The sequence below is a fragment of the Amblyomma maculatum genome, chromosome 10, assembly GCF_055883805.1.
Source record: "Amblyomma maculatum isolate TAMU_Amacu chromosome 10, ASM5588380v1, whole genome shotgun sequence".
Taxonomy (NCBI): Eukaryota; Metazoa; Arthropoda; class Arachnida; order Ixodida; family Ixodidae; genus Amblyomma; species Amblyomma maculatum.
The window spans coordinates 120,728,146-120,800,234 of record NC_139353.1 but is presented as its reverse complement, the minus strand read 5'-3'; the positions used below and the strand labels follow the sequence as shown (position 1 = coordinate 120,800,234).

General features: G+C 46.3%; 1 protein-coding gene and 1 long non-coding RNA gene across 2 annotated transcripts; one reads left to right on the top strand and one right to left on the bottom strand.

Moving 5' to 3' along the window:
- Positions 1-10,471: 10,471 nt before the first annotated feature.
- Positions 10,472-12,910, bottom strand: LOC146177360 (uncharacterized). Its single transcript, XM_084581138.1, has 2 exons — positions 12,655-12,910; positions 10,472-11,738 (listed from the first exon to the last, which is right to left on the bottom strand). Exons 1-2 carry the CDS (start codon positions 12,762-12,764, stop codon positions 11,096-11,098), a joined length of 753 nt encoding a protein of 250 aa, XP_084437264.1. The 5' UTR covers positions 12,765-12,910; the 3' UTR covers positions 10,472-11,095.
- Positions 12,911-39,172: 26,262 nt separating this feature from the next.
- On the top strand, positions 39,173-55,756 carry LOC146177359 (uncharacterized). The gene is made up of 5 exons (XR_014701306.1): positions 39,173-39,251; positions 45,795-45,931; positions 50,952-51,109; positions 54,770-54,921; positions 55,653-55,756. It is a non-coding gene; the product is annotated as an uncharacterized LOC146177359 (long non-coding RNA).
- Positions 55,757-72,089: the final 16,333 nt, after the last annotated feature.

Genomic DNA, 72,089 nt, shown 5'->3' with positions numbered 1-72,089 from the left:
TATACCTAGTGTACAGAAAAAGTTTCACTTCCATTGTAAATTGGTTTATAAGAAAGGAAAAAAGCAGTATCTGTCAAGGTCACTTGAAGGTGAGAACCGTGCTTACCCGACAGCTCGAACTACCCGGGCAGTACACGTAACTGGCCCGGTATTGGAGCTTGACAGGCAATTCCTGGGCCGCCAGGGACCCGGTGGTGCCAATGTGCTACCAATGACGGTACAGCCATGTGGTAACGTATCCTTTATTGGCCCAGCGAACCTATAGCAGGTCCGGACCATGAAAAGGAAATAACAAGAATAAGATTTCGGTGGAGCGCATTTGGCAAGCATTCGCAGATTATGACTAGGAGCTTACCGGTATCGCTCAAGAAGAAAGTATACAACAGTTGCATCTTGCTTGTACTCACCTATGGGGCTGAAACGTGGAGGCTAACCAAGAGAGTTCTACTTAAGTTGAGGACAACCCAGAGGGCTAGGGAACGAAAAATGGTAGGGGTAACATTAAGAGATAAGAAGCGTGCAGAGTGGGTCAGAGAAATGACTAAAGTTACCGACATTCTAGTGGAAATTAAGAAGAAATGGGCATGGGTAGGACATGTAGTGCTAAGAGAGTATAACCGATGGTCGCTTAGGGTAACAAACTGGATTCCAAGAGAAGGAAAGCATAGCAGGGGGCGGCAGAAAGTTAGGTGGGCGGATGAGGTTAAGAAGTTCGCGGGGGTGAAGTGGATGCAGCTAGCACAGAACCGGGTTAAGTGGAGAAATATGGGAGAGGCCTTCGCCCTGCAGTGGGTATAATCAGGCGTATGATGATGATGATGAATTAGTTATCTGCATGCACACTACATTTTGTTGTGGATTTTAACCTTTAATTCTCGGAAGCTTGGAAATGCGAAACGTTCGTTACAAGACAAGTTCTGATCGCGCTGTTTTGGCTAAAAAATGATAAGCTGTTGAGCTAGGAGCTGCATTTTTTTTCCTAATTTCTGAAGAGATGCCCAGGGGATCTAAATAAGGCCCACCTTTAAATGCTAGCCACCAAATATTTTTCTTTGCAGCATAAAATGATGTACGGAAGTGCGATATGTTCGTTGTTGTCCGGCTGTCTTGTTGGGAATCTACATACCTCAGATATATTTGCCAGACATATTGCGTGAGAACTCCGTTCATAGTAATAACGACGACCTCCGAGAAAGTGTAACTGTTCAACTGGTGATATCAAAATATTTTTGGGCTATACACTCCGTGGAAAGGTTCGGTGTACGGAACACATCAAGAACGTGCAGCTTCAACAGCAATTGGGGCAGTCGAAGGGCAATCCTGAAGTGGTAGCAGCACTTGTCGAACTATATACCTTCTGCACACGTTTTCGAGCTGCCATACAGGCCAACAATTTGGGCCTCAATCACACGCACCACGTACACAACGTGCTCACGCTCCACTACACGCACACGTACAAGTGTGCAAGCATATACTCGCACGCTCGCGCTCGCATTTAACAAGCAAAAGATTACGGGATGCGAACCCAAGATAAAAATTCTCCATAGTCAAGAAACGAATGACAATCAGATGAAAAGAATGCAATAGAACGTGTGTGTCGTTTGAACGAGTACCCAGATTATACGTTTGGTTAGTGGCAAAAGCAAAAATGATCGAATATCTGGTGAATTCGCATCCTGTAAACTTTTCCCGTGATTGCAAACACATACGAATAACATCTTTATTTTCTTACTTTTTACGTTATAGAAATAAACCCAATATGTTCGGGCGATACAAAGCAGAGATGGGAGAGATCGCGCTAACTTTTTTTACGTTATGGAAATAAACCCAATATATTCGGGCGATACAAAGCAGAGATGGGAGAGATCGCGCTAGCCAAACAAACAAGCACTGTTTCGCTATTACGTTAGCTGCTTCAGGCGCTCAGCCTCAGCACCGACTATATCAGTCTTCAATGCTAGCTAGTCTTTTAGACATAGATGTTGGCCTGATTTTAAGGCCTTTGTGTTCTAATATCTATTGAACACAAATTTGCATCTGATTCGTGCACGCCTTCAATTTCTGCTATGTCAGCTTCAGCCACGAACAGATAAAGACCGTTGTACTTCAGCCATCATTCCAGCAGCACATAAAATATTGCAGCTCAGCTATATATATATATATATATATATATATATATATATATATATACATATATATATATTCATGCGAGGCTAATCGCACACTGCCAAAACGTCGTGTGCATGGGAAAAATTGAAAATAGAAACAACACAAAATGGGGCAAGACAAGTAGGGAAAAATAAAATGTTAAAACCACCCACAGTTTTACCCACAGTGTTATAAAAGCGCCCTCATGTGACACCAACACGGTGTACACCGTGGACACCAACATATGTGGTCGCAAAAGTAAGACTGCGTAGTAATGATGCCCTTTACGGAAATTATTTCGTTCGAAAGCGGAAATATGTATATATATGTAGTGTGGTAATCTTCGTCTTCATAGCCACTGCCATGCATCGCGTGCTGACACACTCGAGGACGAAGAAGTTGGTCGCTGCCTTGCTGATACGAGTTCCTCCTGAGCGGCTGAATTCATCTGGGTTTACTGAATAAATACACCCCTACAATATATATATATATATATTGTAAGGTAACGCGAAGGTCGGACTTGGGGGATCAGGTTTTATCGCAGACGTGAAGCCTTGGTCGCACACTGCAGCCAACCACACTCCGCGACAAGAAGGAGCAGGATGAATATGAAGCAGCAAGTTCAGCCGTGTGGAAGATGAAGCGTCACACAGTGCTCACACTATATACATACTGCTGCCTTTGACTATAGTTTAACGTTAAGCGTTTGAAAGCGTTCTCCCACGCACTGGTAACGAAATATTCTTCTGGCTTTCGTTGCTTTATTATCAAACTATATTATCAATGAACCGAAGGCGTTTCACTCCAGATTACTGCAATAGCTCTATCCTATCGTGTCAGCCAGGCATCTAGCGGCGATTAGATTATATTAAAGGTAATGCGAGGGCGCTCACTTTAATAGTTTTTGAGCATGTTTAGAGATGGCCACACCCGAAGCATATAACACGCGATTCAAAATAACATTTCCTTTGTGAAATATTTTGCCGGTTTCACAAGCGCAGCTTCCACGGGATAGAAGATGACTATCGCGCCTGGCTGTCAGGGCTGTACCTTCTCCCAAGTTGTTAGTTATATGTTTCAATGTCGACCCTTGCTTCCTCTTATTTAACCTTTAAATGATGCTACATTAATTTGTTCGCTGAGTATTTTGTACGTCGTGTTGTTTTATAAGCCCACGCTTAGATCTGTGCGGATTTTTTTCTTGCTTTAAACGTCAGCTTGATCTGAAAAAACGATACCATGAGAATTTCCAACCTGGCAGTGCAGGTAGTTATGCTCGTTTTCACTTTTGTCTCCAGCACTTTTGTCTCCAGGACTCCAGCAAAATACAGGATGCTACATGGCTCAATTACGCGTGATCATATTTCAAGAGACCTCCGTCCTGAACAAGTGGGCCAAATAACCTTGGTGAATGTAGACCTGTGTACTATTCTTAGTAAACAAAATGCGCATTTCTCCCAACCCATAACGATTCAGTGCCAACTGCAGATTGTTTTACGCATGTCAGTATTACTTGAAAAGCTGAGGTAGAACGCGTTTTGCATCAATAATAATGATGTAGCGATATTCTCATGCCACCAAAAACGTTATCGAGGTCATCAAAGAGCTCCGACCGCACTGTTCGTTGTTTTAGCGACGCCACGGGCATAGCTCCGCGAATATTTCCTTACAAGCTTCGCGCAAAGAACATATGGTTTACATTCTCTCGTCGTTTAGTCGCCTCTCCGCCCCAGGGCCGTTACTTGAGCGATTTTCCGAGCCGCTTTCGATTTCCCGTCTTGTAGCACTCTTCACGGAAGGGCTGCAATCTCCAAGACGCTATTCCTTCTTTCTCCCAACTATACGTTGTTCACATTGCATCCCAATCTACACCCCCGAGCTCTTCTCTTCCTTCCCACCAACGTTCCTGGTTGACGCGCTTCTACGATCGCACGGTCCTTCATTTCTCTCATCATCTTTCGAGCTTTATGCCTGCCTTTTCGACATATATCAAGCAACACAAAATAGAGAGAGCGAGAGAAAAAAAGATCCTCCTGCCTCCTGCCATCCGTGCATAGAAACGCGACGCAAGCGGCTGATCTCGCAATCTCCGAGAGCTCGATTTGAACAGCGGAACCGAAGAACCAAACCTTATCACATGGGAAAGTTCTGATTCATTTCAATGACCAAGCCCGAAAGAAGATATTTGTGAGTACCATTGGTATGAATAAGTGTTTTTTTGTAACTGAACAGCTTTCTGGAGAACATTTCTTGCTGTGTCTGCCAGTGTGATCGCTACGTTTCCTTACTAGGTGTAAATAAGGCATCAAATCCCTGGGATGCATTTTGCGTGATAACATTCGTTTTGAATTATTGCAACGGAGGTCGGCGAAGCTGCGGTGGCCGTATGGTGAGACATTCGCTTTTTTTCTTGATTTGGTGCGGTATGCATCAGCCTTGACCATGTTGTCAATCATTGATTTGCTTGCGAGAATGTAGTCATCTATATACCGTTCATTCCCGACGCGAAACAGAAAGTTGTTAATTTGGAACGCCCCACCATAGTCAGAAAATATAGCTTAGTTTTTAACTGTATTTTTAGCGCATTGTTTTGTGGGCATAAACTCTGGTCGCAATGACAACATTTACGGCGCAGTGTTGCCCAGTTTTATGGCAAAGAAAAATAACGCAGCCCTGTAAAATATGACCTGTGTTTTTTGTGGTGTTCAAGTATCAACCTCACCCGGCATGTGTTGTGTGTCTGAAGCGATCAGCCTTCCATTAAATACATTCTCAAATCTCAGAGCTGAGTTCAGCTTTTTTTACAAAACTTTTTTTTTTATTTGCGAGGCGAATACTTAAGTTTGTAATCTACCGTGATGAATGCGCTACTGGAAGGGTCTAAACGATGAATTTCTTATACTGGTGCTTAATATTTGTCCTGCGTTAATCCCGATTAAGTGCCATCAAATAACCTACCTGTGTAATTTTCCACTTGTAGGAAACTGAAACCGCCCCTAAAGATCTTCCGACTCGCATATTTTTAAAGTTAAGTTTGATTATTTTCGGAAATAATCAATAGCTTCGCGTTGAAAAATGTACATGTCTACAATCATAGATTGTTATAACGTGCACAGAAAAAGAACTTCCCTGATACATGACTCTTTATCTTTTACGTGCAAGAGCTTCTACCGTCTGCGCAAGGATCGACTCTGAATAACAGGCTGAAGAGGGGCTTCCAGATTTAGAGTTTGTTACCGTAGTTCATACTTTGCCACATCAAACCTGTTCCCACAACAAACGCGTTTGATAGCTTGGGAACTTTTTATTTCAATTTGACTGCAAGCAAGCCTTGAGGCACCTGTGCCGGACGTTGTCGTGGCTGCAGATTTGACAACTTTTACATCGTTGTGATAGCAATAGTGATGCGACATACACTAATTTTAGCAACGGCGCTCAGTAGGCAGTCGGAGGGTGACTGCAATTGTTGAGGTCTCTTTTTTTGCAGTTTTACTTTATTTCCTGCGGAAGCTTGGCTGAACGAAAGCTATCCAAATGAAATTTATGATTTGAAGCATGGCGCATGTGGTTATGACGACGTCGTTTTTTGTTTACAGGTGTTTGAACCCAAAGGCACTATTAGTAGAAGGGGACAAACTTTGACTATCGTGTAACATGTAAATAATGGTAAATATCATTTAAAGAGAACGCTCTCTAGTCATCATTTCAGAACGCCATTCCCTGCAAATTCCGTTATTTCTAGCGCCAATACATCATTCACATGGGATGCTACACACTACCTAACGGCGCAACCAATGTTATGAAGTTTATATGACCAGCCTGGCCACGTAGCTTATTGCAACCTGAGCAAACCAGGCAAGAAAGTTAACGAGTGCCAAGAGGTGGTGCTTTATTTAGCATTTTTATTGAACGGTCTAGCTGTCCTTCCATTTTCAAAACGTTTCCTGCCTGAATGGGATTTAATAATGATGCTTTTGTTTCCAGGTGCCATCTGCTAAAGGAAAGACATGGTTATACACGCTCCTGAAGCCCATGTCTGTAATTGCTGCTGACAGCTGCTTCCCCTACAATTGATCGTAAAAGAAGCTGCCAATTAGGGACCTGAGAACACATTGCCAAGGGCGCAAAAACTGTAGCACTGCAGCCTAAAAGACCTCTGCCTAAGTTTTTTCCGTCCCCCGTACCTCATGCACACCTAATAAAACACCACACAATGAATCTTTCAGCTGTATATTTTTTTGTGCATGAATATTCACGCATGCTGTATTTAAATAAAGAGCTATGTGCAAAATATCTGCACTAATGCAAACTCGCCCTGTTATAAGCGGGTGACGTCTTTTTAGTTGCCTGTTCGCTAGAGCACCAAAAGCAACTGTGGTACTTATCATTGAAACAAACATTCAGCATTATTTTGTGCAGGATTGCCAATTACTCTGCCTGGATGCCAATAATGCAAATCAGCGGGCAAGCTTGGGCGGGAAATATTGGGCAGTCGACAAATCTGGCTGGATGCCAGTTGTGACTATCCAGTGAATAATCTTGGATGCAAGGTATTGCGTGGCCAGTGAGCTTGGCGGGATGGCCGTGATATAACAACCATTGATTGAGATTGGGCGGAAGATACTGGGTAACGATTGGGTGCCTTGAACGCCAGCAAGCTTGTATGCAAACACTAGTATTGATATGAATGGCAATAAATTGATTTGCTGGTATCTTGGCTCGGTGTGCGCTCCGATGAAACACTAAATTGGGAAAATGGCGAGAATTGGGCCTAGTTGGTTATTCATATTGGTTTCACCGCGCTAACACATTGTACGACAGAATGGTGCTTGTGTTTTCTCCGTGGTGTTTGTCTTTTCTGTCGTACAATGTGTTAGCGCGGTGAAACCAATACTAAATTGGGCCATTATTGGTGCCTATATATCTCAATATAGGAGCAGCGGCGCGGAAGCCCAAGCATCGTCGCTGTCCGCAGTGGCACTAACTGAAACGGTCACACGCTGCAAATTTGTAGCAGGGGATGTAGAAGGTTCCGTCGAGGCAGCTAGAATAGATGCGGCAGGGCTTGCTTCTTTACTTTTTGTGTCCGCCTCTTTGGCTACATGTGCAGGCACTGCCGCTAACTCAGTCTCCTTCTCGTCCATTACGTGATCTTCTTGGTAACGTTCAACGCTTCAGTCTGCAGCCTGGGCGTACGAACGTATGCAGTTCCTCCTCGCGTGGGCAAAAATGTGGCATGCTTCCCATTTTGGCGCCGGGTAGTCTGTAGACACCTAAGGCAGAGCGGGCCGCATCCAGGCACCAATAACGCCATGCCGCTACCGAGGCGAAGCCGGTGTGGTATCATTTCGATGGCTATGCCCTCACGTAAAGCTAGACGGACTAGTCGGGGCGTTGATTCGGCGTTCTTAATATCTGCCACTTTCCATCGGTCAACGGTAAACTTTTCAAGCCCCCATACTCGGTGAACGGCCGCCGCATCATACTAGTGGTGACCAACGTCTTTCGAACACGAACCAGTGAATCTTCAAATAAAACTCTTGTGTAGGTGGATCTATGACTAAACATGTTCTATTTTAAACGCTGATATGCTCAGACTCAATCAAGTTCTTCTTCGCATCATCCATATGCACATTCACAAGACAAACATGACTCATCTCGTAAGCACCGATGACACTAGTTTTATCACTCGATCGATGCGATAAGTTCTCTCCGTTGTGTCACAGTGCAGAACAACTGATTTTTTTATTGCTTCTCCAAAGGGCATTTGAAGCAAAATAATCCCGTAATCCATTGGGACTGGCCGCTGTTACAGGTCACTCGGAGCCAGCCATCCTGCGTTCTCACTCGATGGTGACCGAACGCTTCACAGGAAAGGAAAGGCACAGTCAGTATCTGTCTCACTTATTCTTAGAACACATGACCCAAAAACGTTGACCTGACTCCAACAAGCATCATGGCATGCGAGAGTGCAACCTCCTGCGCCTCGTTCAAGCTTTCATCTGCTCCCGCATCACCTACTCTGGACCTTACTTACGTCTCACTTGTGCCGAAAGCGAACGGCTACAGGCGTCACTTCGAAAAGCATACAAGACGGCCCCAGGTTTTCCCATGTCCACAGCTACCCATAAGCTCATGGCTCCCGGAATCTCCAATACCGTTAGCGAGCTGATCGAAGCAACCCTCATCGCCCAGTATGAGCGGCTCTCACTCACACACGCTGGCCGAGCGGTACTGCAGCAAGTTGGGATCACCCCGCCGAGATCGGCCACAAGTTACGCTGAACCTACACCGGAACATCGCCTAAATTTCCCAAACGGAGGCAACCGGAACACCACGCCGAAAGACGGGCCGACCGAGCTCGTCAATTCGAGAAACGATTCCGCGGACGTCCAGACGTCATGCATACGGACAACTCTTAACATCCATCGAGGCCAGGGAAGGTGGCGGTAGCTCTCGCCCCTCATCGCAGCTGGTACACAGACTGCAGCATTCACAATGCAGAAACAGTCACCGCAGATAAGGAGGTTGCCATTGCGCTAGCCGACCCTAATTCCAAAGTATTAGGGTCGGCTTGGAGGCTTAGGGTCCCTTGGAGGCCGCGGCATCCTAAGGGATCCCCGCCAACCTCATCTAAGCCAGCGCAACCGGTTCTTTGACTGGTCCTCTGGTTTTGGGCTCAATAAAAGAGTTAACCACCGTTGTGCTGTAACGGAGGGGCGGAAGGGGGGAAAAATGGAAAAAGAGAAAGCGGAGCCTAAGTGGAGTGGAGTAACTTCGACCACCTGGGGATCTTTACGCGCATTGACATCGCGCCGCACACGGACGTCTCTCCCTTTTACCTCCATAGTAACGCAGCCGCTAGCAGGGCATAAAAAGATGCGCATGGTACCAGCAAGGAAAGAATAGGCGTAAGAAGGCAAATACAGCAGTCGAGATGCAAGAGCAGAGAAAGGAACGGCTTGTCAAATAGTGATAGCAGACTGCCGAGTGGCTGCTGCTGGTCCTACGAGGCTGGGACTGGTAGGTCCCCACCGCATGCCGCGGGGCCAGCCTGCCACAATATTTTTATCTGTTGTAGACCGTCATTGCACCCACTGCCGGTTTCGTGGTGGACGACGGCTTTTTCCTCTTCTGCCTTGATAAAAGACACACACCCACGAAGGGGGATTGTCCAGGGTTCAGTGTTGACTGCCAAATGTCATATAGATGCTGAATTAGTGTATTAAATTAATTATCAACTAAACAAAAACCTGAGATTTGAGATCACAAAAAGGAATGAAAGAAAAAAAATACTGAGCAACAAAGTTGGAAATTTGGAATACAATTAGCAAGGGGATCTGTCCGTAGCTGTGATGTTATGTAAATACTGACAATTTGGAGGCAACGCAAATCCTTTTGCACTCACACCGAAGGAGAGTAGAAGCGGGACCGTTAACGTAAATCCCAATTGCGCTATTGGAATTTCTAAATGCACCCTCCTCAGATTTGAAAACCTTCGGCAAACGAGAAGGAAATGCTCAATATTTTCAATCTCACCGCAAGCCTCGCAAAGGTTTTTTGGGGCTCAACCCGCATCTACATAAATAAAGATTTTGTCGGGGAACCCTGCATCTCATGAAAACCATCGTTACCCCACAGTGACTTGATTTACATGAACGAAGTTTCCATGAGTATATAAGATATTGGTATTCTGTTGTAGATAGCAAAGGATCATTGCATGAGGCGGCTATGTATTGATGACGCTGAAAACGGGACATTCCAAAAATAATGATATTGGGGATGGTACATGAAACAGGTGCATAAAGAGCTCATATTGCCAGGAAATCTGCTGTTTCGTTCTGGAAAATACCGCAGTGATCGGGGACCCAGATGAAGCGTATTTCTTTCATCCACCCCGGTATTGATTGATTGGTTCACAGGAAGGGAAAGGCGCAGTATCTGTCACACTTGTAGCTGTGGACACCTGAACCGCGCCGTAAGGGAAGGGAGGAAGATGGGAGCGAAAGTGGAAAGAGAGAAACAGGAGCCGTAGTGAAGAACTAAGGAGTATTTTGGACCACCTGGGGATCTTTAACGTGCGCTGACATCGCACAGCACACGGACGCCTCTTCAGCGCACGTTAAAGATCCCCAGGTGGTCCAAATTACTCCGTAGCCCTCCACTACGGCTCCTCTTTCTCTCTTTCCACTTTCATTCCCATTTTCCTCCCTTCCCTTCGTTAGAAATACGTTTAACTTCACGCTTGCAACTTAAAAAATGCTGAACCTAATAATACCGAAACTATTCATGTAGTTTAAATACAGATACACCGCGCGACCTAGATATTTTTCCTTTCCACGTTAATGTTATTCTCGACAGTCTGCACAATATAATCTTCATTACAGAGTCCTAGTGTGCTAGGTAATCCATCCACGTGGTTCAATGTTGGGCACGGCCATTCGACCAAGTAACAGGCTCTAGAAGGGCCCTGTTGGTTATTTTCGTACAATGCAAGATGAAATATTGCGGAGATTTATGCCGGTTACGTCTAATTACACGAGCGTCAGCTCAGTAAAGCATGGGTACACAGTTGTTTCGATGGCATTAAATGTTTATTGATGAAAAATGAATTCACTCACGTGTATGCGACATATGTTAGACTAAAAGTTCATATCGGTTCAGTATCACCGGCAGTTAAAACCGTGGTCGAAGTACCGGCAGCTTCCGCTGCCTTTCTATCTCGTTCATGCGTGCGTATTTTTTCTTCAACCAACCAAGCTTCTCGCTGTCCTTGGATTTCGGTTACAATTTGGCCTGCTTCCTCTTCAGCTCTTCTTCACAGGGATCTGCCCACTTCTGAATCATCAGAGGCCGCTTAACACCTACTCCAAACAGTCCTCGCACATGCTCTGGAACGCGCCTCAAACATGGCGAGACCGAGGAGCATAATCTGGGGCGCGTTGTATCATGGCGTGGAAGCACGGCGGGAGAGAGCAACTATGCCTGAACGTTTTCGACCATAGAAGGTGGCCCACAAGCGCTCAACCGCGTTCCGGCTATCGTGCAGCTTTGACTTGAGGATAGAAACCTTCACCTTATTAGAGTCTACTATCCTGGCCATATCTTCTATATTGGCCTTGCGCGCGGCCCGCGACCTCTTTGCTGACTCGTTTTTGTTGCGGCGATCCCAGTACGCGTGGTCTTTACGTTCTGCAAGCCTCTGTCCTCGACGGCGCGTCGGTCCGGCGGCACAGTTGTCTTGCGCCGACCCTCCGTGGACGCGGCCGCAACCATCGACAGCGGCAGCTGCATTGCTGACGGTAGATGACTCGCTGCTCTCCGCAGATGCGTGGTACCCTTCATCACCACTGTCGAAGCGGTTATACGTGCTGCCGCTGGCGTTGTGTGGTGGCGAAGGAGTCGTCCTGGGAGACGATGATTCACTGAGCGAGAGGTCAAGCGGCTGCTCGTTGGAAGCTTCGGCGGGACTTCCACCACGTGAGCCCTTCTCCTGAGACGACAACAGCGGTGATTGCTCTCTGTCTGGGACGTGCTGCAGGTGGTCCATCGTGAAGGCTGTTAGATTTCCGTTGAAATCCAAGGTAATGCTGCACAGAGGAGAAGGTATGAAAGGTTAAAAACCTGTCCCCTAGTATCAGCCATCATTTGAAGGACGAGTAACAAGACTCCAGGACGTCTGACGACAATATATGAGGCTGCCTGCAGCAGACAGTGGTGACAAGCAGCACAAAAAGTTGTTGACGTGTTGGGTCTAATAGAGGCTCACAACCTCGGGGGTATCTTCTATTTTATATAAGGGTGCACAACAACCACAACACAACCAGCTAAACGCTATCGTGCGCCAAAGGGGCTACCGTTGTCAAAAGGGTTGCCTCTTAATGGCAGGTGTTTTAATATCTATATGTCGTCCACAGGACAGGCACCGAAGCGTTTGTTCGTGGAATAATTCACAGCGCCATAAAGTATTGCGCAAACTCCATTTTTATTTGCTGTGCGACTGCGAAGCACCTTCCTGGGGGACTTGTCGCTGCCTCGGAGTCGATAAGAACATCTGAGGCGGTTTGGTTCTGATTTTAATGCGAATTAGCACGGTAGGTAAACATTAATAAAAACAATACTGCCCAGTTAAATACCACTGGGCATTGTACAGGAACAAAATTCAAAAGTAAATGAGCGACCATAGTCATGTCTATTAAACACAGTCATAAATTTGCTAGGCTAACTGTTATAGCGTTGCTATACAACCGTTTTCATGCACAGACATATTTCGGCAATCAAGACATTCCACGGGACGGCAGCATTTGGATCAGTGGTTTCGCAATAAACGCATCTGCGAAAAAGAACTCATAACGAAAATTTGCCGATGACGTCAACTTGGTCGATGTTGCGATGCACCTCCACGAAAGTGACTGACATAAAGCTTACAATGCGCAAATACAATACTCATAGGGCGACATAAGTGGACACGACGGCATGGAATTGGCGTGGTTCGACATGCCTCACCTTTTCCATGTGCCGCTGCTCGTCCTCGCATGCTGCTGGTCATACGGTCTCATCACCGGCTGCGCCGTGAACCCTGCCGCTCCAACCCTGCAGACCCCGTTACCCGCCATCACCGTGGAAGTGCGGTGCTAACTGCACCGCCCGTCACCGTCCGATTAACCACCGACACCTGATCCGCAATTCTGCCCTACAGCATCACCCCCGGAGCTGCCCAGCTGCGCGGTATTTGTGCGCCCGTCACCGTCAGCAGCACCGCATTATATAAAACGTGCCGAAATCAACACCCACTTCAGTGGAGTTGGCGGCATGGCATCGGCCAGATTTGATATGCCTCACCTTTTCCATGTGCAGGTAATTGATTATGCACTTTTCGCAAAGCTAACCAGCTCCGCTGGTCTTGTGTTGCGAGTCCAAGAAGTTTCATTGCTCTTATGTTTGATTGTGCGCATGCGCTGGTAATCTTTTTCTGCTGTGCGGCGACCTCGAATAAAACCGTGGGCCTATCTTCACCCGCTCTGGCGGGGCCGATAATAATGACTTGCTGCAAGCACTGGAGCATCGCTAGGCCGTGCAGGCTACTCTACTAAAAGAAATGAAAAATATCGATACCAAATTAGTTGACCAAGAGAGAACGTTCGAAGAAAATAATACAAGGCTCTCTCAGAAATAGAAGATGACTGCGTCTCATTAGGCTCTACTAAAGCTTCATTTGAGGACATGCAGTGCCTTGCAGAAAACAATATTTCTAAGATTTCTGATGATATAACTTAGAGTGGATGACTCCGGAGACCGCACTCGCCTTTGCCATCTCGTTTACTTTGGTCTAAAAGATGGCAATCGTGAAACGTGGGAGCAATCAGAAAGGATAATTATCGAACTCTACAGCACTAACCTGCAGTGTTAACATCGAACCGATAAATATGGAACGGGCCCACCGCCATGGCCGTTACGATACTGGAACAAACATACCGACAAGAGTCGAAGAAGCAAATAGTTGCTATCTCAAAGAAGTTAAAAGGAACAAACTACTGAATTTCTGAAGAGGAAGAAGAAGAAACAACCATCAAGAATGTCCTGGGCAATGGTCACCAAGGTCAGCTGATCATTCAGCTGGTCAGATGCTAACCAAGCCCTCCACATTATTCCTACAACACCCGTCTCGCCCGCAAGAATCTCATCGAATTTGCAAAAAGCCGAAAGAAAAAAATCATTGTTTGTCCCAATAAGATGACAGTAGGAAACACCATATATACATTCGTTCACTCAACAAAAGAGATACCCTATAACCTAGTTTCAAATTCAATTTAGTTTCTTTAATCTAACATTAGAAGTCTTCTAGAAAAAAGGGATGCATTATGTAGCCTTATCGAAATGATTGAGTATAACGTAATCGCACTAACAAAAACTTGGTTAGGCAACTCCATACGCAATAACGAAGTGTAGAATACGTTTTCCGCAGTGATCGTGTTGGCAAATGAGGCGGCGGCGTATTAGTAGCCGCTCATCGTAGCCTTCATTCCTACGGTTTAAACATTGAATCGCCTCTCGCAATATTATTCCTATGCTCCAACGCCTAAATTCTACGACGATAAACGGTGTTTGCTATCGTCCTCCCGATAGTGACGCATCATTCAATTCTTTATTTCACAGCGCACTTCACCTAATAATCACGAAACTTCCGCGTGCTTTTATCTTCCCCACAATAGACTGGATTAACCCGTCTAAGATATCACCCAATTCTTCCGAATGAACTCTTGCCCTATTAAGCAAACTATCGAATCAACTAATGCAGTTGATCTGATACTAACGTCACACCCAGAAAATCTATTGTCCCTTTCATATTTCATATTTGGCAGGCTAAGCGATCATTCAGTAATCGATAATACGTATTCGAGAAACCTTTCCAAACCCAAAAACAGAAAGGAAAACAATCGCACTTCATGATAAAGACGATTACAAGGGCGTTAACGAAGAACATGAGGCATTCTCTACTTCGTTAATTGACGGAGATCAATATTGGCTACTTTTCAAAAACAAAATACGTGACTTCATCAAGAAATATATTCGCACAATCACAATAACCGAGCCCCTGATATCACCATGGTTCAATAGCACATTAAAGAGCTGTCACAGCAAGAAGAAAAGGCTTTTTTGATCAACCATACCACCAACGATCCTACAATATAGCAGAAATATCATGAATCTGAAAACTTTTATAACTCACAAGTTTCCAAATCTAAGCATTTATTTTTTCTTAAGCACATTATCCAACATGACCAATGCAAGTAAAATTTCTGCAATACATTTTTCACAACACAAGCAATACGCAAATACTTTGTGACAATCATTATAACTTAATAGCAGAACATGAAATTGCAGAACTTCAAAATATTACCTAGAGCTCTGTTTTCACCAAGAAACCGGATGTAGATCTTTCAGATTTGCCTTCCTTTGATTTCCCCGCTATGCCTGATAAAACGTTCGAACCTAACGGTATCCTCAAAGTTATAGACTTCCTGAAACTAATGTCTTCAGTCGGTATTGACGACATTAACGCAAAAATTTTAAAGAACACAAAGCACGCTGCTAGCTACGTACTTTCTCACAGTTTTCAGCAATCTCTTTCACCAAGTGTTTTACCACACGATTGGAGAGTGGGCTTAGTCAATCAGGTTACAAAGCACGGTCCGTCATCTTCTCGTCATAATTACCGGCTCATACCAATCCCGAGAATTCCTTCAAAATTAATGGAACATGTAATACTTTCTCATATTATGAAATTGCTTGTATCCATCAATTTTTTTTTCATCATAGTGAACATCGTTTTTTAAAAAGCTTACCTTGAGGCAGTCAATTATAGGACTATTCGCTAATGAGTTAAGTTCTAGTATTGATCCTAGCATTTCAGTTGACACGTGGTTTTCAGATTACGAAAAGGTTTTCGACAAGGTTCCTCATAAACGGATTTTCCTGAAACTTTCACGTCTAAACCTTAACTATTATGTCTGCTTGGATTGAGAACTTCCCTACTAAACGGCAACAGATCGTACTGGCTAATAAAAGTTCTTCTCGTGCTCCGGTTATATCTGTGGTGCCCTAGGAAACTGTCCTTGGCCCCTTTATTTTCCTTATTTACATAAACGGCCTATCAGCTAACCTTCGTTCTAATGTCCGTATGCTTGCCGATGACTGAGTCATATACCACCCTTTCACCAACAGTAATGACCCCAAACTTCTTTTATTTTCCATTGAATGCGTAATAACCTGGTGTAAAAAATGTCGAATGTCCTCAAACACTACAAAATCATCTCTGTAGTCTTTTCGCTGACGTCACTGTTTGCCATCTTCAAAATAGTTACTCTAGAACTGGGAAATCCCTTCCGTATTATCATATAAATTTTTAGGAATTCATCTAACTGGCGATCTTAACTGGTCACATGACGTAAAGCGGATTAACAATGCTAATCTTGTGCTCGGATATTTTCGGCGAACGCTATGCCTCGCACCTCCATCAGTGAAATTATTGCCATATTTAACATTTATCAGTCCGAAACTTGAATTTGCGAGTGCTTTTTGGACCGTCACCAAAGTAACCTAACATTCTCAAAGCAATACAATATAGCGCAGCAAGATTAATCTACTCGGCCTACTCTTATCATGTAAGTGTCACTAAAACGCAATGCTAACCTTACGTACTTAGCAGTCCGCTGCAACATTGCAAAACTGTGCCTTTTCCACAAAATTTAATAATCATCCCCTCCACAAGTTTATTATCAGCCTTGCCTATTGTACATCCAGTCGCACAAGTTACGAGAAATCCGTCTATCCTGCGCCTGCTCGGACTTCTGCGCATCTCTCGTCATTTTTTGTTCGCACCGCAAAAGACTGGAATGACTTGCCCAACACCGTCGTACTTCATGCCGACCTATCATCCTTCAAATCATCCATGGAAAGTTTGTGTACGTAAGCCCACTACCTCATGTAATACCCCTTGAATGGGGCCTTTGAGGTATTATTAACTAAAAAAAGATAACTACAATGGAAGTACAAATATGCATAAGCCCGTATTCTTTACAACAGCTACACAGCTCTCCGTCAGCAACTTGAAAAATATGCGCGAGGATAACTGCAACAGAGTGGTAACTCCGAATTTAATATGGTTCGCTACACATGGCAAGAGCACAGCTGTACGCCGTACGTGCAGTCTCCTGATTGTCGTATATGTAGCAAGGAGTGATCCATATGCGTTGTGGAAGAAGAGGAAAAACCCACGTCTCGATTTGTGCAGCTTCTTGATATGAACCTGGCAATTTTTTGTTCATTCAAAGATTTTTGAGTGGTTGAAAGACTTAGTTCCACATGAACTCGACGATATTTTCGTCAAAAGGAGTTCTTGTATGTATTAAGCAAGCAAGGACAAAGGAATGAATGAATGAATTAATGAAAGAGTGAATGCTTGCTGCTGCTTGGGTAATTTGCAAAGATGGCCGAGCAGGATCTCGATGATCTCCTCTCTTCTCGCTTCTTCTCACACTGAGCGTTACTAGTCGGCGTCTCTCACTCAACTCGAAGTGCAATCCTGCAATTTATCGTCTTCCTCTCGAAAAAACGTGCAGTGTCATATGAGGTTTATAACTCAGGGAAATAATTATTATGCAAGATAAAGCAGTTCCTCATTTAAGATACTGCTATTCATATGCAGATGCTTTACAAACAATGCATTCATATTCGTTTCCATGCATGATGCTCAGTCAGTTCTTGGAAAATCGTTCGTTCTCCTGTGTATACGAGAATGCACCCAGCACGCCAAGATATGGGGAATGAGCCCACAAAAGAAGTCAGCCACAAAACAGGCCCCAAAACAGGCTTTCAGTAAAAGGGTCCATAAAGACGAAAAAAATGTGCCCGGGAAAAAATTTCAAATGTAAAAGGTATCCATTTGCCAAGAAGGAAAATAATTTTCCCCAGACTGGCGAGGACGGTGCCAGAAGTGGCCACGTGGCGTCGGCGTCGCTCATGAAAGTTGAGAATACCCCCCCCCCCCCCCCCCCCAGTGCTCTGCCTAAGATCAGACCGGGACTATTTCATTTCCTATTACATTCATGATTTCGAGTATGCAGGTCACTGAATTGCATATAGATTGTAGTGTTTATTGTTGAGATGGAAAGACTAATCACACAGTCCGTTTTGATGATGGCTTAGCAGACCAAAGTAATGACGGAGGTATTATTTCTCGCTGGAATGAATAACTTTCTCGCCTTCTTCCATCAGTGACTTATTCAGCAGTTAGTTGGATTTTTCAGTTGAGGAGGAGCAGGAGGAGGAAAAAAGCTGTAATGAAACGCAGCATTAGGAGTCGAGAATGTCCTGGGCGAGGGTCACCAAAGCGAATTGGTCCTTCAGCTGGTCAGGCTAAGCAAGTCCGCCAAATGAGGGCGAGAATGGTGTGGAAAGTAAAGGCCCGTTCACACTTGCGACTAGCAGCGGTCACGCGACCGTTTTGGTCGAAAAGCGACAGTCGCAAATAGTCGCATCGGTCGAAAAGCGACTGCCGCTGGCCGATCGGGCACTGCTCGAATTTTCAGTCGCGCGACTGCTAGTCGCAAACCATTTCACCAATCAGCGAGATCCCAGAGTCACCAATCATCGAGCATCTTCTCAATGCAATTAAAGGATACCCCTACCTTTTCAACAAACGACACCCGGAATTCAAAGGCAGGGAGAAGGATATGGCCTGGGAGGAGATTGGACAGATACTCGGACTATCCGTTAAGTACCATGAACTTTTGAGAAATGGGTCTTTCACGCAGGCGCAGCATTTTATATTGACACCACGGTGATTGACACCGTCTATTCGTCGTCGGAGTTCTCCTGGAAACACGAGAGCGCGGCATGCGCACTGGCTCGCCTGAAAAAGCTGAAGTGTCTGGCAAGCGGCCGCGACGTTCGCTGTCATCGCCCAGCAGCTCTCCTACTCCCAACTGTGCCTGACGAACGAGAAGGCGACAGTCGCAAGTGTGAACATCGGTAGTGGCGAGCTTCTCTCCTCTGGTCGCAAGTGTGAATAGACCTTAAGGGGACAGAATTGCAACAGCGCATGATTGCGAAGAAACAGGGACTGCTGGTTCGATGGGATGGCGCTTAGTAGTCAAAAAATAGTTCCTGGATCGAAAAAATAATCTAAACGCTATTTTTTTTACAGAAGGTAAAACATAAGAAAGAAAGAAAGAAAGAAAGAAAGAAAGAAAGAAAGAAAGAAAGAAAGGAAGGAAGGAAGGGAGGAAGGAAGGAAGGAAGGAAGGAAGGAAGGAAGGAAAGAAGGAAGGAAGGAAGGGGAAGAACTAATGGCTGTCATTGCAAAGTATGCAGGTGCGTCGCTTTGAAATGCGTGAAAACACGCACTTGCAGTGGAAAGTGTGACAGATACTGCGCTTTCCCTTTCCTTGAATAATTGAACTCGTGTTCGCTATGTGAAAAAGCGATTGTCGTGAGTCAAATAAGGAACATGTGATATTGTAACGTCACAGTGTCAACGCTTATTGGCTAGAGAAAAATTTACTGGCGAAAAAGGAAAGGTAGCCATGTGATGATATTATACCACAGAGGTCTAAGGTTTGACGAAAAATAACGCCGCAAAGACGGAACAGCTTGCTGGATAGTCTGGTCGCTTGTAGACACAAGCACGGGCTGTTGCTACCATGATGTCCCGTTCCAATGCTAGCTTGCTGATTTGCCTGAGCTGTTGTGAGCGGGGGCGTTTCTCTTCTGACATACAAATCTCTATTTCAACCGCAAATGACGATTTATGATTGGACCGAGCTAGATCGATGTAAGCGCAGAAAGAAATGCCTTCGCCGGAAACTCTATATTCAGGCTAAATGAGAGCACAAATGTTTTCTGGCCCCGCATGCCGACTCCGACAGCACTGAATTACTAGACATAAATAACATGACAGTAAATATCGCCCATTTCACACAGAATGTGCCGATGAGATAATTCTTTTGGTTGTATAGCTGAGCTGTAATGCTGAGTAGTTAATTATTAAGAAATTTTAATAATTGAATAACAGTAGAAAACACCAGAGTATCTAATCGAAGGTCAGCGCCTGTACTGTTTGAAAAGTTCTGAACACCGTCACAGTTGCGAGAGCACTGCAGTATCTGCATTGGAGAAATGGGGTAGACTGAACGTCGCTGCTGCACACGGTATCGCGTGCCTCTTGCCGAGCATTTGCTAGGAGGGGTCCTTTCTTTGGCGTGCATTCATTGTAGCGCGAGATATAATTGTATTTGGTTTACAGGAAAGGGAAAGCGCAGTATCTGTCACACCTTCCACTGCAAGTGCGTGTTTTCACGCACTTCAAAGCGACGCACCTGTCGAGTGGCGTTCCTTGGCGCGTGTTCGCTGCAGTGCTCATTCAAATGTGGGATTGGCGTCGCTCCTTCCGTACTGCGTTCTTAAGCCACGTGGCTTTGCGACACAAGCCGGAAGTGCCTGAATCGGAGGCGACATACTAGAACTTTAATAATAATCATAATAATATAAAATAATAATAATAATAATAATAATACCAACAATAACTGGGTGGGTGAGAGGAAGAGAGTGGTACAGTATCTGTCACATGTGCATTATATATTTCGCTCTTTTCTTTTTTTGGTAGCAAAATGTGTTAACCCGAAATAGAGACACGTGATATTCCGAAAATTCAGTCCTTTATCATTACCGACGCTGTCATTCTTCATCCTCAGCTCGGTCTGGACAAAAGAAGCAAGTGGTTCCGGCGAAATTCCAAATGCATACGTCCTTCTACCTCGCCGGGGTGGTGTAGTGGTAAGACGCCCGACTACTGTGCCGGAGTACCCGGATTCGAACCCGACCTCGGCGGCTGCGTTTCGATGGAGGCGAAACGGAGTGGTATCCGTGTGCTGTGCGATGTCAGTGCACGTTAAAGAACCCCAGGTGGTCGATATTTTCGGAGTCCTCCACTACGGCGTCTCTTATACCCTGAGTCGCTTTGGGACGTTAAACCCCACAAAACCACAACCGCATATTTCATTCAAAGCTAATCGCCAAGTTGAGCGGTTTCATTTTTGATGCTAAAGTTTTGGTCTAAATACAAGACGTCTTGCAGCAATGTTGATAATTAATCTCTTATCACCACGCAAATTCCAAATCGGTGCCAGCCACATCCGGAGTTCCTCAAGGCTCTGTCCTGGCACCGTCGTCGTTTTTTATCTTTATGGATGAGAGTACATCAGGCAGTAACTATAAGATGAAACTAATTGATTACGATTGTACAATCTACAGAGAAATGAGAAGCCGTAAAGATGAAGCCGTACTTAACAGATTGCTAAAAAAATTGATGATTGGTACAACAACCGGAAGGTGACAATTAACAGAAACATATTTGTAATAATCGCATAACCAGGAAAAAAAATAGCCTTCGAAATTTGAGCGCTAAATAATTGACGTATACTGCACTGTCCTTTTTCAAGTTTTAAGTGTCGCATCAACTAATGATCTCAGATGGGGCGAACACATCAGCAGTATTACTGGCACTGCACTACGTAAGTCATTTTTCTTAAAAGATGTCTTCTCTTGTCAACCATTAAGCTCTAGCTTATATGAAGCCGCTTTAAGTTTTTCTTTTTTGTATTCGCACCCTCAGCACGGCTAATGTGACTCTAATAGAGAAGACAAATATCCGATGAAAAAAGAGCACTTTATTTATTCTGGCTCTCTCTTATTGCAGGCAACACAGGAAATTGAAGTTAGGTATGAATATCAAATTATTATTCACTCTTTGCAGAGACATAGAAAGGCATGTACTTCGAAATAAAGGTGCATATTGAAAGACAATAAAATCGTCGAGATTTTTTCCCACAAAATATCGTGCACACAGGATCATGTGTTAAGGTGGCTACAAGGGGGCGAATCAGTCAATAAATGGGTGCAAGTTCTCGAAAGCCTTAGCAGAGTAGCACTGTCAAGAAATGCACTTTCATGTTGTATGTCGTACATCTTTAATTCCACCCATACAACTGACTAACAACCGAATAGAATAATTGAAACTACACACATATTGGGTAAATACTGACGCTGCACAAACTACGAATTTTTCCATTTCCTTGTTTATTTTCTTTCCACTTTACATGTCAATCTAGACAGTGTGCCCAGTATAATCTTCATATAGAGAGTCCTAGTGCGCGCACCCTTGAAAGCTAAACATTTTGACAGGTAACCTGTCTGGTTAGGTTGAAAACTTAGTGCAACTTGAAAAATTGCCCAGTCATCAGGTTTTTATTTCATAGAGATCCGACAATAGACCTCTCCCTGTTTGCAAACAATGTGACGTCAGGGAGGCACGTGACGATGGGGGCGCGCCTGGCCTGGTGGGCAAAAGCGGTCCTTTCAGCCATGGAGGAGGTCTCCTTGCTGCAAGGAGCGGCGGGAAGCTGCCAACTGCTGTGCAATGTTTGCTTCAAATCTTGCGACACCCATATTCGCATCCGGCACTATGTGCGGCACTCCTTAGTACACGCACCTATTAGCAATTTTTGCCTTGAAAAAGGTGACAGTCTCGGCAGGCATTCATGCAATTATTTTTGTTTAATGAACTGGCATAAACGCTTGCGGACGACGTAAAGCCTGATAGAAAACCGGTCAATGCCGTCATATTACCAGCATCATTTTCTTTTCTTTTTTAATCTTCGCCAAATCGACTGTGAGCCCCACGAAGCGTAGGCAGTTATGAGCAAGAACAGCAGCGCTCGCGCGAGCTTCGTGCTTGGCTGGACGATTTCCATCCCAAGTTGTAGTAGTAAGTGGTTTTATTATAGAATAAAATAAAAATAATAAAGGAAGGAAACATTTTTTGCCTGTCCCGGTATATCCTTTCGAAATGAGCTGAAGCACCTGAACTGGGACGGTGGAAATAAAGGGATAGCAAGGAGACGGGTAGGAGAAAGCAAAGAGGTGAGCGACAGGAAAAAGGACAGTTATCCCAAGTACAGATATGTTTAGTTTTTGTTATGTTCGGCCAGACAAAGAAAAAAAAATTATTTCCGCCTAGTCGTGTAGTACTGTCACCAAAACTGTGTTACAAGGAAGCTAGCAATAACACGCGAATGAGTCCCGTGGTATGGAAAGTCAAAGCGCGATTTGTACCACAAAATAATATTCATGCAGAGTGCACAAATATTCATAAAGGCGCTTAAATGATTTCAGTAAAAACACGTTTCGCTTGGGACACGATGGCTTTTGAATGAGCTATATAACGATTCCGTCAAGGGATGCTGTTGTACTTCTGCGACCATGCCGCTGACATGAATTTGGGAGCTGTTTGGTGAGAGAGCTAGCTCCTTCAACATGGAATACTGGACTGGAATAAATTCAGTGCTGAGCAAGAATCTCTAAAAGCACTGCAATTGATCGCATGCCGCCCGAGCCTTTTAGAATGCGATTGGCCAGCCATTCAGCCCGATTCGTTCGGAAGGGCAATAAGCAGTGCTTGTTCTTTTTCCCAGAATTACGCGAACGCACTTGCATACCAGAAAAATGTGCTTACGGTCGAGAGCAGTCTATTCGAAGCCGGCTCGGCTCCTTCTTTAGGGGTGCATGGTGCGGGGCTTGGTGCAACTATAAGTAAAGGAAGGGAAAGGCGAAGAGGGGGGAGGGGAGAGAAGAGCTGGGGAGGAGTGGGTGATATGGGGGGTTCACGAAATGAGTCGCGGTGCCTCAGGTGATGATGATGATGACCTCAGACAAAATGGCACATACCCACGGCGGGGGATTGGCCAGGGTGCATTGTAGATTGTAAATATTAATGTTCCAGGACTGGAGTATTCAGATAAATATGGTTGTTTAACAAGAATTTCGAAAAAAATCAAAAGGTAAAGAAAAGGTAATGAAATCGTACCTAGCATAGGAATCTACCTGTTGAAATTATGTAATCATGAATAAAATCGCACAGGTGCAGGGGGGCCCGCTGGTGTCCTTTTTTTCTTTTCTTCTGAGAAGCAGTCAGGAAGGAGCGAATACCTTGTAAGTCGGGCTTCTACAAAAGAAGAGTGATGGTTGGAGAATTCTTCAATTTCACTTGGGTTCAATGTTGTGCACTACCATTACACCGAGGAACTGGATCTAAAGGGCCCGGTTGGGCTTCTTTCGTACCATGCTGGATGAAAAATTGCGGAGGTTTGTCCCGGTTATGTTTATTTAAGCTCAGGTAAGCATGGGTACACAGTTGTTTTGATGGTATTAAATATTTAATGCTGAAAAATGAATTCACTCGTGTGTAATGCACCGTAAGTTAGACAGAAGTATCATCGGGTCAGTATCACCGGCAGGCTATGTCGTCATCGAAGTAGCGGCAGCCGTTCATGCGTGCGTTCTTTTTCTTCAACCAACCAAGCTTCTTGCAGTCCTTCGACTTCGGCTTCAATTTGGCCAGCTTCCTCTTCAGCTCTTCTTCACAGGGATCTGCCCTCTTCTGAATCATCAGAGGCCGCGTAACACCTACTCCAAACAGTCGTCGCACATGGTCTGGAACGCGCCTCAAACATGGCGAGACCGAGGAGCATAATCTGGGGCGCGTTGTATCATGGCGTGGAAGCACGGCGGGAGAGAGCAACTATGCCTGAACGTTTTCGACCATAGAAGGTGGCCCACAAGCGCTCAACCGCGTTCCGGCTATCGTGCAGCTTTGACTTGAGGATAGAAACCTTCACCTTATTAGAGTCTACTATCCTGGCCATATCTTTTATATTGGCCTTGCGCGCGGCCCGCGACCTCTTTGCTGACTCGTTTCTGTTGCGGCGATCCCAGTACGCCTGGTCTTTACGTTCTGCAAGCCTCTGTCCTCGAGGGCGCGTCGGTCCGGCGGCACAGTTGTCTTGCGCCGGCCCTCCGTGGACGCGGCCGCAACCATCGACAGCGGCAGCTGCATTGCTGACGGTAGATGAAGACGACTCTCCGTCATCACCACTGTCGAAGCGGTTATTCATGCGGCCATTGGCGTTGTGCGTTGGCGAAGGAGTCGTCCTGGGAGACGATGATTCACTGAGCGAGAGGTCAAGCGGCTGCTCGTTGAAAACGTGAAGTCCTCCGGCGGGACTTCCACCCCATGAGCCCTGCTCTGGAGACGCCAACAGCGATGACTGCTCCTGGTTCGGAAGGTGCTGCAGGTGGTACATCGTGAGGGCTCCAAGTGTTCTGTCGGAAGCCACGATAATGCTGCACAGAAGAGAAGGCAAGAAATGTTAAAAAGCTGCACCCTAGTATCATCCACCACGTGAAGAAGAAGTAATACAAGATGCCAGCACGTCTGACAATGACTATATGAAGCTGCCGGCAGGAGGCACTGGCGACAAGTAGAAGAAATATTTGTTTAAAAGCACTTGGTTTTGGGCTAGTTCGTTTCGGCTCATAATACAATAGTTTTAAGGCGCAAAAAACAGACAAGACGTATAGGTAGGTGACAGATACCTGCCTATGTGTCTTCTGTTTTTTTGCGCCTTAAAACTATTTAATTATGAAAATTTGTTGACGTGTTTGAGCTAGTAGAGGCACACAACCTAGTAGGTGTCTGCCAATTTCTGTAAGGGGTGCACACAATTCACAGCATAGCCAGTTAAAAGCTATCATGTGCCAGTGGGTTATCAAAATGTTTACCTCTTAATGGAAGGGGTTTTAAGTGTGCCGGGGTGAACATGCAGTCATATGGGTTGTGCTGAATTTTAAGACGAAAGCCTTTCAACGCTCATAGTGAATATCTCCCGTCTGCGAGATGTGGAAGCGAGACGTCGCAATAGGTTCGGACGTGAACATAATTTCCTCGGTAAGGAAGCCGCAACAGGTTCTGACGACAAATCAAAGAAGAAAAAAGCAATTAAAATATGACGAGTACACAAACACGCAAGATAGAGGAAGAAAGGAGAAGCAGACAAAAGAGGAAAAAGAGATGGAGGAACACGTTCACCATTTAGCTATTAAGTGAAGCTGAGTGTAATCCTGCAATTATTTGTGTCTCTCTCTCGAAAAAAAATGCAGTGCTATATGCCCGGTGCAAAGCGACAGCCACGCCGCAGGTGGCGGAGTTGAAAGTAAATCCAGGAGTGGAGCTGGCCGCGGTTTTCTTACAGTGTTTTGGTCGGTGCATAAACATCTCTCGCTGCCTCTGTACTGTGACACAAATTTCGGGGCACCTCCCACAATAGTGTTTTCTTTGGTAAATATTCGAAAGCTAACGAAAATGCGCTCGAGGTTGTATTTGCTCGTCCCTGCTCGGCAAGCAATACGACCGAAAGCGTGCTGTTCGAGTTCACTTCGCGTTAACAACCCCCTTGTCATTCCTGTCTTATAGGTATTTCGATATGAAAGCACTTCAAACAATATCGGCGCATTAAAACGAATTTTTCGACGTTCGCGTACAGGTACAGCAGAAAACATATGTTGCTTACTGCGTAAACCTCTGATAGTTCGTTTACTTAGTACAGCGCTGCATATTTTTGTGGCGCTTAATTTGGAATACATTAACGGGTCATGAATACAAAGTGAAGGCGGATATGATGAACATCAGGTACGAGATATAATTAGTTAAACACGGTGCTCCAAGCGTACGGTATATGCATTTAATGGCCTATAAGCGGTGCTTGTTAAGAGACGCATTTCTATATATTTGTTTTTGTTTGATTTTGCCTAAGCGCATAAGCTTTACGAAGCGAAGGTGGTAAGAGCTCGCTTCATCGCGTTACACCCCTTTCAGACTGTTTACGCAATGAAACACGTCCTCGTCACAGTACAATTCATCGTTACGGCTAAGCCCATGGAGGACGCTTTAACATCAGGGGGCATCGCATATTAATATCAGAACACGATTGCGTTGTCGGACCCCGTTCGCATGGCCAATTAGGTAGGTCTACTTTTATTAATCTTAAACCAGCGAGCCCTCGCAACCTATGAGCGTATGTCTATCTCGAAACACAAAAATCATGGGTTCGAAAAAGGAAGGAACAAAAGAAAAACAAAAAGAAATGAAGGAAAAAGAAAATGAAAGAAAAACAAGAAAAAAGAATTAAGAAAGTAAAAGGAACGAAAAAAAGAGAAAAGAAAGAGTAGAAGAAAAAGAAAGGAAAAGAAACAGAAAAAAAGGAAAGAAATAAAAAAAAAATGAAAGAAGAAAAAGGAAGGAAATGAGGGATGAAGCTTTAATTGCGGATTATTTAATATGAAATAGAGCGAAATCAGCCCATAACAAGTCATTTAAATAAATGTTGCCCAGCCATTATCATCATTTTTGTCTCACTTGAACCTGTTTCGAGCTCAGCCAATCAATTGTTCGAACAAAAGCTCTTCCTGTGAACCGATAAGGCACAACTATTTCATCTCTATAAGGTTTCTAATCCTTTTAATCTCCCTTTCGATGTAGATACGTCGTCGGTCTTAGCAAAATCAGCTTTAACGTAAGGCGAAAATGCACCCTTGTCGCCAATGGCAACTAAACTTATTAAATGCGGCCACCCGCAAATACCCAGAAGCGCGTTCATGATGTACCACGTTCTCATCACCCCACAAAGTGCTCGATGTAAATAGTCATTTGTTCTAAGAGCAAAACTGAACACGTGTGAATTAACGCAAAAAACCAGCGCAGATTTCGACATCAGGCCATGTAACCGCGGGATTTGGTAAAAAAATACAACCTGAGCCGGTAACTACTCGACCTGTATAGGTTCCACAAACAAGGCAGGCTGAACTGCAAGAAGGGAGTAGGAGGAAAAAAAAAAAAGGCTGCCTTCCTTGCTTTCGCTGAAACCTTCCGTAGTCATCACGAGGCGTTCTTCAAGACTATAGATCACCGCTGCTGTCAGCAAAAGAGAAAACAAAGTTCCGTCTAGTGGGTAATTTTCTGAATGTTTCATATTGAGCAACAAAGAAATGGACAAAGCAGCGTCAATTCCTTCCATCTGTAGCGCTGTGGAAGAATCACAAAAATGTACCCTACGAATTTTACTGATGTCATGGCCTCAATGCAGGAACTGTTTTGCCCTCACTTTTCGCATTTACTTTTAGGCAAAGAGGAATGAGGGAGACGTGCAACATTTGCGATGCTGGAAATGACTCATCCTGACTACCGGAAAGATGCTGTATTCGGGTCTAAAATCACGTGAACACACTAAAATTGTTGCCGAAAATAAGGAGTGTTCCCAAACATAAAAAAATTACCTGAAAAATATCTGCTTTAGCGCAATGCCAAATAGTAGAGATGATGTAAGGCCGCGGTAGTCCATTCGGATTTGTTTCGGCGAGCATGCCTTAGCAAAGCGCCGCAGATGCATGGGTCGGTCTCTCTCGCCAGCCCGAGGAGAGAAGCAGAATTCGCGAGAGCTGCGGTGTTCGCGCTCTCTGCCAGCACTCCTTCCACCTTCCGGAAGGTTCGGCCACGGTTATTTGACAACGGGCCTTCACTGCGACCACCGGCTCTCGACAAAGGTGCGATAAAATGAGAGCTTTGAGCTGAAGGGTCATGTAGAGTGCCAGATATTGGAGCGTCGTTGTCAGCCAGCCTCTCTTCTAATAGCCACCTTGCTTTCTTCTGTGAATACTTTCCCGTACTTCTTCGTGTTCTTATTGTTATATGTTAAGTGCCGTCTTGTTGCTTCGAGTTCGTCCTCCTTCGCCTCACTGTGTGTGGACAACATGCGGAAAGTTAGAGGGGCAATGGCACATATTTTTCTGCTATACTCGTGGGTCCACGTATTTCTGGGAAAACGAGCAAGCATTTGCTTTATTGCCCTTCCGAACGAATCGGGCTGAATACTCTTCGATCGCGCTCTCAAAGGCCTAGACGGAATGCGAACAATAGCAGTGTATTTAGAGATTCGTGTAGAAATTCGTTCGTTTCAAGTAGCCAGGTTGCCATATTTTCTAAGTAGTAGTTGAGTGCAGGGCTCCTCTCGCCTAGGCTGTGCAGAGACGCGTCAGTCATCTGTGAACATACCTTGAAACACTATACCCCCCCCCCCCCCCCCCCTACGTTCTGTTAAACCATTACAATGACAGCATAAGGCTAGCGAACCTGGCCGTGTCTTCGACAATATAATGCGTCCATTCCGAAGGCCTAGAAAATGCACTGCACGCAATAAGTTTACAGCAGTTCCTCGAGTGGATGTAGCAAGGGACGTCGTTACCTGCTGCGAAGTCCTCCCACAATTTTCGCGTGGCATCCCGGCGAAAATGGCGAAGGCTTCGAGCATGCACTGTAGCGCGTCTTGCAAAGGTCCGTTCAGCACACCATGCTCATGGAGCTAGCCTTTGTCATGAAACGGCTCCCAAGGGCATGCCATGGTAGCTCAATTACAGCCGTATCCCCAGACGGAATCATATTATAGTGCTTTCAAAGGCTGTCGGCCGTAACAATCGAAAAGGAGTTTTTCTCGAATCATGTAAGTGCACTTATGAATATTTGTACGCCTTCCATGCGGTACAAATTGCTCTTTCCATTACGCGGGACCCATTCGCGTGGTAGTGCTAGTAGCGAGGGAAAATTCACGCTTCTTTGTAACGCACTTTAGGGGACTGAATTACGCGACTATAAAGTAGGAATAAAACATTGTGTTTGTCTGGCCGTACATAAAACAAACTAAAAATGTGTCTACTTAGGAGGAAAATGACGCAGCCAAGCGCAAAAGTTCGCGTATACGCAGCTGTTTTCGCTCACAACTGTGAGGGACATTTTGAAAAAAAAAAATATGCCTGCATTGATTCCTTATTTGTAGGACTTCAGGGCGTCCGCAACCAGTCATACCAGTTGATGCGGCAAGAAAATAATTGCATGCTTGCCTTGACTCGCTGCTGGAACTATTCTAGAATTGCTATGGGTGCGTATGCTAAGGGATACTGTATATAGCGCCGGAACTGAATACAGCTAACGCACAATTTAAGGCAAATAATGTGAAGCAATGGACAGCTCCCTGACGCTCCTTACAGCATTGAGACTCGCCGGAAAATGGCGTGTTTGCCTACCAATCCGGTTTTCCTTCGGCGCCCCCCTCGTCATCACGTGCCTCCCTGACATCACATTGTTTGCGAAGAGAGAGACGTCTATTACTTATTATAGTGCGCATGATCCTGATTTGACCAGGTCACCCCTGCCTTTCGCAAAGCTCCAAATAACTTGTGAGAGGAAACTGCTGCTTCGGAACCTGAAGTAGCCGTCCACTTTTGGCGCAAGAAACCACAAGCCGCTTGCGTCCTGTAAGTGTAACTAAAAGAGTTTCAAATCATATGCGCATAAGCTACATAGAGAAATCTCACGTTCACGCACGTGAGCTCTGCACGCACGGGAAACTATAACTGTTTATTTGGATTACGCCTAAAACCCCCAAACGTCATGAATTTTCAGAAACTTCGCAGATAGTTTTAATATACCGTTGATGGTTTGTCACAAAATAAGATTTTTGTTTTAACGCGGAAAGCTGGGTGAGTTGGTGCTTCTATTCAACAGACATAGTTCTAGCGCATATCGCAAGGTCGAAGGGAAAAGCCTTTACAGTGTCTGTGGTTGGAACGCAAATTAAGTAATAATAGTATCGTAACTATTTACCGAAGCGTCCAGTAGAGTATAAGATATAAAAGTAAAATAACGGGTGTATTGTGCGAGTTACCATCAGAGTGCGCCATTCTGTAATAAAATATGCACGTACCTGTGAGCAGATGTCCTTTGACCGTTGCCGCTGTATCAGACGAAGCAAGCTACGATAGCTGTTCTCGGCGCTAAGGCTCCAACCACCAAACTCACACGAAGCACAAGCGCAAACTGCCGCCAGCGACTACAATCGTGTACTGAGATCGCTGCTACGCTTGCGGCAACTTATAACGATCTAGTGGTAAGAAAGCTTCCTGGGGCCGATACACGTGCCATGAGAGAGAAAGAAGCGCTGGTCGTTGGTGATAGGTGACTTTACCCAGTCGCTCTCTTTGGGACACCCTCTCCTCAACTCCTTCTTTCTCCTGCTGTGGGCTGGCAGTGAAAGCCACACAATGACGATTAGTGAGTCACCCTACTTCGGATACCTCATCTCACAAGATGTTTCAAGCACTGTGAAAGGCAAACCCTGGTCCATTCAAGATCTCAGGCATTATAATAGGTAATCCTGCTTGCCCGACCCCGCACACTATAATAGATAATTGGGCACTTTGGTACCCCCCCCCCCTCACTAAGAGGGCAAGAGGTGTGCAGGAGCGCAATTACCTATGTAGCGTGCCTGATCCTGATCCGGCATAGTCCCCGCTGACTTTGACAGTACTGAAAACAGCTTGTGACATGAAGTATAATTTTTGAGGCTTGCGTATACTGAACATCAGGTCGGCTGCGTTTTGACAATTTTCAAGTTCCGCGAACTATAAAGGACTCCACTGAAAATTCAATATGGCTGCCCGAAGGGTAGTCTGGCTAGTTGGTGGCAGCGCTGCGCTGGCAGAGGCTACAGTTAATGTAAGGGTGTGCTCTTTTGTCGACAAAGCTCTCAATATAGACTCTGTAGCCGTGTGTACATGAAGGCGACAGTAGCGCATCGTATCGTATCGCATTTAGCAGCGATTCACGGTAATGCGATGCGACCGCGTTTACATGCAGCGCATCATCTCTAGCGTGGTGGTGTCGGAGCGCGGTGTCGCCTATTGAGATTGAGAGGGGTAAGTAGACTTACCCCTCTAAATCCAGGCCTGCTTGGCGCATTAATACGAGGCGCTTTCCTAGCGCATTACCCCTGTTTACATGAATGCGATGCGCTAGCTGTCGTATTCATGTAAACACGGCTTGTTGTGCTGTCACCGTACAAGCGTTTTGTGCGTGTGCATTTCAAGTGCAGTATAAACCACCCGACGCAGGGGTGGCTAGTCTGGTATGCAAAGCATTCGACTATGGTGAGCATGGAGCGGCAGTTGTGACTTCCACTGAGGCGGCTCGAATCGCGACAAGGAATGTGGCAGACAAACATGCGCCGACAGCAATAGTATAGCCGTGTTTACATGAATGCGACAGCTAGCGCATCGCATCTCACCCCGTTCCTAGCGCATCGCATTCATCATCTCGACTGATAGGGATAAGCCGACTTTCTCCGGCGAAGCGGCGGCCGCTTACCTCACCACCAAATCGTCGTTGCCGCTCCACTGTGTCTCGCCTTCGCTGCAAACGAGCGGTGAAGGAAGCTTTTTATTTGTCTGAAGATGCCCGCGCCACGCCATTCTGGCGACAAAACGCCTGAAATTTCAAAATAGGTTCTGGAACCGGGCAGGTGATAGGCTTAGTAAGCGTTGTTGGGCGCCAAGTACAGAAAGGCTGGGATAATCAAATACCTTCGGGTTCGATAAACAAAGGAGAAAAAGTATTTAATTTCGCTTCATACGCTGTTCTGGCATTTATTACAACTTTCCTTTTATTCTGGTGTGTATAAAATAAATAATCAATAAATTTGAAAAACTTACACCATGGTGCCACTAATGTTTTCGATATGCGACACAACGTGCCGCCACCACCACTCTAGAAATAATGCGCTACATAAAGACTGCCGCTTCGCATTACCGTGAGACGCTACGAAATGCGATGCGATACGATTATGTCGCCTTCATGTAAACACGGCTTACGGCTCTTTTACCCTCTTTACACGGTTAGCGTAACTGCGGTTACGCGAAACCGTGGTTAGTCCATTTACACGGCAGACCAAACCACAGTTACACCCCTAACCGTGGTTATCGCAAACCGAGTTTGGCGACCTCGGTTTGCGTCGTTAACCGAGGTTATGGCGGCGTCTGTTGACGGAAGCTGCTCGTCGGACCTCGAGTGCACGAAACGTACAAGCGTGTCTGCTTCAGCAGTGTACTCGTTTGCCCGTATTGAATAGCCGGTGTCTACTGTGCCGCCCGGCGTCTTCGGTTACGGCCTACAGCCAATCGTCTGCGTACTGAAGGCCCGTCCTGTGTTTGCAGTATCGTTTGTGCGGCTTGGTGCTGAGCGCGGAACGTCAAAAAAAATGCGCAGTGCTAGCTTTTAATGAAAGTGCACAAGTTCGCAACGCTTGCAGTGCGGGATGCTGCGAGCAGGCTGAGGTACGTTACACTTACCGCGGCGGTGAAGCAAGTGAGCGCGGCCAACTACGGCGGGGTGCGTAACCCCGTAGTCGTCGATAGGCCTACATTATTTCTCTTCGAAGCCGCGGCGATCGGCGCTTTGGAACTGACCAACGCTGTCGAAATGGTGTACTCATGAAACATCCTTATTGTGAATTCTATTCTGCCGCCGTGAAATAACGATATGATAAACTTTGTCGATACATTAATCGCAAAGCTAGTATAAGCAGAACGGTGAGCCACAATGTACCGGCGGCAGCTGTCTTTAACAGAAACTTGATAGTATCGCGGTTATCGGTCTTGCCAGCAATTTGCCGCTGGTCAGTGACCAAGAATGATTCAATTCTGATCTTGAGCTCAGTATTCCAGATGCCAATAAATTTAGCACGCTTTGTTTCTGACGTCGGCGCTAGCAAACCGCCATGTCGTTCGCGTATGGTCTGCGGGAGGAGGGGCCGACCCTTACAAAAATGGTCGTCAACAGTCTTTAGAATTTGTATTAACACCTTATTGACTCTATCAATATTGTACGTACTTTTAATCTCTATGGACATGTGTAAATACGAAGTTCATACACGGTTACTTTTGTGTATTTAGATCAGTTCATATTGACGCATATAGAAGACGACGCTATCTCGAATGCTGATTACAGCCCCATGAAGGCGCAGAAAGTCCATGCCCAAGATGAGGTCTTTGCAACAGTCAGGGAGAATAACGAAACTGCCGACAAACACCGCGTTTCCTATTGCTATCCGGGCAGTGCACTTCCCTGTCGGTGCCAGTAGCTGACCCCCAGCACTTCTAATTACTGGCCCAGTCCATTCAGTTCTTACTTTACGCAGCGTATCAGCCAGTTTCTGGCTAATAATTGAAAAATCCGCTCCGGTATCCACTAGAGCATGTACCTCCAGCCCGTCAATAGAAACGGCGAGGTCAGCACTAACAATTTCATCCAGGTTGTTCGTCTTTTTCGGCATTTGCGGCGGAAGTGCAGCAAGGTCGGCGCTGTCAGCTTCGTCGTCGGGGCTGCTCATCTGGTGCGGCATTTTCGGCGGTAATGTAGGCGGCATTTTCGGCGGTAGTGCGGCGATGTCAATGTTAATGTTAACAGCGGCGTCAGAAGCACAGGTTGTCGGCGGTTGCGGCGGTGGTGAGGGGTTTGGCATTTTTCGACTGGTTGCAACCTCCCCTCGCGAGGTTGCGGCTGTTAGTTTCCCCGGTGAGGGCTCGGGGACCGCTGTCCGCTAGCGTCAGCAATGCTACGGCGCATTGGCGAAGGATAACGCTGTGGTGATGGGGAGGAGCGGCGGCGGAAGCCCCGGGACTTGTTTTCCCTGCTGACCGGAGGGTCGTCCTCGATTTGGGCAGTGTCGGCATTGAAGTGTTGGCGAGCAGAAGCAGGCGGAAAGGCTTGCCCCTCTTCGCGGTAGCGGCAGTACCGATACACGTGGCCAGGTTGTCCGCAGTAGAAACAGAGTGGCCGGTTATCATAACTGCGCCACCTGTCAGTTCGGCGTGGTTGAAAGCGCCTGGAAGGCGCCCACTGAGGTCCATGGAAGAGTCGCGTCTCCTGACGGCTCGATGAGCTCGATGGGGCGTAGTCTGGAGGCGGGCGACGAAGGACTGCGGCATAGCTCTCATGTTGCTGCTCCTGGTAAGGTGCAGGAACGTCGGCCGTGAAGCTGACCGGTTGTGGAGCGTGGTATGGCTCCGAAATAGCTGCCGCGTTGTCGACGGGGTGAGACTGGTTACATGGTGCAGACGGTGATAAGGCATACCGAATTTCATTCCTGACGGTTTCCACGAGGGCCTGTGATGACTGAGCCTTCGTAGCCGTAATTCGCTGGAGCTCCTCAAGGACAATTTCTCTAATGAGGTCTCGAAGAGCGGTCCTATCGGTTGCATTCAGCGCCGCCGCAGTCGTCGAAGCACAGTTAACGGGTCGGTTGTACTGGCGGCACCGGTCTTGTAGGGCTCGCTCTATAGGAGTAGCGTCCTTAACGAACTCTCTCACCGTTTTAGGTGGGTTGCGTACCAAGCCGGCAAACACCTGTTCTTTTACACCATGCATGAGATGCCGCAGCTTCCTTGGCTCACTCATATCAGGGTCGGCACGGCGAAAAAGGCGAGCCATGTCTTCCGCAAACATAGCCACGCTCTCATTTGGCTTCTGGATGCGCACTTCAAGCAGGCGCAGCGCATTGTCCCGTCGGTCAGTTCTCGCGAAAGTGTCGACCAGCTGGCAGCGGAAGTCATCCCATGTGGATAAGCTGGCCTCGTGGTTTTCAAACCACGTTCTAGCATTATCCCGTAAATCCCGCATTAGCGCCGTAAATCACCTCCTGTAAAACCAGCTGGCCTACTCCACCCTCTTCAAGTGCCAACGACACCTTTTAAACAAATCGGCATGGACCTCCTGGGACCATTTCCGACGTCCACAGCCGGGAATAAATGGATAATTGTCGCCACCGATTATCTAACCCGCTACGCGGAGACCAAGGCTCTGCCAAGGGGTACCGCCGCTGAAGCAGCTCGGTTCTTTGTTGAGAACATTGTCCTGAGGCATGGCGCCCCGGCACTCATTATAACAGACCGAGGAACTGCATTTACGGCCGAACTTTTGGAGACCGTTCTCCGCCTCAGTGGCACCAGTCATCGTAAAACTACAGCCTATCACCCCCAAACCAATGGGTTGACGGAACGTCTCAATAAGACCATCGCAGACATGCTTTGCATGTACGTCGACGTGAACCACAAAAATTGGGACGAAATTCTTCCCTACGTCACGTTCGCCTACAATACGGCACGCCAAGACACCACTCGTATGACACCATTCAGCCTCCTTCACGGGCGACCAGTAACAACTATGCTGGATGCAATGTTGCTCCCAAATGCTGACACCGATGATCTCGATCAGGACGCCGAGGAATTCGCTCAACGTGCAGAGGAAGCTCGACAACTAGCGCGTGTGCGAATCAAAAATCAGCAAGAGCATGATGCACGACGCTACAATCAGAGACACCGACATGTCATGTACGAACCTGGCGACAAAGTGTGGGTCTGGACTCCTATTCGCCGCCGCGGACTCTCCGAAAAATTATTGCGGCGATACTTCGGGCCCTATGTTGTCCAGCGACGTTTAACCGACGTCACTTATGAGGTGGTGCCAGACAAGGTGTCGACATCAAAGCGACGCCAGCAACAAGCAGACGTCGTCCACGTTGTGCGTATGAAGCCGTACAACTCGGACTGACCTCATCGAGACGATGCTTCCTGAGGAGGGGGGCAAATGACGCATATAGAAGACGACGCAAAAGATGACATCTGAGACGACAAGCGCGAGCCTGGAAGTGAAAGAAGCTTGAACGCAAGACTTGTTCTGGTCTACCATTCAAACCATCTATCGCTAGGTCCTCCTTGGTGTTCTACCGAGACGTGACAATATAAAGTTAGTACATAGCAAGTTGTTCGGTGAATATACTTCTCTGTATATACGCCGTTCAATATACAGCAGGGGCGTCGCCAGAGCTCTGTTTTGAGGTCAAAACACCTTCCGAAAGTTTTTGAACTCCTTTTTTCGGCCTTTTTTGCAATTTTTTTATTGATGCCGTATAACGCTCTCGGCAATTATGTCTGGTTATACCACTCACACACAGCTATTGCAATATACTGAAGCAATTTGGCATGTCAGAAAAAATGTTCAGATCGAAAGTATCTAGTCCCAATTAACTGACCGAGTGCATGCTGTTCATTGCAAATCATATTTGAATTACTTCTTTTATTTTTATTATGAGTAACATCTGTTAAAAAAGAAATGGAAAAAGACAATTGATACGACCAATTTGAAAGAATCATTGATAAAAACGTATAAGTTTATATTTTGAAAAATATAACTGGTTACAATTTCACTCTTTCTTTATCGCGCATTTCTTCGTCAAGCGTCCGCTCTTGTTGAGGACGCACTGAGTCCTGTTATCGAGCTTGCTTGCACCATTAAAGACTGAAACATCACAAATGGAAGGTAAACGCGGACAGCACGGCGTCAGCCACCGCGCCGCCAGCTTTACGATGGCGAATGTGCGCTGTGTGGTGTTGTCGGGTTACATCGCGCGATGATCTCCAAGAGGCGCACGCCCTGGACGCTTGGATCCACATAGCCGAGAAGCTGTATGGGCGGGACTTTAGCATTATTTGATGGTATACACACAACCATTGAGTATATGCACATGTTCAGTAAAATACCGTACGAGCTCCCCCCCCCCCCCCCTGCCCCCTTCCCTTTTCACGCGCCGAAATTACTGAAAAATGGAGACTGCTTTTCCCTGACGAGGACAAAACTTTCACCAGAAAAAAAAATGAGCTTCTCTTTTTTTTTTCTTTTATCGACACGATCGGGATTAGAACTGTGCGCCCAGATGCCGTCGAGCCACCCCACTGTTCACGCTACGCCCCTGCCCACCACTTATGCAAACAAATCGGCGTCCGCGTCGCCGACATTTTTTATCGCCGCGCTCAATATGTTAGCAATTGTCTTATTCACTTCTGCGCCACAGCTCCCGGCAAGGCAGCGGCCATATCTCAGCCCATCTGTTCCTGACCGCGCGCATCGTATGTTTCGCTCGCGGATGTTATCCGAGACCACACAGCAGCCTTTGGGCAGGTGCGTCAACCGAGCGAGTGCTTTACAGGTTCTACTTTTGTTTGTTATGTTTTTGCTGGAGGTGGTGTCTGGGTGAGGTGCGTGCTAAGGGCAAGGGTAGAGAAGGGAGGCGCGCTAATGGTAAGAGAAGAGAGCGGAAGAGGGAAGGCGCAGAGAAGGGGGCGGTGCGGGCTAACTAGCAAACATAACGGCATAGAATGCGCCCGCAGAAACACTCATATTCGCTCTCTGCCTTCGCATCGCACTCATTCAGCCTGGTGAACTATATCACCGCGCAACCTGCGGTCCGCAGCACTGACATTGCTCTGTGCATAAATTAAGCGCCCTTACGGCACAATTAACAGCAATTAAGATGCAGAACCGCGGAATATGAACCAGCTGTAGCTGAACATATTCATCCTTCCGTGTGTTGTGATCCTTAAGAGCGTTATGCTAGTTCTAGCTGCAGCCACCCTCTCGAGAGGGTGGTTGCAAGGTGTCTTTCAAATGTAATGCGCGGGGAGGATGCAAGGAGGCGCGTGACCATCGGAGCGCGCGTCTTCGAGCTGGAGGAGGGGGAGCGTCTAGCCGTCCTGCGAGCAAAGCACACAGCAGCACGCACGCACGCACGCATTCTTCACCCCCCCCCCCCCCTTGAAGTGCGGAAGGTGTGAAAGGAGAAGCGGGCAGGCTTGCCAACGTAGACAGCATGGTATCAAACCTGTGACGGCTTGGAGCTGCCCTCGGCAAATCACAGAGCAGGTTGCAGGCTTTCTTCCTTTCGTTTATTTTTTTAAAGTCTGGTATGGACCGCTTTAGCCTGATCGGCAGCTAGGTAGCGCTGGCGATTTGACTGCTACGTTAAAATTTACGCGCCCTTCAATCAATCAATCAATCAAACAAATTATCACTCAATCAATCAATCTTATTTTCAAATCCGAAAACGGGGGAGGGGGGGGGGGGCTCCTCAGCGAGAAAGCAGTTGTAGACTGCTTGAGAGTTTACACGGAACACATTACAGGCATAAACATTGCAGGCATTACAGAGATTAACAGCATCAAAAGTAAAAAAAAAGGAAAATAGATATTTGTTTACCGAATAACAGCGCAATTTCATGGCAATACCGCAGTGATGTCATCAATACAGCGATAAGGATGGCTTCAAAGTTTCACAAAATATTCACGAAGCCGTTTCCGAGTAAAAGTAACCAAATCAGCAATCAGTTTTTCGTGTTTATTTAGCATAAATGGATAATGCTCTCAGTCTTGAGAGCTATATCTTTTCCGCCACTGCAAATCTGCATGTGTGTGAGCGGGCGCGTGTGCAAATAACTTATGCGCAGGTACTCAATATGTGTGGCCCCGCGTACGGTCAGAACTCAAGTTTTCATTACAATGAGGAATGCAAACACACGATCCATGCAGCGCGCTGTGAAGAAGCGGGCTCGCTACAACGAGTGTCTGCGTCACCTCGAGTACCAGCCACCCCACAAAACCACCGGAAGAAAAAGAACGAAAGCAAAAGATTGCGAACGCACAGAACCGGGGCTCGCTCGGCATTCCACGTTTCCCGCCTTTCGTCTGAGCAGCGCGGCAGCGCGACTAAAACACACAAAAGAGCGAACTCCACGAGGCACGCGTGAGCGGTCGCCGAGACTACGGCTTGGCTACGGCACCCATGTGTCACGTGATTGCTCTCTGAATGCCTGCAAAAATAAGGCATGCGTCACGTGATTGTGCACCGAAGATCTGCAAAAAAACTTCTCGGGGAGGCGGCGTTTGGCGACGTCGAGCACGGAAAAAAATACTTCTTTCTGCCAGAAATCTTCAATGTAAGTTGCCAAACGTTTTCATTCCTTTTTTATAAACCCTTTGCGCATACTCACGGAAAATTTTATGTTTCTGAACTGAGCAGTTTTTAGCTTACACGCGTTTACCCATTTTTTAATTTGCTGCACACAGCACGACCAATTTGCTAGGAAGATTTTTCATCGTTTAGCCTTTTTAGCACCTAGTTAAGTTCTAAAAAGTGATCCTGGATGGTCCGCGGCCTCTTTCCGGTCATTTTGCAACAAAGTTCAGATAGTTAAGGCGTTTGTTTTTGCGGAGTTATTACCAATTATTCAAACGTAAACAACCGCTTTGCCTCGCAGCCATAACTGTCAGCTTCTAATATTGAGAGAGGCCTTGTACTGCGTAAAAGCGATGTAGACGCTATTTTTATCTTCCATCAGATGTGTGCGATCGCTCGCTACCTATCTTTTTTATTTATAGGGTTTCTTTGCTGAGCTATTTGCACATAGAGCCGGTAATTCGAGGTTGATTGGAATAGTCCATAAGCAGCGACTTTTGCGCGTAAAATTATAGTGTATTTTAAGCTTTCCTTTCGAGTAAGCAGATTGTGATATATCATTTTATTCATGACAATTCGCAGACTCCAACACAGTAATAGTTATATTGTAACGTAACGTTACACAGAAGGCGCTCTGGCACTCTGGCACCGAAGAACACCAACAGTCAGTCAGGGCAGCACAAAAACGGAGCACCGTTTCGCTTCGTCGTCTTCTCCGAATCGCCCGTTGAAATCTTCGTCGTCTATGGATGGCATGTGTCATTGCCCCCCTTCCTGGCAGCATCGCCTCGATGCTGCAAATTCTGCTTGATGCGATGAGCTGCCAGATATTATGCTAGGTTGGTGTGGGATACCACAACACAAAACGGGGCACCATCAGTCTCAAGAATAGTCAGCGGGGCGATTGTAATAGGGTTTCATCCGGACGACGTGTACAACATCAGTGAACTTGCGTCGTCTGCGGCTTGAGGGATCTTGGGTCGCGGATTCAACTTCGTAAGTAACGTCGCTGAGGCGGCGGAGGACACGATATGGGCCGAAGTACCGGCGCAGCAATTTTTCAGAGAGCCCACGATGACGAACGGGCGTCCAAATCCAGACATAGTCTCCAGGCTCGTAGGCAGCGAAGCGCCGTCCCCTGTTGTAACGGTCAGCGTCTAGTTTCTGTTGTAGGTATATGCGCTGCCTTGCTAGCTGCCGCGCTTCTTCCGCACGCTGGGTAAAACTGGCGATGTTCAGGTCAAGCTCATCTTCGTCGTCGGTGTATACGGGCAGCATTGTATCCAGTGGAGTGGTCACTCGACGGCCGAAGACAAGCTCGAAGGGTGTCAGCCGCGTCGTCTCCTGAAGTGCCGTGTTATATGCGAACGTGGCATATGGGAGGATTTGATCCCAGGTCTTATGCTCTATATCCACGTACATAGACAGCATGTCGGCCAGAGTTCTGTTTAGCCGTTCCACCAAGCCATTAGTTTGCGGGTGGTATGCCGTGGCCCGTCTATGGCTAGTGTGTGTAAGGTTCAGTACAGCCTTAGTCAGGCGGGCCGTAAAAGCTGCCCCGCGATCGGTAATGATAACAGCCGGAGCGCCGTGACGCAATACGATGTCGTGGACAAAAAACTCTGCGACTTCGGTGGCAGTTCCATTTGTGAGCGACGCGGTCTCAGCATATCGGGTCAAGTAGTCTGTCGCGACAACAACCCAACGCTTTCCATTACTTGACTTCGGGAAAGGACCAAGAAGATCCATCCCCACTTGTTGGAAAGGAGTTTTCGGTGGAGCGATCGGCTGAAGAAATCCAGCTGGTTTCACGGGTGGAGTCTTTCGGCGTTGACAATCGCGGCAGGTTTTAACGTAAGACCGTACTGAAGGTAATAATTTCGGCCAATAGTATTTCTCCCGAATTCTTGCAAGCGTACGACTAACTCCCAAGTGGCCGGCGGACGGTTCGTCGTGACAAGCGCTTAAGATGTCGGGCCGCAGGTGCGTAGGCACTACGAGTAGAAATGTCTCTTTTGATCTTTCAAAATTGCGCTTGTAGAGAACTCCACTTCGTAAAGCGTATGACTGCAAGCCACGACGAAAAACAAGCGGTACCCTACCACCGCGTCCTTCCAGATAATCGATGAGCGGCGCCAGCTCCGGGTCCTTGCGTTGAAGGTCAGCCATATGGGATTGGGTAATGGCCCCAATAAAGGGAAAATCATCGGCGTTTTCCACTGCAGTGGAGTCCAATGGCGCGCGTGACAGGAAATCCGCATCTTGGTGTTTATGTCCCGACTTATAGACAACAGTGACGTCATACTCTTGAAGACGGAGGCTCCAACGAGCTAAGCGTCCAGACGGGTCTTTAAGGCTTGCCAGCCAGCACAAGGAATGATGGTCGCTGACAATACGGAAGGGTCGTCCATACAAATATGGTCGAAACTTGCTGATGGCCCAGATTACCGCAAGGCACTCCTTCTCCGTTGTCGAATAGTTCGCCTCGCTCGCGTAGGCGATAACCCGTTCTACTCCGCCTTGCCACTGAATGAGTACCGCGCCGAGGCCAACGTTGCTGGCATCAGTATGTACGTCGGTTGCGGCGTCTTCATCGAAATGGGCGAGTATTGGGGGTCTTTGTAGGCGGCTTCTAAGCTCCTGGAAGGCTTGTTCTTGATCGTCTCCCCACAGGAAGGGTATGTCTTCTCTGGTTAGTGCTGTCAGTGGTTCAGCTATTTTAGAAAAATCTTGGACGAAGCGTCGGTAGTATGAACAAAGACCTAGAAATCGTCGAAGTGCCTTTTTGTCGGTGGGGCGTGGAAAATTTGACACTGCGATAGTCTTCTCGGGATCAGGAAGAACGCCCTGTGCACTGAAAACATGGCCGAGAAAGCGTAGTTCCTTGAAAGCAAAGTGGCATTTCTCAGGCTTGATCGTTAGTTGCGCGCCTTTGAGTGCTTGAAGCACGACGCGCAACCGGTCCAAGTGTTGCTCGAAAGTAGGCGAGAAAATAACGACATCATCTAAGTACACCAAGCACGACTGCCACTTCAGACCTGATAAAACCGTGTCCATCATACGTTGGAACGTGGCCGGTGCAGAGCAAAGACCAAACGGAAGCACCTTAAACTCGTATAGGCCGTCGGGCGTCACAAATGCAGTCTTCTCTCGGTCTCTCTGATCCACCTCGATTTGCCAGTATCCGCTTTTGAGGTCTAATGAGGAAAAGTACCTGGCGTCGCGTAGTCGGTCGAGGGCATCATCAATCCTGGGCAGCGGATAGACGTCCTTTTTAGTCACGTTATTTAACTTTCGGTAATCGACACAGAATCTCAAGCTGCCATCTTTCTTTTTGACAAGGACCACTGGCGACGCCCATGGGCTCGTCGAAGGCTGGATCACGTCGTCCGCAAGCATTTCATCCACTTGTGCCTTAATGGCGTCACGTTCCTTAGGAGAAACCCGGTACGGGCGCTGGCATACCGGTAACGTGGTCTCATCGGTGATGATGCGGTGCTTGGCGACTGGAGTACGACCGACCTTAGAGCCTGTGGCGAAGCAGTCTGCGAAATCGCTCAGAAGAGCCGAGAGAAGATTCCTCTGATCGGGCCTCAAGTCGGGGTTAATTTTAACGGTTTGCAGAGCATGACAAGGTGCGGCCTCTTCTTTAGGGTTCGCTCCGGCGGTGCATAAATGAGGCAAGGCAGCAACATCGTGAAGGACGGCAACAGCCGTGTCCTTGCCGAGATGCCGCATCTCTTTAGCAAAATTTGTCAGGAGGACAGTAGCACAGCTGTTCTGGAGTTGTACGAGTCCTCGAGCAACGGCTAATTCCTTCTCGAGTAGTAGCGGAAGGTGCCCATCCGCGATGCCCTCGTAATCGTGGAATAAGTCATGCTTTACAAGAACCAACACACTAGAACGTGCCGGAACCCTCACGTCATCGCCGACTATACGCAAAACGTTCAGACCCGAATCTTCGTTTTCAATGCGCGCCACGGCTCGTTTCGTCGAAAAGGAAACACGCGCTTCTTTCAGGTCAATGACAGCGCCGTTGGTCTGCAGGAAGTCCAGACCAAGGATCAAGTCTTTCGAACATTCAGGAAGCACGATAAATTCTCCGACATACACAAAACCACGGATGCCGACCCGCGCTGTGCACTTGCCTGCAGGTTCGATCAAGTGACTTCCCGCCGTGCGAATTTTCGGGCCGGACCAATGTGTCAAAACTTTCTTCAGTTCTCTGGCGAGACCACGGCTCATTACTGAATAATCGGCACCAGTGTCGAGTAACGCGGTGACATCCACTCCATCAATCGTTACACATAAATCGGAGGTAGTATGCCGGATGCTGTCGCTACCTGACACAAGCGAAATCTCGTCGGGTCGGCCTGACGATGACGGAGGATCTTGACATTTCCCGACATCAGCGACCCTGCCTCCGAAGGCCGCTGGTATTAGTTTTCCCGGCTAGGGCTGGGAGAGGAGCGGCGTCGGGAAGAGTGGGGACTTGTCGAACGGTAGCTCGTCGGGGACGTCGATCGACGCTCTTGGTACCCGGACGTGACGGGATACTGTCGCGCTGCAAGGTCACTTGCAACCTCAGTAGGCCGTTCGTCATTCCGATGGTAGAGTTCCTCCGAGGCGAAACCCCTCATGTTGACGCGGCGGTACGGGCACGCCCGGTAAAGGTGACTGGCTTCCCCGCAATGATAGCACAGGGGCCGACGGTCCCGGGGCCGCCATACTTGACTTTTACGGGGTCGCTGGTAGATTGGCGGAGGGGAGTAGTTAGGCTCCATGCGGCTCCATGCGAGTCCCTCCATGCGATGACCCTGCGGCTCCATTGCTGGAGCTGCGGCGTTGATACTATGGTCCGGCGGGGGAGCCCTACGCAAGACGGACGCGTAGGTGGGCCTCGCGTCAAACGTCTGGTGGGGAACGCGTTGCCGGGGAACGTCAGCAACTTGCTGAGCTGCCATACGCACCTCGTCCCGGACGACTTCAGCCAGTGAAGGAAAAGCTGTTGTGTTGCAAGGCATCCGGAGCGCTTGCAGTTCCTCCCGCACGACAGAACGGATGAGATTTCTTAGTGCGTCCATGTCGCTGCCGACATGCACAGGGGGTGCGTCGGACCCAATGACGTTCACGTTACGGTTGTACTGACGGGCTCGGTGTTGCAGCGTTGTCTCCATGGTAGCTGCCTCGCTGAGAAACTCCGCCACAGTGCGCGGTGGACTGCGCACCAGTCCCGCGAAAAGTTCTTGTTTAACGCCGCGCATCAGGTGACGCAGTTTCTTATCTTCAGGCATTTGCGGGTCCGCACGCTTGAAAAGGCGAGTCATGTCCTCAAAGAACATACGCACACTCTCGTTCTGGCGCTGATTGCGCGAGTGTAGCGCAACCTCTGCTCGCTCCCGGCGGTCGGCGCTAGGAAAGGTGGCTTTCAAATCACGACAGAAGGCTGCCCAGGATGGAAAGGAAGCCTCATGGTTTTCAAACCATGTCCGTGCAGACTCTTCAAGAGCGAAGTACACGTTGTGGAGCTTGCGCTCATCAGTCCACCCGTTGTAACGCGCAACTCGCTCGTAGTTCTCAAGCCAGTCCTCGGCGTCCTCGAACACGTCGCCATGAAAAGAGGGGGGTGTTCGCGGCTGATGACACAGGATGTTGGTGGGAAGCCTGCTCTCAGATGTCATTGCAGCAGGTTCTATGGCCGTCTGAGGGTGCGTCGTCCTGGTAGCGGCCGGAAGTGGTCCGAATTCAGGAGGCTCTCCACGTAGGCGGCGGCCGAGGCGTTGATGTACTGGGGTAAGCTCCGTATTGGCAGGTTGATTATGCAGGACTGGATCGTTACCCGGCAATTCCACCAGATTTGTAACGTAACGTTACACAGAAGGCGCTCTGGCACTCTGGCACCGAAGAACACCAACAGTCAGTCAGGGCAGCACAAAAACGGAGCACCGTTTCGCTTCGTCGTCTTCTCCGAATCGCCCGTTGAAATCTTCGTCGTCTATGGATGGCATGTGTCAATATTTGTCTCCTCACTAGGTCAGTACGTATTGTTTAAGTCCCAAAGTTTTTTCTTTTTCCTTTTTTTTTTACGGAGACGTGGCAAGTTATGTGGGTCAAGCTAACAATTGGCTGTGAAGTAAGTGGTTAGAGCTTTCAAACTTAGTCTTCTGTTTTGTTTAATTTCTAAGAATCTTTAAGCTCCACAGATTAACAGCATATTTTGAAAAGTGGATTTCAACTATGGAAGTTCCTCGTTTATTAATGTTTGACATTGCTGACAAGGGTCAGAATTGAAACAGATGATAGGATCGAGTTTTTTGGTAACTTATGACATATGACCTAGAGCTGCTAGGAATTCATTTTCTAAGACAGCTTTTCTTTAGGAGTATAGGGAAAGTAACGGTATGTTATGGATTTTGAGAAGCATGGATTTAATGAAGTCTTTCTTTTACTGCGTTTACGGCTTGTTTGGCAATAATGCTTGCAGTCCAGCTGATGCAATTGTATTGTCACACTGCTTTTGCAGCAGATTTCATCTGCCATCGAGGGAGTGCTGCCTGAATATGAAGCAGACAGCGTCATGAATCTGTTGAGGCAGTTTATTCTATCAGCCATGGGTGCCCTGCCCTAAAGCATCCTTCCTGTAAAGGAGACATTGAATTGGTAGGTATCACATGCTGATGTTTTTTGCATTCATGTGTTTTCTTTATAACTGTAAAATTTTTACTGGTTCATACTTTCTTACATTTATTGTTTTCTTTGGAGAGTATAAAGGGCAGATGTGTAACAGGCTTCATTAAAGCAAAGCTTGAAACCAGCTCGGTGTTGTTATGATTCTTGCTGTGTTTTTAGCGCAACACTGACGTGTTGGTGAATCTTGCTCATAGTCTGCACTAAAGAAAATTTTTCGTGGCCTCTTCAGAGCTTTAAAACAGGAGATATACTTAGCTGTTTTATTGCAGTAGCACCTACTATTTCTAGTTGAGGCAAAATTGAGTAAACCTGTGTTTTAATAGCTCAGTGGCAAACATGGTTTCATAATATAGCTGGCTGCACTGTGCATATGTGTGCATGTTCATGCTGAAATTCAGTTACTGTTTATTTAGACTGCCTCAGCATATGTACACATACAGTGATGCTTCACTTGAACAAAGTTCAAGGGACCTTAGGAAAAAGTTTGTTGAAATGAAAGTTCATTGGACTGAAATAAATACGTGGAAGATTGTTTCCATTAGCTTCAAGAAATATTCAGTTCAGTCGTTCAGCCGTGTCCGACTCTTCGTGACCCTATGGACCATGTCACGCCACGCTTTCCGGTCTCTCACTATCTTCCTAACATCACATAACTTCATCTGCAGTGCCTCGAGGATGCCATCTAACCATCGCGTTCGCTGCCTACCCCTTCTCCGGCGACCCTCAACCTTTCCCAACATCAAATCTTTCTCCAGCGACTCCTCTCTTCTCATCAGATGACCAAAGTAGCTGAGCTTTAACTTTAGAATTTGACCCTCCAATGAGCAGTCAGGGTTTATGGTCGACAATATCGACTGATTTGATCTTCTGGCAGTCCAAGGAACTCTCAAGAGTCTTCGCCAGCACCACTATTCAAACGCGTCAATTCTTCGGCGGTCAGCCTTTTTCACAGTCCAACTCTCGGATCCATACATCACAAATGGAAAGACCATAGCACGAGTTACACGGATCTTGGTTGGCAGACTAATGTCTCTGCTCTTTACTAGGCGGTCAAGGCTAACCATTGCTCTCTTTCCCAGAAGCAGGCGTCTCCTAATTTCATGGCTGCAGTCTCCTTCCGAGGTAATCTTGGAGCCCAAGAAGAGAAAATCTGTCACAGATTTTTAGGTCGTTCAAATCTTATCTGGGCCCATTTATTTGTCACTGCGCTGATTTGCAAGTGAAGAATGCGTAACGTTTTGCAGCACTTTTGAAAGGACTACAGTGGTTTTGAACTCGTTTACTGTGCACGCTCCTGAGAATCTTGCCTATCACAACGGCCTGCTGAGGAGAAAAGGCTTTCATTTTCTCCAAGCAGATCATGGTTAACCAAAATGCACACATTCGCAATTCTTGGAGCTAAAGGGCCTAGTAGGGCTGGAGATCTGGCTTTGACTGGCTATGACTGTACAGGTAATTAGGCGTGCAAAGACAGCTATGGATTCTTCTGGTTACAAGCTAGTTTAGACAGCCAATTCTCTTTACAGCTAAATAACGGCCACTTTTCTTCACGCGATAATGAAGAGTGGTTCTTAACATAAAATTATGCTACAAAGAGTGCGGACTGTGCTTTTTTAAGGGCTCAGTATGACTTTGAAGATCTAAAAATGCTCGATCCAGTGCACCACCTTGGCCTTCGCCTTGCCGCAGGTGCTTTTCGAACTAGCCCAATTGCTAGCCTCTATGTTGAGGCTAACCGATGGTCATTACAGCGAAGAAGACAATTTACTGCTGTAAGATATGCTACCAAAATATTGTCTCTACTGGACCATCCTTGTCGCCGGCTCCTGCTTGACACAGCTAACACAGAACTTTTCACAAGAAAACCGTCACGAACACCACCATACCCAATAAGACTAGCCACTCATATTGAATATCTGGACATCCCGGTTGGCAGCCTCCATACAACTTCCATAAAAGACTTCATCGCTCCGTGGGAAATGCACGCTGTTAATTGCGACCTAACATTCCTTCAAGTCAGAAAACATGCCCTTCCTATAGCCATACACCAGCACTTCATGTCTCTGCAGGCAAAATACATTTGTAATGAGTATTACACTGATGCTTCAAAGTCGACTCAAGTCTCATGTGCCGCACATGGACCACAATTTTCACTAACAAAAACACTGAACAGACATTCAAGTATATTTACTGCAGAATCCCACGGTATCCTGTTAGCTGTGAGACACATTATAGAAAACAAAATACAGTCATCGGTCATCTACACAGACTCCCTTAGTGTTTTAACCTCCCTAACTTCTTGGAAATGGCACAATAAGAACCCAGTCCTGAATACTCTATTTAACAACCTTATCACAGCCCATAAATTACAACTTAAAATTACACTTTGCTGGGTGCCAGGCCACCGTAGCATACCGGGTAACGAGGCGGCTGATAGGCTTGCTGTGTCAGCTGCCTGTCGAAATACTACAGACATCGACAAAATAATATACCAGGACCTCAAGCCACACATAAAACAAAATTCGACAACAGTGGCAAGAGGAATGGGACACAGCGACTGAAAATAAACTACACACTATAAAAGCTATCATAGGCAGGTACACTACAGACAAAAGAGACAGATTCAAAGAAGTAGCCTTGTGCAGGCTGAGAATAGGTCATACACATACTACACACTCATACCTTTTAACGAACTCTCCTGCACCACACTGCTCGAGATGTGGTGATCGACTCACTGTCATTCATGTTTTAATCATATGTGCACAACTGGAACCAGAAAGAAGACGTCATTTTCCCTCCTTGTTCACTCATCAAATACCTGCACACCCATCCATTTTTATGGGCGACAACCCAATGTTTCCTTTAAAACAGGTGCTTAAATTTTTATTACAAGTAGGCTTTTTACATGAAATTTCTTATCGACGTTGGTCTCAGCCCGCTCCTCCTTGAGAGGACGGATGAGATCTTTTAATACATCTACTTATACATTGCGCATCCATTATATATCGCAAATGAATTTTAGGCCCTATACACCATTGTTTTTAGCGATATTACAGAGCGAATACATTTTTAGGCCCTATACACCACTGTTCTTTATCCCTTCATGAAAAATCAATTATTCCATTATATCAACTTGAGTACACCGTTAACCTTGAGTTTGGCGCTCTTTGGCCTGAGCCGCCCTTGCGCCATTAAAATCCATCATCATCATCATCATGACTTTGAAGACGCAGGATAGCACCGCGGAAAATGTTCGTTGAACTGAAATGAGCAAAAACTGAAGTTTGTTAAAATGAAGTGTGTTTGCATAGCGTTCAATAGAGCTTCAGTGGGGGGATTTAATAAAGTTCCTACAACTGAATACATCGTCGAAGTGGCGTTCGTTCAAGTGGTATTCTGTTTTTTCTGTGACTAAATGAGAACATTTACTTTGCTCAAAGCAACATATACACAAATATTTACCTTCTTGCTAGACACCAAGATTTGCAATTAACTTCCGAACTCATTTTATTCACAACCTAAATAAATGCATCGTTAACCCTAAAGCCAAATAGTTAATAGCAATAACAAAAGTAATATGTTGATATTTATCTGTTGGAGAACATTTTTTGTTTAATTGTTTTGTGTGTTTTTGAGTTCTGCAAACATGAGGGGGCTTGTTACAGAAGGGGTGGGCTGCAAGACGAAGGGAAGTATCAGTGTGGCGGCCCTTTTGTGTTTATCAAATAATAGTGCATCCTAACATGTACAACGAATGTCTTTACAGCCTGCTAAAAATCTTCTTTTTTAAATTGCATGTTTGGGTTCTGCCTGGATAAACATAGATGGCAGAGAGAAATCTTTCTGCCATGGGGTGTGAACTGTATTTTGTGCAGAAAGCCAGAGGCTGTCGAACATGTGTTTATAGATTGTTGTGATTGGGTTTTTTGGGGGCAATATCCTACAGTGAGCTTTGCTCAAAGATGTCCCTTTAAACCCCCATGGAATTTTGTTCTCAGGTGTTGAAAATTACAAGTGTTCTGTAGGATATGATAAGGCTATTAAGCTTGCATAGCGCATAGAAGCGCCGAATGGCTGTTCGCCATGCTGATATTTATTATCAGACCTATCCAAGAGTATAATGAGGGTTTTGTCCAACAGATGATGTTTTGAAATCTCAGCCATGTGTACCTGTGTTTATCAATGTATTTGAAAAAGTGATCAGTTTGAATGCGATAATTAGAGGTATTGTATCTAAACTAGCTCTCGGCCAGCCTGTAGTGTTTGTGAAAAGGCAACAGTGACAAGAAGGGTGTTTTGCTAGAGCTTTTAAGGCTCCTAAATCTGTGCAGCTCTGCTTTAGTACATGCATTGTCTCCTGTACATGGCTAGTTAAATAATTTCTGTTCATTTTATTACAAAAAGTCATTCTAAATCTTTAGATAAGCTTGCTTACCTCTGTTGTTTGTTTGCATTGTGTTCACGCATGCTATAGCTGGAAATGATGCAGTATTAGTTACAAGTAAATAAATAAAAGGAGCAGCAACTACATTTCCTTCGTCCGCACATTTTTAAGAGAAACATACATGGGCTCATTAGAGTTTAGTGTTTGCAACTGTGTGATAGTGAAAGATCTTCCTGTCATTGCATAGAAATCTTTCAGAAACTTCTGAATAGTTTGATACCTGGTGGTGTGGAGGTTGACTTCCCAGACAGTAATGTATTCCTATAGTACCGTATGCATGCACAATTGATAAACGTAACCCCTTGCATATATCACTGAATCTTCCACTCTAGAAGAGAATTTTGTGCACAAGCATTTTACTGTAGTTTGCCTCTATGGAGCATTGTATTTCTAATTCTGTGCTTCTCTTTTTATGCTGTTACTCAGCAACATATGAAGTATTCCTTGTTTGTTTGTGTTACTTGTGCATTTGACTTTTCCTTTTTTTATTATTCAAAATAACTTTCTTCCTGCTGTCCTGACTAATGTTCTCGTATGCATATGCAGTCCTCTTGATGCTTCATTGAGCCATATCTGGAGACTCCCTGTTGCCGTGGTCTGTGCCGACAAGTAAAAACTAGGCAACCTGACTTCTGGGACAAGTAGCATTGGGACGTAGCTTCATGGTTTCTTCAGCATCCATGTGGATTTCTTATAAAAGACAGGTATTTCTCCCATATTTGACTTTCATATGTGATCAAGATTTTACCTTGGTGACAAGCTCTTGAAGGAAAGGATGGACATGAATGGCACTTTCTTGATTTCTTACTCTCGGGAATACACTATTACGACTTGTTAACTGCATATGTAGCAAAAATTATGTGTGACTGCATATTCCAGCAGTAAGCTGCATGATTTTTTAAGGATGAAATAATTTAGCTCCTATTGTCGGTAGCCTACTATTGACGAGCCAAAGCAGGCAATACTAGGTACTAAAAGGTGATAATGCGGGGCCGGGTGGGTTTTAATGAGACAAGCTCTCCACGTTTTAAGCCTTTTTACAGGGCTAGCATGTCTCCCTGAATGTGTCTGGAACACATGCAAGTCTTGTATCCTCGAAAGGACTTTGTCTAAATTTAAATAAAAGTAGCGCCAACCTATTTTGAGTACGACCAGTTCAGCAGTAAGCCCAAAATGGAAGCAAAAAGGCATTCATGTCCTGTGCGATGTCAGTGCACGCTAAAGAGCCCCAGCTCATCGAACGCTCTGAAGTCCTCCCCCACAGCATCTCTCATAGCCTGGGTTGCTTTGAGATGTTAGATCACATAAACCAAACCTGTCATTTTTTACCACCCCATCTGACTTGTCTTTCCACGTATCTCCAAAAGATAGTGCCTACATAAGACTTGCCACTATTCCCGAGATTACCTAGATTATTATGTATTTATGTATTTTTTGATTATGTAATTTTCCTCAGTGGAGCATTGCGTTTCCAATTCTGGGCTTTTCATACTGTCACTCAGCAACCATATGAAATACTCCTCCTATGTTTCTTTTACTTGTGCATTTGACTTTTCCTTTGTGCCACCACTCCAGGACAAGGCGCCGCCGGCACGGACGAGCAGACGACGCGAAAGGTGCGCGCTGGCTGGGTTGGCGTGTGTTATCTTTTTGACTACTCAGCATAACCGCGTGGTTCTGATAATTCTGCATGCGTGTCATCGGTGCCTGCATTAACAGCGTCCTAAGCGTATGCAGCACCATGCCAGGCAACTGCTGTGTACCGCTATGCACCACGAAAGCAAGAAAAGATCGGTTACCATGAGTTCCCGTGCGATTCACAACGTCGAGCAGCATGGCTGAAAAACATAACTCGGGAGGACTAGAACGGAAAAGGAAGCCGATGGGAGCCGAGTGACAACCCGCTGGTACACTCCACTGCACTTCACAGATGACGATTACAGGAAGAACATAAAACTGAAGATCCTGCTTCCTTCAGCCGACCCCTCCGTGTTACCGAACTGCCCACATTACAAGTTACTCACGCGGGCTCATGTTGAGCCAAACAACCTTGAAAAAAATAATGTGCGCAGGTCAGTAGCTTTATTTTCCCCACTTGTTATAGCTATACTTCATTTCGTCCTGGACAACCGCCCCCCCCCCCCCCCCCGTGTCATCCTGAAGCATGTGTGTTTCAAGATAGCTGCGCCACGATCAATTTTATGACGATGATATCAAAATGGTATGCCTTGCCCAACATCGCATAAGTGAAGCCATGGAGACACCAAGAGGAGCCGCTCTATTTGTCAGATGACGAGCGACTCTCTTGGCTAGAGTTGGACTTTGCCATATCGAAGACATTCAGGTCCAAGGAGGCACGTCGAAGCAAAGGCTAACCAAACAAATGTACGAAGCAACAATCATGACAACCAGATCCACAGTGGCGCAAATTAAGTACCTTCTTGATCACATCAAGTATCTTAAAACAATGTCTTCTGTGTGCCTTACTAGTGCATTGCATTTAACCGAATCTTATTTTCAGCTTCCGATATGCCCTAAAGCAGGCTCTGAAAGCGGGTCTATAGTATCGCTTTTTAGCAGCCTTAAGCAATTCAAAGGCGGGAACGACAAACCTGACGCAAGGGCTGCCGTTTTCACCTCGCAGAAAATACTGAAGGTACCACAAGAAAAAAAATATATCGACTGAGATTATACACATTTTTCCATGCTTTGTGCAGGTTAGCAACTTGCAAGCATCAGTCTGCAAATGCACCTATCAACAATAGGCAGCTATAAAACTTGGCATTCGTGACTATGAAAGTCGTACCGTGCCAACTGCCATATCACGTCTGCTGCGAGAGAGTTTTCGAGTCAACTTGGATTCATTCATGTGTGGTGTGAACCAGTAGCTGACATAGGGTTACCACCGATTGCATTCTTGGCTGGTTACCTTGCACGTCCACTTGATGAGAAAGTATGAATAGTTTTACAGAATCTCATGAAACATTTTTATTTATTCTGTTTTCAGTGCCTGCACGTGTTTTCATTATTTATATATTACCAAAGTTTAAATAACTTCTAGTGCTTACTTTAGAGTGTCAATAATTTTATTTTATTAGTCCACATCCCTTTATTAACTTTGTGCCTTGTGATTCCTGCAAAACCCTGGACTTATCAAAATTCTTGATGATGGATGCCTAAGCTACCTGAAAATCACCATGCACATTTGTTAGCAAGGTGATGAAGTGCCCGCAGGTTATAAGAAGCACCAAGCTATGCAACATGTTAATTTTATCCCGTCTTCCCTATTTTGTGCAATTTTCGGAGTTGATTTGCGAGAGAGAAGACCGCAGTCACACTAAGGACCTAACCAAACTAATGCGACCACTGCTGGCCAACTGGACAGGCAACATCAATCAGACAGTGGAAAAAATCACGCTTGCACATAACCAGTTTTCGAGAAAAGTTATTCGCATGCAAAATAAGCTTGCGTGTCTTTTGTGCATCACGCGGCTTTATAATCAAACGAGAAAAAAATTGCCTGAGCTTGCGGGCGTGTCGTTGAACTGGCTGCCTTGTGTTGTTTCTTTTGCAACAGTTTGTTAGCTAGTATGTTTTGGTGGTGGTACCCACTTGAATATTATTTCCAGTGAAAATGGAGGAACAGGCTGAAGAATAATATATTGAACGCTACGTCCTGAATTGTAACTTTCCAGAAAGTGCACGCAGAATAATGGCCCCACACCATGTCCCGATTTCAAGATTGCAATATCTAATACGTTATTACAGTGGTTGAAACGCAACTAATCGGGTGCGCACTCAGCGAAGCACACGACTGCCTCGTTCTCGTTGTAAACTGAAGACCACGAATGACTTGGCAAAGCCTAGTGATGATGACTTGCCGCTATCATCTTATCAATAGCAAACTTGCACATAGCATCACATACTGTGTGAAACGCCGCTCATAATCCTAAATTGAGCAAGCGCCGGCCACGCGGACGCCGAAACGAAAGCAGAGCCACGGCCGCTGCGCGCAGCTCTCCGCCCGGACTCGTCCCGGAGCGGTGGCGCCGCAGCGGTGGCGATGAGTACTAGGCGCAATACGGCTCTTCTGGGCGACGCGACGGGCCGCACCCAAGTGCGCCTCCATTGAGCGGCCGTACCTGAGATTACCTAGATTATTATGTATTTATGTATTTTATGATTATGTAATTTTCCTCGGTGGAGCACTGCGTTTCCAATTCTGGGCTTTTCATGCTGTCACTCAGCAACCATATGAAATACTCCTGCTATGTTTCTTTTAATTGTGCATTTGACTTTTCCTTTATTATTCAAAAAATCTTTCTTGGTGCTGTTCTGACTAGTGTTCTCATATGTACATGCAGTCCTCTTGTTGCTTCATTCGACCATATCTGGAGACACCCTGTTGCCGTGGTCTGTGCCGACAAGTAACAAGGCAACCTGACTTCCGGGACAAGTAGCAGTGGGACGTAGCAGCGTAGTTTCTTCAGCATCCATGTGGACTTATAAAAGAAAGGTGTTCTAAATTTTGCTTTCATATGTGATAAAGATTTTACCTTGGTGACAAGCTCTTGAAAGGAAAAGATGGGCATGAGTGGCACTTTATTTTCTTACTCTCTGGGAATACACTATTGAGACCTGTTACCTGCATATGTAGCAAAAAGCATGTGTGACTGCATATTGTAGGGTAACTATAATATACTTCATCATTCCCTATTATTGCTCTTGTATTCACCTAGGTGGTTGGTGTAGCTGGTCTCCTTCAGTAATTACTTAGGTGTGTGTGTTATCTGCTATGGTTAACATAGGCATCACTCGGGAAAATGGGAGCGAACAGGCATAGTGGCATCACTTGCTGGTAGTATGCCCCAAAATGTATGTATACATACTGATACGTTGCCGCTCAACATGTGTATTTGCTTGATGTAGCAAATGGCAGAGGAGAGAGTTTATCTGATGACCAAGCATACTGGCATGTAAATTTCACTCCTTTGTTTCCTGGGCCCCTATTGTGATAAACTAATGTCGAATGATATAGAGGATTCAAAGGAATACAACTAAACACAGCAATAGTCTCTATCTCCTGAGGGTGTTTTGCAGGTACTAGTTTGTACAGAAAGTGGTTGGAAACCTGTTGGCATATTTTGGGGAAAAAGAGGCATCTGAGTGAAGAGAGATGTGTGTGATGCTAGCGCAGAGCGTGTGAAATTGGCAGAGAAATTTTGAGCATGTATATTTCTTTTCTAGGTGACACCATGATAAATTTGATATGGCTGCTACATCAAACACACAATGTCGTTGCCATCGGAAACCAAGTGTTTCTGTGTCAAGTGTTTGTGCAATAAATCAAGGTATGAATTTGCATCTGTTTCTTTCACCACTCTCACTTTTCACGAAATATTACACGCATGTGAACAGTGAGTAAAATACGCATTATTATTGGACACTTGAAATATAGTTAGCATAATACAAGATATTAATACTTTGTATGAACACGATTCTTTAAAATAACGGTGGCCAATTATCGGAACACAGTCGTTACAGTGTCCATGTATGCTATCAATAGGCTAATTATAGGAGGTATAAATACGTTCTATGTAAATACATTCTATTCAATCACGGTGGCCAATTGTCGGAAGGGAGGTCATACATAGATCATACGTGTTCTAAAGACTTTCTTTTGATGGTCGATAGTTTCTATGATTATATTGTCTAAAGACTTCGCATGAAGGGATCATAGACATTTTTGTAAGGGAACGCGGCGGTGTTTACGATGATCGATGAGGTGCTGCCACCGTGCGGGGCTTCACCGCGTTGTTGACGCCTTACCGGACGGCACTCCGGAAACTACATTATAAATAAAATATTTGTAAATGCTGCTTCGTTCCGCAGATCACCGCGTCGCTAGCGTCGCTTCGGTTTTACTTTATGGGCAATGGCGGCCGTAACCGAGAACGGCGGCGGGCTGTGTAAGCACAGCTAACCGCGATGGGCGGTTAACCGTGGTTAAGTTCGGTAACCTCGGGTAAGCGTAACCGTGGTTAAGCCGGCCGTGTAAAGAGGGTATTACGCGGGCCTTGTATTCAGTGACCCCGCTTTTCACCCCATTTTACCTTGCTTCGTCTCACAAGATGTTTACACGGTATGAAGGAGCACTGAACAAGGATAAAGGGGGTGCGCCTCAGTTCGCAGATCGAGCCAACGTTTCGAAGGGGTTACGGATGTTTACAGTACTGCGAAAGGCACATGCACCCCGGTCCAATCAGAATCACGTGCACTACAATAGGCAATTGTGCTCCTATGTGCCTCTCGTCCCCCAAATTGACAGGGGTTACAGTAGGAGCACAATTTCCTATTACAGTTCGCAGGGGCGAGAGGCACTTAGGAGCACAATTGCAACGGATCCTCTGATTTTCGCAGTGCTGGAGATATCTTGTGAGACGATCGTCTCACAAGATATCTATATTTCGAATTATAGAAAAGCGAAATTCATATAATGATTGGCAATGATGGTCTACAGGGCTCATCTCTTTTGCAGCACCACTGGTAGATACCGATTTTGAAAGAAATTATTTTTCAGGAGTGGTCGCTAGATAATTAGCGTAATTCCGGCTTTAAAGTGAGAATGGCTACAACTTCCTGGGTACTACAAAGGCTATACTGTTGCCCAGTGTCGTCGTAAAACTCAGTGTGTGATTGAAATTTAGTGCGCATGCGGTATTTTTTGACTGCAAGTATTGCACACAAGGAATCGCACAGAAAACCTACATTTATTTCATAGAGTACATGTACGGTCTTTGCAGCAGTGGTTGCTGACGAGAAATGTTGCCCTCAAGGGTAGTCCACTCAAATGTAGTTCAAATTTTACGTACAGTCAAGGTCACTGCTCCATGGTGATGCAATATATAAAATAACCAGGCGAAATGCGTTCCAAAAATTGTCATAGCCTTGATCCGACGTTTTTCGATGCTAACCTTCATTACGCAGGTAATCTGAGATAGCGCAGACTAACAGTGGCGATTAAAAGAATACAAAAACAATAAGCAGCTATAGTCATATCGCTAGCGTTTTTATACTTCGCGCCCGTTCTTCTCACACTGCTTTAAACGTTCAATACTATGCAGGTTCATCTATGCATATATGTTCATGTTGTCTTTGGTCGTGCAATTCGAGTGCTGTTCGAAAGAAGGAAAATTGAAACTCGGCAACTGAATTTCATGTGTAACTTATATCGTGTAGTTTACACGCATGTGTAGACGTTATAATACCATGTGATTACATATGAAAAACAGCGACCGAAACAGAACGGCACGCTAAAAGCAGCATGCGCGGCGAAAAGAAGCATAGCTGTTGGGCGGGAGGCACCTCTATAGCACCTCTGCCCACAGGGCGTCCTCCGCCGCTAACCCCCTTCGAGCGTTTCCAGAGGTAGCCGCGTGGATGTCAGTACACGTGCTAAGGAGGCGTTCAGTAAGTCGACGGTAGTAAGTCCACGATTTGCTAAATCACACTATAGTAAAATAAAAAATACAGCAGTTGCTAATTATGAGCCATGGCTCGCGGCATGTGTAATATGTTGAACAGTAAACAAAATTTGACTATGCGAAAGATCCCAGAGGCATCGAAATTCCTGAGCTGATAAACTGACGCATAGCTTTTCATTTGGGTAAACGGAAATGCTTAAACAGCGACCTACTTTCTAATAACCAGAAACCGTGGACGGCGGTTAGTGCAGTCTATGCTTTCTCCGACTACCGTATACGCCAATATGGTAACGCGTGTGGCCGCTGCTACCATCGCAACATGCTTGCTTGCATTTGTCGTGGTTATAAGACCCCTACAACGAGCTTACTGAATTGAAGAATGATATGCTAAATTCTAGAAGGAAACGCTAAAATAAAGCGGCGGAAATGAAGTTCTGTTTTAGGCTTACGTAATAATGTGTGGAACGAAAAATGGTAGGGTATAACATTAAGAAATAGGAAGCGTGCAGAGTGGGTCAGAGAAATAACTCAAGTTACTGACATTCTAGTAGAAATTAAGAAGAAGAAATGGGCATGGGCTGGACATGTAATGCGAAGAGAGGATAACCGATGGTCGCTTAGGGTAACAAACTGGATTCCAAGAGAAGGAAAGTAGCAAGGGACGGCAGAAAGTTAGGTGGGCGGATGAGGTCAAGAAGTTCGCCGGGGTCAGTGGATGCAGCTAGCACAGAACCGGGTTAATTGGAGAAATATGGCAGATGCCTTCGCCCTGCAGTGGGTATAGTCAGGCTGATGATGATGATGATGACTAATAATGTGCGGATGCTGTCGGTGGCTGCAATGCAATATAATCTGCGACTGAGATCGATGTGTCGTAACATTAGATGAGATTACTGCGACCTAATCGCATGAAAAGAAAAGGTGTGGGGCTAGTTGATCGATTTAACCGCAGTCGCTCAATTTCGCACTAGAAGACAGCGTGAGGTTTCTGCGTCGGAGGGCAATGCACCCTAGGTTAAGCAGTTCATTGGCAGCGTTTCTCTCGGAGAGTCATTTTCTCTAAAGGAAGGGGTACCGCGCCATGTCCGCATGTGTCTATAATAACAGGTTCAAGGCTTCCTGGTTGGAGTGTTCTGCATAGAGATGAGGGCACAAGAAAAACAAGTATAAGCCGCCATTTGAAGGACGTCGAAATTAAGACGCCAGCAGATTTCGCATGGAATCTGCATATCTTTGAAATGAGTGCTTCCTGGGCCCAATATGTTTTCCTCGAATTAAATCGGGAATTCTCGCTAGCCTAGTGGAATTTGCAGCGAAACGTGTTTCCGACAACGCTGCGAAATCCTTAGCCTGAGACAGAAACCTAGCATGAAGCATGACGCCTATGACAGTGATAAAAACAGAACCACGCAGACAGCGGAAACAGGGCCACTGAATACGAGGTCGGCGTACGCCTATACAATGGCGTGAAGGTGCACTTAATATTAAAATGCCGCCGACCACCAGTACCACGAACAAGATAAGAGCCGTGAATTTTCTTGGTATCCTTGCTGCCCTCGGCGTACGTGTCTTTGCCGCCCTGCAGCCATTACAGAGGCTTCACGAGGTCAGTCGCACCTGTGGCTTCGCGCTCTTAGTAGTCGAATTTTTTGCTTACCACAGCAGCTGCCCCTGCGTCGGGCGTTTATATCGCACTTGAAATGCAAGCACACAAAATGCTTGTAGTGTGATCACTGATCACACACCAGAGTACATTGAGAGATTTCTCGGCAAAATAGAGCACCCGCACATTAGTATTAATGCAGTCCATGCGAGTGCTATATTCTAGTTCACTATTGCAGCGCAGCGCTGCTGCCGACTAGCCTGACCACAATCCGGACAGCCGTATTAGATTTCCATTGAATCCCTCTATATGTCATGGAACTTGCAAATTTGAAAGAGGTTGTACACAAAGTTCAGTGGTGCAAAAATGCGAAGCTATATTATACTGAATACATACACAAGCATGTTAAACTGCCTTCCGGTCTAAGCACACTGACGCGTGAGTGTAAGGGCACAACACAATTAAAAGAAATAAAAAATGCTTCCTCCTTCTTGAAGTTTTCCTTTTTCGAATACATGAGCAAGAAAACCGGTATCATCGGAATCGGTTTGCGAAACGAAAAAGGGCAAGATATTGCGACAATGTTTGCGACGGTCTTGGACCGTGTCCCAGCAATTGAGCGCGCATGCCATTTTGTTACAACCTTTCCGCATATGCTAATTCTCTTTGACAATCATACTTGTCGTGAACGTAAAGAAAATTCTTTAGAGAAACAACCACCCTGATTTGACAATCGCGAGGTTGATTCTGCCGTAATTAGATACAGATGCTAAGAGGCAGCAGAATATTTTCGACAACGACCACAATGCAACAAAATTTCAGCGTGCTTTCCCTGAATACGATTTTTATCCTCGAACTTAGCGTGTGATTGACAGTAAATGAAGCGGCGGTTTAGCGTGTCTCGGCACAGCTATGCATGCAGAAGCAAAATTAAGGCTGTTTTAGTTACGTTTTGCTTCGTGCTTTGCACTTCTTGCCTATGTAGTTTAAGGTACTTTAGGATTTTATTCGGCGAACTAGTCCTAATGCCTTCAGTGCAACGTTTGCCAGAGAAGACGTTGATGACAATATGCGAAGCACATCGAGATAGGTTGGCTTGCAGTGAAGAAACCGAAGAAGATAGGCTGGAAGTTAAGAAACCGAGTGTATTCAAAAGCGCTATTCAAGTTCTCTTGCATGCAAATATTTTCTTCCACACCTGTATGTCCGCAAGCGCTCCGAAATGTAAGGGTATAATCCTTAGTCGCCATTCTCAGAGGAATCTGCGGAGGTTTACAGAAATGTTCCCGTATAGTGACCGAGTCATGCTGACGACCAATGCTACAAATTTTGAATTCAGAGCGCAGACGCGATAAGAATGCTTGCATACGCAATAAGAAGTAACAAATACACATATTGTAAGGGCAAACACATGAAATACGCGAAAAGGCCGAACGATGGAAAGCGGCATACTTCTCTGTTTTGGCTAGAGCAACATGCAGTTTGTAACTTGTTCATGATTAGCAAGCTATGGTATGTGATGCAAGTCCTGCAGTGCTCGAGAGTGAATGTGCAAAAATTTCACCGCATCTTTGCTGTGTTTGTAGGGTCATCAAATTGGGAGCGGTGTTGCCTCACGAATTTGCTCATGTCTATCACGGATGGTGGCCTTGGTTTACAGCACCTTTTTCTACGTCATCTATTTAGCAGGGTTTTCTTTTTTTCGTGAGGCCAGAGATTTTTTTTTGCGCACCGTGTGCCAGTTAAGGTTGTGTTGCTTTTTGCCTGAGTTCTTTGTGGGAGCGGAAAGTGTACCCGAAAGATGTGTGGTTTTTGGAAAGAGGTTGCTGACAGTTTTAAACTTTTGTTTATACGGTTCTTGAGGAAGTACTTGTATGCACTGAAGAAGAGAAAGCTCTATAACGATTTTTGATGGGGTCTCTCCAGTCCTTTCGTCAGGTCCTTGCACTGTGGAGACCCTGGAGATTATGTACTAAAACGGGTTAAAAGAATGAAAGTGCAGCCTGCAGCAAGGACCTTCTTCTGTAGGCTGCACACAGGAACTTTGTCGCTTAAAGCATTTTAGAGAAAAATGAATTTCTAATCCCGTGGTGTTTACAGTGTCTCATTTGTCTGCTGCCTGAATCCATAGACCACGTATTTATTCATTGTTAGGAGGCAGTTTATTTTTGGGATGTCCTATGAAGGACTATCAGAAAAGATTTACTTATTGACCCATATGGCATAAGGCATCTACCCACAGAAAACGAAGACAGAGCACCTTTTTACCCCATCATGCTGATGGTCCTCGATCGTTTACGGCAGTCGAGAATGGCCGGTTATTACTGCGACCCCGATGCGCGGCATGCGCTTATGTATTTTAGGGAATGTGTGCAGAGGTATTTGGAGGAAATGAAAATGCAGTCGTCCACATCAGAATGGGTTCAACGGCTGGAACCGCTGTCAATGCATAAAAAATGTTAATGGAACAAAGCCTGCGCCTTGTTGTCTATAGGCGGCTAGTGAATGCTTTTCTGCGTATTTCTTTTGAATTTGTCGACAATTGGAAATAAAAAAAAAAAGAAAGCCTGTATTGCACGGTGCTCCGAAGCCCTCCACTACGGCGCCTGTTTATTTTTTCACTCCCACCTCCCTCATTTTGGCTACGGCACGGTTAGAGTGACCGCAGAGAATTGTGACAGATGCTGTGCCTTTTCATTCCTGTAAACCAATTTGAAACGCCGCTGATGCCTGCTGTAGTGGGCCTGCTTCTGTATGCTGTGTGATGCGGCGTTAGAGAAAGCCTCAAATGCAAGGCGCCACACGAACGTCTGGACCGGACGCCTAGCGGGGTAAGATGTGATTTGATAACAATTTTATCCTTCCACCAGATAAGGAGGCCCCCAGTCCCCGCCCCCGGCACGCAAGCCTAAGAGACGGGAGCCCGAACCTATGCGATCAGAAGCAGGCAAAGAGGTCTTGGTTCTTCGCGGCTTCTTCCGCCAGACGGATGGCTTGTTGCTGTGGGGCAGATACCTCGCCCCGCTGCAGGGCTTCCCAAGCTTCTCTACAATTTATACTTGCTTTAGCCCCATGGGGAGTTGGCACATTCCCAGATTACATGGTCGAGGGTCCCTCTCTCCAAACAGTGCTCGCATTTATCGTCTTTTTCTATCGTCGATCTGGACATAATATGCCCAAACCGAGTTTACAAAGTTCTCAGCTTGCAGGCGCCGCCATGCGACTGCCTAACTGTGGAGCCACCCGACTGCAGGAACATGAACGAGCGTCTCCAAAATTATGCGGAGATTCTTGAAAATTACAGGTTAAGCAGGAGATTAGTACCACCACCGAATAAAAGCCCAGTGGGATCAGCTTTGCCTGGTTACGTCATTATCAGTTGTGACTTCATCATGATATCAGTTCCTGTTATTCCACATGTCCATGTGACGTCATAATGACCATTCGATTATGAACTCACGACTTACCATGACGTCACGACAGAAGATTAACCAGCACATGTGTTCGATCTACTATAAGAGCAATGAAACTTCGTTAGCTCAGCACCACAAGACCAGCACAGCTGATTGGCTTTGCGAAAAGTACATCACCTACATACGGAAAAGGTAAGGCATATCTAATCTGGCCGATGCCATGCCGCCGTGTCCACTGATATTGGTGTTGATATCGGCACCTTTTATATACGGTGGCGTCGCTGACGGTGACAGACGCACAGGTACAGCGCAGCAGGGCAGCTTCGGGGGTGGCACTGTAGGGCAGAATTGCGGATCATATTTCGGTGGTTCCTGGGACGGTGAAGCTATAAGTGCTTTACGCACCGCACTTCCACGATGATGGCTGGCAACCGGGTCTGCCGGGTTGGAGCGACAGGTGTCACGGCGCAACCGGCAATGTGACCGATGGCCATCAGCACGCCAGGACGAGCAGCTACACAGAAAAGATGAGGCATACCAATTCTGGCCGATGCCATGCCGCAGAGTCCACTTATATCGCCTTGTGCGTAATTTTACTAACTCATTTTAAGCTTTATGTCAGTTACTTCCGCGAAGGTGCACCGAAACACCGACCAACTTGAAGTCATCGGCGAATCTTCGGTATTTCTTTTGTGCAGAGGCTTTTATTAGGAAACAGCTCATTTAGATGCTGTCATCCCGTACAATGTCTTGCTTGTCAAACCACGGCCGTGCATGAAAACGGTTGTATAGCAAAGCTATAACAGCTAGCCTAGCAAATTCATGACAGTGTAATGCGTGCTTAATAGCCATATTAATGGTGATTCATTTAGCTTTGAATTTAGACCTGGACAATACGCATGTGATTTTAACTGGAAGGTATTATCTTTACTTCTACCTACCACGCTAAATCGCATAACCGTTAGAACGAAATCACCTCCGATGCTATTACCGACGCCGAGGCAGCGAAAAGTCCCCCAGGAAGGTGATGCTCAATCGCACAGCAAATAAATGAATACGGAATTTCATTCGTGACAAATGTACGTCTCTAGCAAATTACGCAAAGCTTGGGAACAGAAAAGGAAGCGCTTTGTAGCGCAGTTTTCGCACAATATTTGAATTAGGGCAGAACTAACTGCATTTTTTTTAGAGTATGAGTCACATAAACCTGCCAGAAGTTGCCACGTGTTTACAAAAATGGTCATAAGACGTCGTGCGAACGCCCATGACAGCCAAACATTTTCAATCAGAAACGATAAGACTGCAAGACAAGTTGTGCGCGTAGAGCATGACTATTGGAAACCCAAAGTTTGCGTACCTTTTTACGGCGATACGAATGCATCCGCGAGGAAAACTTCGGTGCCTGTTCTGAACACAAAATACGGGCATTAAAACCCCTGCCATCAAGAGGTAACCTTTTTGACAACGGTATAGGCTACTTGGCGCATAATAACGTTTAGCTGGTTATGTTGCGGTTGGGTTGTCCCTTATAGAATAGCAGATACCCATGAGGTTATGCGTCTCTATCACACTTCAAAAAAATGTTTCTTTTGTTTATCGCCACTGTCTGCTGCACACAGCTTCATATAGTCGTTGTCAGACATGTTGGCGTATTGTGTTACCTGTCCTTCAGACGATGGCTCATACTAAGGTGGACCTTTCTAACCTTTGGTGCCCTCTACTCTGCGCAGCTTACCTTGGGTTTTAACGGAAGACTTACAGTCCGCATGATGTACCACCAGCAGTATGTCCCATGCCAGGGCCAGTTACTGCTGTGGGTGTCTGCAGACAAGGGCTCATCTGGTGGAAGTCTAGCTGCAGGACACCAAGCTAACCAGGAGCAGCTGCTTGCAGGACTTCAATCTTACCAGGAGCAGCCGCTTTCGCCCACATCTGCAGAGAGGGGCGAATCGCCTTCGTCGCCCGTCAGGAATGGAGCCGTCGGTGACTGCGGCAGCGTCAACGGAGGGCACCCGCAATGCAGCTCTGCCGCCGGACCGACGCGTCATCGACGTCATGTTCCTGCAGAATTTAAAACCGAAGCGTACTGGGAATGCCGAGAGAAAAACAACTTATCAGCAAAGAAGTCATGGGACGCCCGCAAGGCCAAGGAAGAAGAGATCGTCAGATCAGCAAAAATTTCCGAAGTGAATATTTCTGCTCTCGAGTCACCGCTGCAAGATCTACGGGACCAGGTTGGGCGCTTAAGGGCCGCCTTCGATGGTCAAAAACTTTCAAGCACGGTTGCTCTCTCTCGCCGCGCTTCCATCCTGTGATAGCATGCGGCCCAGACGTCGCTCCTCAGTGTCGCCATGATTGAGGCACGTGCCAGACCATATGCGTCGAAATTTTGGAGTGTGCATTTCGCAGCCTCTGATAAGCAAGAAGAAGCGCTGAAGAGTACGCGGGCAGCCTAATGCGAAGAACAGAGAGAAACGTCGATGGAAAAATAACGCAGCAATGTTCGAGATAGGAAGTCCAGGCGGTGTGCAGCGGAGTCTGCGGCTGCTTCGACCTCTCCTTCGACGACAGCTTGACATACCGGTGATACCAATGTGATGAACTGTTAGTCTAACTTCCGGCGAAAACAACCGAGTGAATTAGTGTTTTAGCAATAGATATTTATTACTATGAAAACAACCTGTGTACCCATGATACACTCGTGTAACTAGTATAACCGGGATAAATCCCCTAATGTTTCATCCTGCATATTACACGCTTGAACACGCCAACAGGGCCCTTCTAGAGTCATTTAGTTGATCTAATGGCTGTTCACAAAATTGAACTACGGTGAAGGGTCCGCAAACTAGTTCTCACTAATAAATATTACATTGAGCACACAGTTTAGAGTAGCATGTAACGTTGAAAGAAAAGCAGGGAAATGGGAAACATTATCTAGGTCGCGCAGTATGTTTGTATTTACCAAATGAGTGCAGTTTCAGTTTTATTTAGCTAAAAATTTATAAGTTGTAAGGGTGTAGTTAAAAAGTACGAAAAAATGCATTTTTGGGACGTTAAACCCCACAAACCCAACGAAAGACCACTTGATAGAGCATCCACTGACAAGTGATCGTGGAAAAGACGTGCGCAAGTTGTGCCTTCGTTTTGTATCCCTCAGCATAGGATGTTTGTCACCATTCTCGGCCAGCCAATTAAACACACGGGTGGAACCTGGTTGGCTGCTAGTTTGGCTGGGTAATAGCTGACCAAACGACTTTCAGAAAATGCCAGGAAATTAGTCGGCACCCAGTGTTCGGCAACCAAACATCGCCCAATGTATGGCCGTGGTTGACATCTCGAGAGGTTTGCCACTTATAACTCGAGTCGGTCACAAGTCGCGCGCAATATAGGTGAACTGAAATTTTTACCATAAAAAGTCCGTTCTGCTGCCTTTGTGCAAACAATGTTCAAATGCATTCATTAAAACATGCATGGCAATTTTAAACCAATAAAGCGCCTTTCTATTGTAAGTTCTATTCCTACTGCTTAAATACTGCGGTACCAGGTTCACGGAAAGTAGCAAGATTCGAGACTATGCATACATTATCGGTGCACTATATTAACTTCATCAGCTTTATACAAACAATATTAACATCATAATCTTGCAACTTATATTTTTCAATTTTGCCATCGTAAGTTAAAAAATTATTGAAATAAGTTCTCTTCACTTGCGGTGACATGAGGGCCTCATGTAGGGAATATACAACCTCACTGAATGTCTTTTGTGTGTTCGCAGCGCGGTGGTGTCTTGTTCGACATAAATGAATTGAACCCGGCCGAATTGGAAATGCTTGTATTATGTTCACTGCCAGAAATCTGCTATTTCGTATTTGTGAAGATTACTGATCTGTTTCAGATCAGAGCTCGTGCTTGTGTTTTACCCCATGCTAACACACACTGTAAGCAGTGTCGTTATTTTTTTTTCTGTTCTCGTCAATTCAACACCAGGGTAATGCACCTATGCTATCCAAACGACTGGCTAACTTTACTGTGTGCGTTGACTGATAAAAAGTGACGTTAGCAATATCTACAGAACGTTACAAACAGAAACTGTTCAGGCTACATTTTGCTTTGCTTGGGTAAACGGTGCCGGTTGGCTTTCGGCCTTGGCTCTATATCAGAAACCTATGATATCCGGTGTAAAGCTAATTACCTATCCTAACCTTGGCCCAAATTTATTGAACTAGTTTTGTCCAAATTCGACCATGATGTCCGTCTGCCTTGGATCAGCATAGGGACAAAGTCGTTTTCAGTGGGGTTTAAATTGGTTACATCGCTAGCGCTGCATTATGTTCCCATGATGCATGGGATCCAAGATGGCGATGCATGACGCCGGATGTTTCAGCGAAAATCTTCATGATGCCTAAAATGATCAGTTAGAAATTATAAAAAAAAATTATTTGAAGGAACGAACTCAGGAGCAGCGAACACAATGTGCAGCCGAGCTCTAATTGACTAAAACTACTTTTTATTTATCGCGTGGACAATGCAATGACACATGAGTTTCTGAAACGAAGAAAAACTCGTTTTCGAAAGCCGTGCAGCACAAGGAAATCTGACGGTTTTTTTTTCCACAACTGAGAATGAGCGCAGAAAGCTCTGTACAGACGAAACTTCTGGTGATAACGCGATGCAGTGGTTACGGCGCCAAAACCAATTATGTGCTTTACCGTGACGTGTCATGCACAGCATTTCGCTTCACCGCTGTCAAAATGACGAAGGCTGGCAGCTGTTTGCAAAAGGTTTCCTTCCTCACCTGCCTAAAATATTTAATTGGTCAAGTTAGCTAGGACTAATATATATATATATATATATATATATATAATTGTGAGCACTGTGTGGCGCTTCATCTTCCACACTGCTGAACGTGCTGCTTCATCTTCATCCTGCTCCCTCTTGTAGATACCCATCGTCATCGCGGAGTGTGTTTGGCTGCAGTGTGCGACCAAGGCTTCAGGTCTGTAATAAAGCCTGATTCCCCAAGTCCGACCTTCGCGTTGCCTTACACGTGGTGGAGGTGCGCCTTGATTTCCCCGCTGCTTCGTCACCTGCATCCACCTGGAGCTTCGTTCTGGCCGCCGTTTGATCCCGACCACCATCGTCATGACACAAGAGGGCCACTCCGCTATTCCGGCTGCTACCAACTCGACTCCAGCTCCCCTTGCCACTTGGACTGTCAGTAGCCGTCAGCGCGACCCTCAGATGTTCGCCGGTCTCCGCGGCGACGACGCTGATGACTGGCTCGACAGCTACGACCGGGTCAGTGCTTTCAACCGATGGGATGATTCTCTTAAATTAATTAATGTGTCCTTTTATTTGACGGATGTGGCCAAAACGTGGTTTCTAAATCATGAGTCGACGATTCCGGATTGGGCTACCTTTAAACAAAAGTTACGCCAGATTTTCTGCGCTCCTACTGTTCGCACGGAGTCCGCCAAGAAGAAGCTAGAAGCCCGACTTCAGCGGTCCAATGAGACCTATACCTCTTATATCGAAGACGTTCTCGCACTTTGTCGGCGCATAAATGCCACCATGCCAGAGGACGAGCGGGTTCGGCACGTCCTTAAAGGTATTGGTCCACTCGCCTATAACGCCCTGGCCGTGCAGAACCCAACCACAATTGACGCCATCATATCGACTTGTCAACGCCTTGACGAACTACAGTCAATACGCCTGCAGCCTGATCCCACTTCATTTGGTTTCACTGCCGAAGCTGACCTCCGTGTGCTTATTCGCGAATTAATTCGTGAAGAGCTCTCGGCTCAAGGTAATTTGTGCCGCCCTGCATCTGAGCCACATAATTCAAGTGCCGGCCTGCGTAGCATTGTTAAAGAAGAGCTGGCCTCAATGACCCATTCCCCGCCAACATCGGTCGCTCCTACCATCTGTCAGGTGCCAACGTACGCCCAGATCACGTCCTTGCCGCCCGCAGTTGGAGCACCTACGCCACCGGCGCCTACCACTGCTCATGTCGCTGCATTGGCACCACCTGCCGCCGCGCCGACATACTACCCCAACTGGCGCCCAGCCCGCCCTGTGTGTTATTACTGCGGGTACCGAGGCCATATTTCCCGCTTCTGTCGTCGCAGGCTCCAGAATGAACGCCGCGGCTACGAATCATTTGAAGCAGACTACCCTCCTCGCTTTTCCGGCTCTAACCACCGTTCATTCCCTGATTATCCCCGACGTTCATCACCCCCGCCAGAAAGCCCCGCTCCGCCTGCTGGTTACAGGCCTTCAAGACGCCGTTCTCTTTCGCCTTTTCGCCGCTCCACCTCGCCTCTCCGTCAAGCTTCTCTGACGACTCCCCGCCTGTCGGAAAACTGACCACTGCAGTTTTAGGAGGGAAAACTGCACTCTTCGGCCATCCCAAAAATCCTCCGGAACGTCCCTGGAATATTATTTTAGTGCGGGTTGAAGGATTATCTGTTGAGGCTTTGGTTGACACGGGCGCCGCTGTTTCTGTGATACACACTGACTTGTGCTCCCGCTTGCGAAAAGTGAAAACGCCTTATGATGGACCTGAACTCCGCGGAGCTAATGGTGCAATAATTCGGCCTTCTGCAAAGTGTACTGTGCGAGTTTTTGTTGATGGTGTCCGCCACCATGTACAATTTGCCGTGATGTCACCGTGCGCTCACCCAATTATTTTAGGCTGGGATTTTCTGTCTGCCGCATCAGCCAGCATTTCGTGTCGCGACAGGGTCATTTACATGAACGAGAGCGATCCGTCTTCTGAACCTCCCGAGCCCCGTTATCGCCTGCTTGCCGCTACTAACTCAGTGTTGCCCCCTGGATGCGAACAACTTGTCGCGCTTACTTCTACTGACATTGATAACGGAGATGTGCTAATCGTGCCTTCTGATCGCCATCTGACCCGCGGAATCGCGCTACCACCAAGTCTTGTTCGGTTTGAGCATGGCACAGCGCTTGTCGCTGCTTCGAACACTTCCCCAGAGCCCATTGTGCTGACTAAAGGGACATGTTTTCCTTGTGTCCTGGACATTCACCCGGTGTCCCTCACCACCCTTACCGCCCCCTCTTCCTCACCAGCAGCTTCTTCCGATGCTTCTCTCTGTGTTTTCTTTGGCACCATCAATCCTGACCTTCCTGCGACTCACCGCCAAGCTTTGCAGGAATTACTTCGAAAACACCAAGCCTCCTTTGATGTCACTTCTCCGACCTTGGGCCGAACGTCTTCTGCACAGCACCGCATTATTACAGAAGGTACTTCTATTGTTAGCCGCCGCCCTTACCGTGTTTCCTTATCAGAACGTAAAATCATAGAAGATAATGTGAATGATATGCTCCGGCGAGACATTATTCGGCCATCATCTAGCCCCTGGTCATCTCCGGTCGTCTTGGTCAAAAAAAAGGATGGGTCCGTGCGTTTTTGCGTTGATTACCGCGCACTTAACAAAGTCACTCGAAAAGATGTTTACCCTATGCCACGAATTGACGACTCCCTCGACTGTCTTCAGGGCGCCGAATATTTCTCCACTTTGGATTTGCGTTCCGGTTACTGGCAGATACCGATGCACGAAGCCGACAAAGAAAAAACCGCATTCGCTACTCCCGATGGGCTTTACGAATTCAATGTCATGCCTTTTGGACTTTGTAATGCCCCCGCTACGTTTGAGCGCATGATTGACACTGTTCTTAGAGGACTTAAGTGGAAAACATGCTTGTGCTACCTAGACGACATAGTTATTTTCTCTGCGACTTTTTCTGATCATTTATGCCGCCTTGATCAAGTATTAACGTGCCTGGCATCCGCCGGTCTCCAGCTGAACACAAAAAAGTGTAATTTCGCCAAGAAAGAAATCAAGATCCAGGGCCACCTCGTCAGCCGCGATGGCATTCGACCCGACCCTGACAAGCTTGCTGCAGTTTTGAACTTTGCACGCCCTCAGCGCACTAAGGAACTACGCAGTTTCCTTGGCCTGTCTTCGTACTTTCGCCGTTTCATTCCAAATTTCGCTACCATTGCTGCACCGCTCCACCGCCTCCTTACAGACCGTACTACTTTCAATTGGTCCGAAGAATGCGAAAAAGCTTTCCAAACCCTAAAGAATGCCCTCACTTCGGACCCTGTTCTCGCTCACTTCGACGACACTGCTGCCACCATTCTTCACACCGATGCCAGCAGCCTCGGTATCGGCGCCGTACTTCTGCAACGTGATACAGCTTCTCGGGAAAAGGTAATTGCGTTTGCCAGTCGAACTCTAACAATAGCGGAACGCAACTACACCATCACTGAGCAAGAGTGCCTAGCCGTCGTTTGGGCAGTTCAGAAATTCCGCCCCTACCTTTACGGCCGCCATTTCACGATCGTTACCGATCACCACGCTCTGTGCTGGTTATCAACCCTCAAAAATTTGACTGGACGCCTGGGCCGTTGGATTCTGCGTTTGCAGGAGTACCACTTTGATGTCGTATTCAAATCGGGACGCAAACATCGAGATGCCGATGCTCTTTCCCGCTGCCCGCTCTCAGATTCACCACCTAGTGCTTCCTCGAGCCTTCCTGTGTGCACCCTCGACGTCCCAATGTCGTCCAGAGCCCCAACCTCAACCTGTGCTACTCTTGCCGCTGCTCCAGATCGCTACGCCATTATTTCAAACCAGCGAGCAGATCCCTACTGTATTTCCCTAATCGACCTTCTCACCGGTGCTTCTCACCCTCCTACCGCTAGGATGCGCAGCCAACTCCAAAAGTTCAAACTTGACAACGGCGTGCTCTCCCGTTATATTTATTGCTCCGAAGGCACCCGTTGGGTCCCCGTTATTCCGAAAGCGCTTCGCATCCGTATCCTGGCGGCTTTCCACGATGATGCTACAGCCGGTCACTTAGGCTTTCATAAAACTTACCACCGCGTGAAAGCCCGTTTCTTCTGGCCAGGCCTCGCCTCAAGTGTGGCAAAATACGTCGCCTCTTGTCTGCCATGTCAGCGCCGCAAACGGCCCACTTCTCCTCCTGCTGGCCTACTACAGCCGCTACCTTGCCCTGCTACTCCCTTTACCGTTGTTGGCATAGACTTATACGGGCCACTTCCATTGTCCGCACGAGGTAATCGCTGGATCGTCACCGCCGTCGACCACCTAACACGCTACGCTGAGACCGCTTCCCTGCCTAATGGCTCAGC

Coding starts and splice junctions, on each gene's coding strand:
- LOC146177360 (XM_084581138.1), bottom strand. CDS start 12,764: ATGGCGGGTAACGGGGTCTGCAGGGTTGGAGCGGCAGGGTTCACGGCG. Junction 11,739..12,654: donor AGCAGCGGCACATGGAAAAG/GTGAGGCATGTC, acceptor TCCTCTGTGCAG/CATTACCTTGGATTTCAACG.